The sequence below is a fragment of the Electrona antarctica genome (assembly GCF_951216825.1).
Source record: "Electrona antarctica genome assembly, chromosome: 14".
Classification (NCBI taxonomy): Eukaryota; Metazoa; Chordata; class Actinopteri; order Myctophiformes; family Myctophidae; genus Electrona; species Electrona antarctica.
The window spans coordinates 19,225,415-19,277,231 of NC_136795.1; the positions used below are offsets into that span (position 1 = coordinate 19,225,415).

At 45.8% G+C, this 51,817-nt stretch overlaps 2 protein-coding genes across 2 annotated transcripts; both read right to left on the reverse strand.

Moving 5' to 3' along the window:
- Positions 1 to 26,633: 26,633 nt before the first annotated feature.
- Positions 26,634 to 36,182, reverse strand: LOC306936003 (uncharacterized protein). Its single transcript, XM_079519410.1, has 2 exons — positions 36,034 to 36,182; positions 26,634 to 28,786 (listed from the first exon to the last, which is right to left on the reverse strand). Exon 2 carries the CDS (start codon positions 28,542 to 28,544, stop codon positions 26,739 to 26,741), a length of 1,806 nt encoding a protein of 601 aa, XP_079375536.1. The 5' UTR covers positions 28,545 to 28,786; positions 36,034 to 36,182; the 3' UTR covers positions 26,634 to 26,738.
- An 11,415-nt stretch (positions 36,183 to 47,597) lies between these two features.
- On the reverse strand, positions 47,598 to 51,395 carry LOC306936577 (uncharacterized protein). Its single transcript, XM_079520142.1, has 2 exons — positions 51,167 to 51,395; positions 47,598 to 50,069 (listed from the first exon to the last, which is right to left on the reverse strand). Exon 2 carries the CDS (start codon positions 49,930 to 49,932, stop codon positions 48,688 to 48,690), a length of 1,245 nt encoding a protein of 414 aa, XP_079376268.1. The 5' UTR covers positions 49,933 to 50,069; positions 51,167 to 51,395; the 3' UTR covers positions 47,598 to 48,687.
- Between the last annotated feature and the right edge of the window lie 422 nt (positions 51,396 to 51,817).

Below are 51,817 nucleotides of genomic sequence, written 5' to 3' on the forward strand. Positions count from 1 at the left end.
TTACAAAAGTAACAGTCCTGTCTTCAAATTGGTACTTCTAGCACAGAGAATTGGCACAAAAACATACACTGTACTTGTACCAAGTACTCATCGTGCAGAATGGTCCATTTCACAATCATAGGTTTGTAAATAAATGTGATGTTTTCATAAAGTTAATGATAAAGGTGGAGACTGTTTCTATTACTTTATGTGCTGCTGGGTATAGCTACATGCACATAATTTATCAGTTAATGTAGCCTATATTTTGTATTAATAATACAAATCTACAAAGTAGGCCTAACTATTAACTAAAGTTTTCAAATGATTGTATTGGGGTAAAAAGTAGTAGTATAAGAGTTTTTGTTTTAATACTTTACTTAATAAGTAAAGTAAAAGTACCTCAAATTGAGTAAATGTTCCTAGTTACTCTCCATTATAATGCGGTGGACTCACGTTTCAGGTTGAAATGGGAGGCAGTGTTTTTGTTTTATTCTGCTGGGATGGTTGGGAGGCAGCTTTAAGCTGCCGGTCTGGCCCGGTTTCAGCAGGTATACCATGTGCAGAACAACAGAAAAGGCTCTCACGCGCAGGAGCCGTAAATCTAGGTGTAAACGGAGGCTTCCTCTGGGTAAATGGACCGCTTTAGTCTCGGAGACAGCGGGAGGTGACCGCTCTCGCAGGATGCTGGATCGTTATCTAACCTGCACTGTGAGTTCCCCGCGTGTTCATGGAACTCTGAGAGTGGACAGATGGAGCCAAATGGACCCTTACGGGTTCCATTCGTATACACTCTCAGAGTTACAAGACCCTTGTGGAATTGACTGCATATAGCTAAAGCAGTTCAGTCCTTGAGCTGTGGAAAGGTGATATAATTATACAAATCCAATGTCATATTATTGTTACATCACTCGCCATGCTCGTAAACCTCACACGCCGTCTAAATTAAAAAGCATTTGGCTCTCGTCACTGATGCGTGTAGGTTGTTCCAAACGAACGACATTGTGCTTCGGAAACGAGGCGTTTATGAAGGGTCATGTTGCCTTCCCCGGCGCTATAATGTCAAAGTTGCAGTCTTGGAACTTAATTGAATGAATAATGAATGTCGGGGTGACTGCTACAGTACATTTTAGACACAGTTACATGGAACTTGTCCTCTGCAAATTACCCATCCTATTCCTGAATTTGGAGCAGTGGCTGCCGAAGCAAATGTCTGTGGTTAAAGTGCTATCGTTAATTCACTTTAACTAGCACATCTGCAGTGGTTGGAGGTGCTCTCAATTTCCCTATACACTCTTCCATTGACACATTTAGAGCTTGACGTCGGGTAGGACAAGGAGAGGTAGTGCTGTCTGAAGCTCATGAGTACAATCGGTTTCTCCTGGACAAGCACTTTCAGTGAGCACTGAGCAGTATAGACATGTTGTCTGTCTGCCTGCTCATCATGGAGGAGCGGTCACTCTTGTGTCATGGAGAGACATTACAGTGCTTTCCTCAAGTACAAGACCGACTGGACTTGGAGGCCTAAAGGAAAACTGCAGTCACCCACCCCATGCCCTCGCATAGTCAGCTGCTGCCAGGGAGGGAGGGAGGGAGTGGGCAAAGACCCCCAAAGACCCCGCACTGCTCGCATTCTTGTCCGAGTAAAAAATAAAACCCACCTGACCCCATCAGCCCCCCTGTCTCTCCCACCCTCATATTGGAGAAATTCAAGACACCCCCTCCCTTTGTTTTTGGACTCCTTAAAAGGTGGCCTTGTTTCTTATACACATGCTCTCTCTCTCTCTCTCTCTCTCTCTCTCTCTCTCTCTCTCTCTCTCTCTCTCTCTCTCTCTCTCTCTCTCTCTCTCTCTCTCTCTCTCTCTCTCTCTCTCTCTCTGACATTCCATCCCAAACAAACGCTCATGGCAAAAAAAAAGAAAAAAATAACTAACTGGAAACTGTTGAAAGATAATGGCTGCTTTTAAAAAAAACTAGCGGTCACTGTGGCGACGCATCAGAGAAAGAGAGAGAGAACATGTGACTACAGTTTAGTCTATCCGGCTGCCATTCCACATGTTGCTCTATATGGTCAGGATTCCTGGAGCGCAGCGCGCGTTTCATCAGTGGGGCGGAGGTTTGGGGGGGATTTGCCAGAGGCAGTTGGAGGGGAGGGTCGAGGCAGAATCTTTGGCATGCCCTACTTTACTGCAGCCCCAACTCCACCCCCCATCCCCCCCACGTCCCCCAACCCCTGTCGTCCCCCATCCCACCAAGTAACCCCTCAGCTCCAACCCCACCCTCTCTTACCCCTCTCTCTTATACCCCTCTCTCTTACCCCACGGACTCGATGCTCTGCAGTCTCACGCGGGGTTCACCCAAGGTTTCCACTGGATGGTTTTCCTGGAAGGAGAGGAGGAATGATGGGGGGGGGGGGGGGGGGGGGTAGGGCAGGCAGGGCGGGGTCCCGCCGCCGGGAGACGGAGAAAGAGGGCGGCGCTGACCTAGATTCCGTGCTGCTGTTTGGCATGCAGGCGGCGGGCCGCGCCGTGTGGCCGAGCAGGACCAGACCACAAAGGGCTGATTGACCCCCCCGTCTCCCCACCCCGGCCCCCACGACTATATTTGGGTCTTAAATAACGGATGTCAGGCATATCAGGAGATGTCAGCTCCTGTCCCCCGACACAGATGATGAGCATGTGAAAAACAGTGCACCATACATCTCTCTGCCTCCAACTCCCTTCTCACACACACACACACACACACACACACACACACACACACACACACACAAAACCACCTGCAACGTGACTGCCTGCGTCAGGGTGATCATGTTATGGGAAAAAAGACAGAAAGGGAGAGACAGAGAGATACTTAGAGAGAGAGAGAGATCACTTTGTTCACGTTTCATCCGGTTATGACAATGAGATGGTTAGCCATGTTAAGATTGAAGATTACAGAGTTAAAAAACTGAATACAGTTTTGCAGTTATAATAAATGGTAACAAAGAAATAAAGATATAGACAGAAACAACCTTAAAAAAGAACCTTACATGAACACTGGCTTCCCTATTTTTGACATGTGTCATCGTAGGCGAAAATGTTCAAAGATTTTAAACATTTTCAAACGTTTTTCGTAATTTTTCAACACGATTTGTTTTTCTTTTCTCGAATAGCTTCAGTGTAAAAGCGGTTAGGATATTAAATTGTGAAAGGAAGGCTAGTGCATTCGTAGAATTGTACTGCGGAGGAAGTTGGCAGCGTGAGCAGATGGTTTGGAGATTGTCCCGTTGCTGTAACAGCGGGTTGCCATTTCCCCGTTCCCCTGACACTCCCTGCATGGGTCTGTAAACAGTCTTATCGTGGGCTCGTAAAGCCACTATAGATCACACCTGGGAACCGACTCTTATGCAGAGGTCACAGAAGCTGGAGCCTCTCCAAGGTCAACAGTTATCACAACACAAAGCCAACGGCCGCTAGGTGTTGGCTGACACAACAACCCACCAGCCCAGTTATTGCATCAGGGCTGTGTGTGACGTGACCTCAGATAATCCACTCCACAAACACACACAACGGAAGGGAAGGGGCGCTATATGGCTCTGCTCACTGAGGCTCACCTATATGAAGCAACACATGGAAATAGTGCTTAAAGATTAATGTCCCTCTCTCTGTCTCTCTGTCCCTGTCTGTCTGTTTCTCTCCATCTCTGTGTCTCGGGCTGTCTCTCTGTCCCTCTGTCTGTCTGTCTGTCTGTCTGTCTGTCTGTCTGTCTGTCTGTCTGTCTGTCTGTCTGTCTGTCTGTCTGTCTGTCTGTCTGTCTGTCTCTCTGTCCCTCTGTCTGTCTGTCTGTCTGTCTGTCTGTCGCCCCCTCTGCCTGCCTCTGGTTTTGAAACACATCACATGTGACTGCTGACCTAATTTTTAGCCACGGATGAGGAATTGAAAACAAACACTGGGGCAAGGCGGGGTAATTTGCCGTGAGTGAGCCCTCCCCTTCACACGCACACCAACACACGCACGCACGCATGCACACACACACACACACACACATCGACGTATAGATATATGCACACACGGACATGGGACAGCACACGGTGTGTGTGTGTGTGTGTGTGTGTGTGTGTGTGTGTGTGTGTGTGTGTGTGTGTGTGTGTGTGTGTGTGTGTGTGTGTGTGTGTGTGTGTGTGTGTGTGTGTGTGTGTGTGTGTGTGTGTGTGTGTGTGTGTGTGTGTGTGTGTGTGTGTGTGTGTGTGTGTGTGTGTGTGTGTGTGTGTGTGTAAAGCCTTGGGGCCCCCGACAGACCTCTCGGAGGAAAACAAACATTCCTCCCGCCCAGCCAAGCTGCCACAGTAATACAGGCAGCCGAGTGTTACACAACTACAACGTAAGGCAGCAGGTTCATGCTGTTGTGTAACATGGCTGTTTCTCCACCAGAAACACTCCTGTCTGGCCATACATACATACTGTACATACACTCGGCTCAGGAATGCGGTTCAAATGCTTTCAGCTTCCCCCCCACTTCTCGTTACTGCAAAAGGAACCGAAGAAACGCTAGCAGATGTACCTGCTATTGGTGTTTACTGCATGCAGCCATCTGCAAAGGTGTCACTGACACAGAGGAACCTTTGATTGATTGATTGATTGAAATATTTATTAACAGTTTGCAGAATTACAGTACATTTCAAGCACAAACTCAATACAAAGGCTGTTAACTGTGAGTGGACGACCCAATTAAGCATTACACTTGTTTACACCATGTTCATGTTCATGTTTGGGGCAGCGGTGGCCGAACGGTTTGCGGAGCGGTCTTGTTATCGGAAGGTCGCCAGTTCGAATCCCCAGACCGGCACGTTCAAATTACCACCGCTGAAGTGCCCTTGAGCAAGGCATTGAACCCCTACCATGAAATGTTCTATGAGCAGGGTCTGGCTGTAAACAAGCATCTCGAGCTTAGTCCATTCACCCTGGGTAAACAAAGAACTTTGCTTTGCTTTGCTTTTACAATTCATCAAAACATTTAGAGACGTACAAATAGACACTTCTATACCTTGTGACTTGCCCCAGACTCTATACTATACTGTATAGGCCCGAAGGACCACACATGCAAATATAGTACCTGAGAATAGAAGCATGATATTAATAATAATAATAAGAGACAACATCACAAGTGTTGTATCGTTCCTATTCTGGGGGTGAATGTTCGGCAATTTTCTGCCTTTATATTTATTGTAGAGGGGGAAACAGGAGGGGGCCTAGTATAGACCCCTGGGGGATTCCAGTCAATACGTACTGTATACTGTAGGATTTAAGTGATTAATAGTATTTGGCTGTTCAAGGGTCATTACGCATTAGGAGCATTTTATTGCGATTCATTCGCCCCCAAAATTATATTATTTTCTTTGAGTCATGCATGTGTACATTCACACCGAATGTAAATATTTCATGACAGCAAAGCAGCGTAATTGATTTGTTTAATTTTAATTTTAAACGAGGATGATTGTCACCACCAATATAAGCATCGACCTGTATGCATGAGGCATCAACTACGCAATTGTTATGAATAGTTTGATGAAAAAATATTGACAGATCTAACCGTCTACGTCACGTTGTGACCTTAATACACTCTTGGAAAGTGTTTCATCACGTGTTAAGGATTCAAGGAACTCTTCTTGGAAAGCATTTCCTGGTATAGCTACTGCTGGCATTGACTGAGCGTCTGAGACACAGTGGCACATAACCTGTTTCTTCTCTTAATGTTTGTGTTTTCATCTGCTCCTGTGGTTTGGCTCAACTCTGCACATCTCTGATGTCACCCTAGGCTCGTAGTGTGGGAAACACTGTGCCCAAGCCTGTCAATAACAATTCTGTAAGGTAGTATTCGTTTGGATGCAAATTAATGTGTTTGACGCCCATCGGAAAAGATTTTGTGCCAGTTGCCCCTATACAAGATTTGCGTTGTTAAAATGTTTCAAAGATATTCCAAATTGTGCACATTTGTTCAAGATTCTTTGAAAATAGCAGATCTATAAGCTTATAGTCCACTTGCCAGAATGTGAACCCAGACATGTTGAGTACACCAACGTTTTATGTTAGAAATGTTGAGTATGGGTCCCCAGCATGTAGAAACTGCCGGATGCCAATTTGCATATATGTTGAGCCGTTTTCGTAATTATCATAATATGTGACCACGTAGATATTGGATGGAGCCCGCACACCACAGGTACAAGAAGGACGTTCTTTATTGAGAATTCTGAATATGTGACCATACCATTAACAACCTATAAGGAGAAAGAAAATCTAAATGTCACCATGCTTTAAGTAGCATGTGACGTGTCAAACTAGTTGATGCTGATGCTGAATCCATTCCAAGCATTAGTTTTGCACAAAAAACACTCCTTGGGCCAAAAACGGCCATAGCCGTCATCACAAATGTGATGATGTCAGCGGCTAAGGCCGTTTTTAGCCCAATGAGTGTTTTTTTTGAGTGGTGTAAACCACTCCTACGACTGGCTTTGTTAGTTTACGTGTCTGTCTGTCTGTCTGTGCTCAAAAAAATTGCATGGTTGCTAAGGTCACCCAGTTCACCCGGGTGTGATTTCATTATGTCAGACATTACGTCAGACCACAGCTGATCAGGCTATATAAGACCTTACACCACTCAGTTCACACGGGTGTGATTTTTTCCTATAGGTTGTTAATGGTATGGTCACATACATGTATTATGCCAATTGTGAGAATTGCTCAACTTATCCAAGTTAGCATCCGGCACTTTCTACAATCTACATGCTGGCGACCCATACTCAACATTTCTAACATAAAACCTTGGTGTTCTCAACATGTCCAGGTTCATAAAACCTTGGTGTACTCAACATGTCCAGGTTCATAATGTAACCTTGGTGTACTCAACATGTCCAGGTTCATAATGTAACCTTGGTGTACTCAACATGTCCAGGTTCATAATGTAACCTTGGTGTACTCAACATGTCCAGGTTCATAATACAGCAGAAACAACCTTGGTGTACTCAACATGTCCAGGTTCATAATGTAACCTTGGTGTACTCAACATGTCCAGGTTCATAATGTAACCTTGGTGTACTCAACATGTCCAGGTTCATAATGTAACCTTGGTGTACTCAACATGTCCAGGTTCATAATGTAACCTTGGTGTACTCAACATGTCCAGGTTCATAATGTAACCTTGGTGTACTCAACATGTCCAGGTTCATAATGTAACCTTGGTGTACTCAACATGTCCAGGTTCATAATGTAACCTTGGTGTACTCAACATGTCCAGGTTCATAATGTAACCTTGGTGTACTCAACATGTCCAGGTTCATAATGTAACCTTGGTGTACTCAACATGTCCAGGTTCATAATACAGCAGAAACAACCTTGGTGTACTCAACATGTCCAGGTTCATAATGTAACCTTGGTGTACTCAACATGTCCAGGTTCATAATGTAACCTTGGTGTACTCAACATGTCCAGGTTCATAATGTAACCTTGGTGTACTCAACATGTCCAGGTTCATAATGTAACCTTGGTGTACTCAACATGTCCAGGTTCATAATGTAACCTTGGTGTACTCAACATGTCCAGGTTCATAATGTAACCTTGGTGTACTCAACATGTCCAGGTTCATAATGTAACCTTGGTGTACTCAACATGTCCAGGTTCATAATGTAACCTTGGTGTACTCAACATGTCCAGGTTCATAATGTAACCTTGGTGTACTCAACATGTCCAGGTTCATAATGTAACCTTGGTGTACTCAACATGTCCAGGTTCATAATGTAACCTTGGTGTACTCAACATGTCCAGGTTCATAATACAGCAGAAACAACCTTGGTGTACTCAACATGTCCAGGTTCATAATGTAACCTTGGTGTACTCAACATGTCCAGGTTCATAATGTAACCTTGGTGTACTCAACATGTCCAGGTTCATAATGTAACCTTGGTGTACTCAACATGTCCAGGTTCATAATGTAACCTTGGTGTACTCAACATGTCCAGGTTCATAATGTAACCTTGGTGTACTCAACATGTCCAGGTTCATAATGTAACCTTGGTGTACTCAACATGTCCAGGTTCATAATGTAACCTTGGTGTACTCAACATGTCCAGGTTCATAATGCGGCTCTATGGGCTGGCAAGTAGACTATTACCCATTGGCTATTTTCAAATGGGTTAAAGTGGTGGAACAGATTTTCCTGCTACAGTTGGCGGCCATCGATATTGTCCTTTTCTTTTTGCTGAGGTTTGCGTGATCTGCGCAAAAGGACAGTTAACCCATTTTGGGCGGGAACCCCTTTTGGTGTTTTAAACATTATGTTATAATTTAGCTATTGAAAAATAGCAGATCTACAAGCTCATAGCGCGCCACCGAGTGGCGCGCTACGAGCTTGTAGGTCTGCTATTTTTGAAAAATCGTGAAAATATTTATTTCAGAAAACTGGAGGATTTATATGGATTTTTTGAAATTTGAGGTCGGGCCTAAATGGGTCAAATGATAAGGGACAATATCGGTGGCAGCCAACTGTATAATATTAACACATTTGGCATGGGGATCACCTGGGACTATTCAATTCAATTATAACCATGCAGTAAAGAGGACAAGACAGGACAGTAAGGACAGACAGGACAGTAAAGAGGACAAATATAAGTTTCAGTTTCTCTTTTGATTTTCAACCTGCCACCCACATTTTGGCCACATTATTATTGTCAAAACTTATTGTAAAAAAATCTTCAAACCACCTGCAGTTCACCAGCTTTTAACAGTATATTTTCAAATAAACCTGTTTGTTTCTATTAATTCATACATTACATACTTTCTTGATGAAATCTTATAGTGCTGTACTTTTTAAGAATGCTAAATTAAACATGAAAAAACTAAACAAAAAAACCCAACAGCAATAGTAAAGGGACACGTGAATGTATGCCAGCCAGTTCATTCATTACACTGGTATTCATATGAAAGGCATCATAAAAACTTTGATAACGATAAGGTCAATATTTGAAGGAGATTATGACTGTTGTATGACAGCAATAATATACATTGTTGTATGATTTTCCTTTAATCATATACTTCTTTAGTGGCGCCGTTCTACTGGCCCACATTACCCTGTTTTTGTTGCAATTATTGCATTGTGGGTTATCAGTATTTCCGTAAAACATAATCCCCAGTGACTGACATCATAACCCAATAAGGCAACACCTTTGAAATAAAACAATGAATGACAAAAACACTGCCACCTGGGTTTTGTTTCCTTAAAAGGCTTGCCCCAGAGATATAATTAGTGCAGGAGGACGGTTTATAAATGTACACATAATCTGGCATGAGCTTGTTGATATGTCACGATCCAAACTTTCCTCTATGCCATCATCTCAGGAGGATGGAATAGCATCTGGCATCTAACCACTTAAGAACCTACATCGTCATACGACCAATGGCAAAAAAGCAGAGTTTGTAGTTCTGCTATATACAGTTAAGTATGCTATATATAGAGAGAAGAGAGCATTTTCTTTGTGTTTGAAAGGTTTAGAAAATTGTGGAACATTTTCATATAATGACATGACTCAAAAATAGGCTTGCTATGGATGAGATGACAAGAATTGTTGTTCTAGTGTCATACTGTGCACATTCTCTAGACACCCTATACCCCTAGACACCCTATACTGGGGGAAACATTCGGCAAAAATAGCAGTTAAAAAAACACACACCACGTCGCCTTGTAATGTGTTGTGAGCGTGTTCATTGGCTATTTATAAGCAACGAGATTTTTGGTGTCGAGGGAAAAGGGAGAGGGCCTACTGTACTATAGTATATACCCCTTGAGGACCCTCCACGAAGTACTGTGTATATACTGTAGGGTTTAAATGATTAATATTGTCGTTGGTAAACTGATTTATTATCCAGTACATCTTTCTTGTTCATCATTCTTAGTTTTTTTCTTACCATCAATCATTGGATGAATATTAAATGTAATATATATTTATTTTACATCATAAGACATCTATTAATATTATCCTTAAAATAGTACTATCAATCCTCTGTCTACTCCCAATTTCAGTAGTATGCCGGTTGATAATTGAGATAATTGAAAAAGATTCCACATTCCATCTTCATACATGAAAGAACTATTCATCTGGTTCTCTGCTCTTTGGGGCTTAGAGAATTCAAGAGACAGCCAAGACATAAGCTGAATTGCATGGCAGTCTTTGGCAGAACGCCATTTCTTTATATTTCATTCCTCTCAAATTCATTTGATCGGAAATGCACATCCTCGTCCCTATTCTGGGGCGAACATTTGTCCAAAAATAGCAGACCTACAAGCTCATGTGTGTAGTGCGTAGATCGGCTATTTTCAGCAAATAGATGGTGTACACGTAGATGGAAAAAAGGAGGCCCATAGTAAGTATAGACCCAACCCTTACTGTAAAGTCTGAGGTCTGAGGTTGTATGTGGACCCAAAGAGAATGGATTCCGTTTCTCCCAGGTGTAATGCAAGTTTGTTATCAGAGAACCAAGTGCGGATATTGTTGAACTCAAAGCTGAGGTCTTTTTCTTATCGGGGCGATAAGATATCCCACCTCGCAACAGCACATAATTCCAACACAGGACCTTCCCATTGGGCTCAATAACCTTCCTCCAAGAGGAGGCCTCATGCATGGGTTGAGTTGCTGTCAAATATGTAGCGCTCTCCATTGTAGGGCAAAGGTTGAATAACACAACGCGTCACTGTAGAGACTGTGGATGCAGCGTTCTCAGCCAGCAGTTCATCTCTGTGTAACACACTGTGATGCTGCTGTAGTGGCACAGCTGGTCCCTTCATCCTCAAAACACAAACATCCTTGAGCCTAATCTGCCAATGATGGTGGCAGAGCTAATTCAGCAAAATTAAACAGATAATGGGACTTTAGACACAAATGTCTAAAGCTCTCATAATAAGCTACAGTGAGTAGGTTATGCAGTCTGATGGGTTGGATGGCTGCAGGCACATAGGACTGTCCAAGTGGCTTTGTGGTGTGCCAAGGGGAAACACCCAAACATCACCCCCACATGTTTTAGCTTTGTTGGCTTGAACATTTATTGGACTGAAAACCAAATTTCAACAAGAAGCATGTGCTTCGGAGCTCATTCAGAGCTCCGACGGGATCGGACAACTAAACAAAATCAATATCATATCCCTAAATGTCTTCATGTCCAATACATGGTCCTTATTTGTCTAGAACAGTGTAGGGCCACATTGAACGAAAGGTGACTTGTTGAGGGCCACAACCAGTCGAGTGTGTTCACTTACAGTACACAGCTTCGTTTTTCAGTCTGTTGTCTCAGTAACTGCAATAAACAGTATATCACTTGTAGCATGTCAATTATTTAATTTTTTTGAGGAGCACTAACCCCTCCAATGCATAGCACATGGAATTACACCATGTGGCAGTCTATGGACTTTAATGTTTGTTTAGGGTATAGTTGCGATGTACGTTTTTGCCAGCCAAGTCTATGGACTGGTTTGTTTAGGGTAGTAAATAAAGCGTAAGACGTAATAATATGGCTGATATAAATACTACTGCGGCAGCGGTGTTAGAGGTATATCACTTTATTTTACAGAGAATCACGTTGGGCAGTCGCATGTGCCCCCGAAAATGTGACCCCTGGTCTAGACTATGGTAAAAAAAGAAACCACTGTCTGCCACTATGGCTGGCTGGCTGGCTGCGGGGCTTGGCAGAGGGTCTGCCACTATGGCTGGCTGCGGGGCTTGGCAGAGGGTCTGCCACTATGGCTGGCTGGCTGGCTGCGGGGCTTGGCAGAGGGTCTGCCACTATGGCTGGCTGGCTGCGGGGCTTGGCAGAGGGTCTGCCACTATGGCTGGCTGGCTGCGGGGCTTGGCAGAGGGTCTGCCACTATGGCTGGCTGGCTGGCTGCAGGGCTTGGCAGAGGGTCTGCCACTATGGCTGGCTGCGGGGCTTGGCAGAGGGTCTGCCACTATGGCTGGCTGCGGGGCTTGGCAGAGGGTCTGCCACTATGGCTGGCTGCGGGGCTTGGCAGAGGGTCTGCCACTATGGCTGGCTGGCTGGCTGGCTGCGGGGCTTGGCAGAGGGTCTGCCACTATGGCTGGCTGGCTGCGGGGCTTGGCAGAGGGAGCGTGGTTGACGGTGCAGACGGTGTTTTCGTGGTCCTGGGTGGAGCTGCATGTGATACTGGAGCAGCCATGAGTTGATAAACAGCATAATTCATTGCAATTTGTGCCTGGCCTGGCCTGTGCCCACCCACTCATTGCATCACAGAGTGAGTCTGTGTGTGTGTGTGTGTGTGTGTGTGTGTGTGTGTGTGTGTGTGTGTGTGTGTGTGTGTGTGTGTGTGTGTGTGTGTGTGTGTGTGTGTGTGTGTGTGTGTGTGTGTGTGTGTGTGTGTGTGTGTGTGTGTGTGTGTGTGTGTGTGTGTGTGTGTGCGTGCGCGCGCGTTGCTGGTACGGTTCTGTGGCCTCAAACAGAGGAAGGCCATCGGTGGTGAATGACACACAGGTCAGTCTTTGTTTTCTCGTCGCTAGCGCCGCTCCCTCCCCAACAACCCACCTCACCCCATCCCATCTCCTTCTCTTTAACTCTCCCCCCTGACTCTCGCTTCCTCCCACGCTCATCTTTCATCTCTTTTCTCCCCCACTCTACTTCTCTTTTGCTTTTTTTCCCTCCGTTCTCTGACCTACTTTCTATTAAAAGCTGTGGTTATGTAACAGCGAGACCCTGGCATGGCCAGCAATTACCCGAGCTCAGGTTGGCTCCAGTGCCAGCCAGCCAGCCAGCCAGCCAGCAGGTTGACTGCTGGTTTGTGCTCCACCTGGCCAACAGGAAGGCTCCGGTGCCAGCCAGCCAGCCAGCAGGTTGACTGCTGGTTTGAGCTTTACCTGGCCAACAGGAAGGCTCCGGTGCTATTAGGAGACAGATGACTGAGGTCTTTTGTGCGCAACGTCATGACTCTGGAATAGGGTGTCCCAAAAAAGAGCTATTCAAATCAACGTGATGATAGCTGGATAAGGGGGATTAGCATCTCGTTCATTGGGTAAACTTTGTGGACAAGATGGGGTTTGTTCTATGCGGGGAGGAAAAATAACATTTCCTTGAGGTTTCTTCCTTTTTCTTTTCTGTCAAAGGTTTTTTGCTGCATGGGAGTTTCGCTAAATGTGGGTCTGTGTGAAGCCCTTTGAGATGGTAACGGTGATTAAAGGGCTACAAAAACACATTTGGAGTGGAGCGGACTCGCCGTTTCTCAGACTCTTACCCTTTATTAACTGGTATAACGACCTTGAAAATCCAGTTAATAATACTCAGTAAAATTAACGGAGCAGTAACGGCTGTGGGACTGCTGCCGACAAAATATGAATGAACCATCCCTGTTGTGAGCCTGGCGTTATAGGTTTTCAAACATTTTCCAAATGAATACAATTTCCCCCCTAAAAACTGCAGATCTGTAAGCTACAAAGATGCGTTGTGAGCCTGTAGACTGGCTATTGTTTTCTCTCCTTTTTTCCTGATTTTTTTCGTATTTTTATTAAACAATTTTATAATAGGGCTTACGAGGTTAACTCACTGTCCCATTTTTGAATATTCTCCAGTGTGAGTGAAGTGCACAAACAGCAGGCAGAATGTGTGGTATTTGTGTCAAGCCTGCACTCATCAACCCCCCTTACATCACTTTGTGTGAATCAACCCGCCAAGTGGGTCGGGGATTCAGGTGGGGCCGAGGGAGGTTAACAAGGGCTTCTCTCTCTCTCTCTCTCTCTCTCTCTCGCTCGCTCGCTCGCTCGCTCGCTCGCTATAATAATAATAATAATAATATAAATAATATAAATAATATAAATAATAATAAAATAATAAAAACAAATAACAAATACTACAAAATGTAAAAATGTGCTTTTGCTATTGATAAAACAAATTGCAAAAAAGATGCCTTGCTTAACATGCAAAGTAATCTCTCTCTCTCTCTCTCTCTCTCTCTCTCTCTCTCTCTCTCAAAGGGAGTTTAGGTTGTTTGGTTTAGGGGGGGGTGTCAGACTGGAACGGGGCCAGGCCACTCCCTTGTCCCAGGCAGCTACATTGAGTCTGACAGCCGCTTCAGACCAGTTTGGCTGCTGGTTGCACAACCACAGTAACAGAGAGAATATGATAGTTGTACATGCACGCACTCACACACGCACACACACACGCACGCACGCAGCTGGCACGTGTGCGTGCCACGCACACTTCTTGTTATTACTGTCTTCATGCACAAAGCTGCACAGCTGAAACACAAGGACACTTTTTGTATTCCACCTAAGAAGACAAAATAAAAGGGTAAAATGTGAGCCTAATCCTAAAGCTTAACCCAAAGTTTTCCAGGCTCGAGTTAGCCCTCTCCGACTTTCTCGTAGTTTGTTTACTTAATGTAACCAAATGGACCCACAAGGGTTAATTTGGTGACATTATGTAAATTATGTAATTGTAAATGAACTCTAGTAAATTAACTTAATTTAACTTACTTTACACTTTGAGTCCATTTGGTTACATTTGTACACACAAAGGGACAGAGAACCAAACCCAACCATCTTTTAATTTAGGATACTAGAGCAGTGCCTGTTGAGGCCTCTACAGCCATGCCCGTTGGGCACTGGCCTACTAGGAACGATGCAAGTTGGAAATGCATGCCCCACCCAGATATTATGTCTGTGTCCCTTTTATTCCCATATATGGAGTTCTTTGTCAGGCATGCCCAAATTTGGAGTATATGCAGACGTCATAATGATGTCATAACAGGCCACTCCGTATATGGACCCTGGACAGGGGCCCTGTCCAGAGCCCGGGCAGAGGCCTTTTTGGGGCGGTTCTGGACAACCGTGGGTCCGACTGACTCGACACCGGCCACTGCACCCCCTGCGGTGGTGTGGAACGCGTGTGGCGAATTTGAAGTCGGCGGGGCGAACGGTTCTCAAGTTACATGGATTACACACAGACAGTGCATTTATAGATATAGATAGAACCAAATTTAATTGGTGTCTGTCTGTCTGTCTGTCTGTCTGTCTGTCTGTCTGTCTGTCTGTCTGTCTGTCTGTCTGTCTGTCTGTCTGTCTGTCTGTCTGTCTCACCTCCGTGTATGATTGGGGTTCAGATGTGTGCTGTGCCCGAGGCTTGAAGATCTGTAGCTATATGCAAAGCAGAATTGTGTTTAATCTATTCCTTTTTCTTTTTTCTACGCTCGGCTGCTTTCTTGACTGGAGGCCAAAAGGCCCACCACAATAATATTCATGACTGCAGCACTTTTCTTTTTCTCCTATAGGCCTAAATGTCTATAGGGTCTGGTTGGTATCCGGGAGAAGTCAAATGAGTAACGATGCCCTGCTACATCGGTTACAACCTTGCTTCACACTAATACATTTTACATTCATGTATTTTTTCAAATACATCTGTTGGCCATGAGCCAGAGTGATTGAGACCTACACAGCTGCAAGCTGCAATTAATGAATAAAACATTAACTGAATGTGTGTGTGTGTGTGTGTGTGTGTGTGTGTGTGTGTGTGTGTGTGTGTGTGTGTGTGTGTGTGTGTGTGTGTGTGTGTGTGTGTGTGTGTGTGTGTGTGTGTGTGTGTGTGTGTGTGTGTGTGTGTGTGTGTGTGTGTGTGTGTGTGTGTGTGTGTGAGAGAGATTATTTTTTTTTTTTTTTATTATTTGTATCTCATTTTGCCTTGTCCCTGGGAGGCTGGGACATGAAATAGTTTGAGAACAACTCGCCTAGAAACTGTGTGTTTAGTTAGGCCATGTCTCAATGGTGTAAACTATAAGACTCACCTCTGTGTAAGTTCCCCACGCAGCAACGAGTGTCAGTTGCAATGCACACACACACACACACACACCGGAACATATGTTTGCTAACGATTTGCATTGAATGTAGGTCACTGCACAAGTGCACATACGGTGCGTGCATGGCATGCCATGGCGGACCTATTAGTAGTGCTAAGCCAAGTGCAGTTATGTGATTTGGGGCCTGCTGTCTGAGGTATATAGGTAAACTGTCCAAGCTTGGAGCCTATAATTACCTTTGTGCCCGAATACTTAATCGGACGGCCTACATCGGCCTACATTGAAGTATTTTCACTCCCCAGACTAATTTAACATTTTGGAAGCTGCCCCAAGAGGTGTTGCGTCAACCCTTGGGTACACGGTAAACGCCACAGTGTTCATTTATCCATTTAAAACTCTAAGAGAGGGCAAATGTAATGCATTTGGTTTGCATGTCATCCTCTCTCTGAGTTCAATTTGATTTCCCTTTCTCCATCACCTCCCCCCTGAGTCTGTCGCCATCCTGGCTATCTTCATATCAACCTTGTGCTATCTGCGTGTGAGCTCGATCACGCTTGGCTCGTTCCACTGACCCCCGTGCTTGGCCTGAGAAGGGGATGCAGGTAACATGAGAGCCCATGTTTCCTCCTCTGTTTGGTGGGGGAGCAGAGAGAGAGAGAGAGAGAGAGAGATAGAGAGAGAGAGAGAGAGAGAGAGAGAGAGAGATGCACAGGCCAGTGACGCACATAGGAGACTCAACCTTCATCGATCTGTCCATCACCTCTCCCGCTCGCTCTATACCGCTCCCCTCCCTCCTTCCGTCTCCCCTCCCGCCCCTCTCCTATCCCTCTCCTCTACTCCCATCTCCTCTACTCTCCTCCTCTCCTCTCCTCTCCTCTCCTCGCCACCCCTCTCACCTCCTTCCCGCACCCACTGACCTACTTTCCTCCTGACCTGTTTATGTGAGTGTCAGTGCGGTGTTGGCGCGCTGCGCGCTCCAGTCAAATCAAGGAAAATGGGGAGCATGGCGAAATGCTAGCAGGCCTAGCGCTGCACTTTAGCAGCGATGAATGTCACCTTGAAGAGCCCCTCTGCATGCTGGCTTAGCAGTTGTTGAGGTTGACAGTATGTTGCATATAGACATAGTGCTTCGACACACACCAAAACACAGTGATGTAAAAGGGAGGAGTATTGGGCTTGGTTGTAGGTGTATAATAATAATAATAATTATGCAATTTATTTATGAAGCACTTATCAAAACAAAGTTATACAAAGTGCTTTACATAAAATCAAATCAAAGAACAGAACAAAAACAGGCTGACGTGTACCAAAGGTGCATTGTTAAATAGAAACATTAAGAGAATCAACAACATTTCAGTTTCACATGTCTATATTATTGAAAGGCAAAAGCAAGCAATAGAGGGTGTGCGCGTGACATCATCATCATACCCGGAAGTTATGTGGGTAATGCTTACTTAGTGGCAAAAGAACATCCAAACAGTAAAGTCCTATCTGATTGCATCAATCAATGTTAAACAACATTAAACTCACTTTGCCACTCACTTTATGCATACAAGACTACCCTCTATAACACAAGACTAACAAAGGAAACCCTTGATGGGGGAAAACGAGGATGGAACCTCACAAAACAGGGGACCCCCTTCCACGGCATGTGTATGTGGGCATTATTGAAATACGAAACAAACAAAACGCTGCTAAAGAAAGTACTACGGAGAGGACAGTATACATTTATAAATTAAATAAAGTTCAGTAAGAAATAAAACATTAAAGTCCTTCTGTGTAATATTTATTTTTTGGTGTCACCTCTGGTTGCTCCGCTGGAGATACCGCTCAAAAACCAAATGCTGCAGTTTCACAATGAGGTTTTCAGAAATGGTCTAGATTAACTTTAAAATAGGCCTATCCTTTTTTATTGCTATTATATATTTTTTAATAGAAATGGTGCAAAAACACAGATTTATGTGGAATGGTTATTGTGAAAAATAGATCAAATGAGCCACATGCCAAAAACGTGCCAAAAAGAACGTAAAACTGAAACCAACATTTCGACAGCATGGCTGCATTCCTCATGGAAATATAGCGGATATATATTATATCAAAATAATTACCTTTGTTTAATTGAAAGAGTTACACAGTATGACTTTAGGAGAGTCAAACAATAACATTTTAAAAAGGTATCTGTGGAGAGAGTATGTTTTAAGAAGTGACTTAAAAGAAGACAGTGATGTATCAGGCTGACTTCCTGACAGCAAAGAAACCCTTTGTCTTCAGCCTCCACTCAGGAACAAACCAGCTGGTTCCTGCCTGAGGACCTCAGGTGAGGTGACATATACACACTGCAGGTGTGTGCATGTGTGTGTGTGTGTGTGTGTGTGTGTGTGCGCGCACCTGCAATGAATGCATTCATGTGCGTGCTTGCATGCCTCTGCTTTATCTACAGTAAATGCCCGTGCGTGGCATGCTACATGCGCGTGCATGTGTGCACGTGTGCCCTCATTCGTGTGTGCTTGTGTGAGTGGGGGCATTGTGAAGGGCATTGATCCCAACTCAAAAGAGCTGCTTTGTTGGCTGGCTTTAGTAGATCAGGTTAGTTAGTCACTGCTGCTTTTTCCCCTGCAGTAAATAGCCTCAGTGTTTGAATCAGAGTTATAGCAACGCTGTACATATATATGTCACATGACCACACACACACACACGCACGCACGGGCACACACACACACACACACACACAGACACACAGACACACACACACACACACACACACACACAGGCTCTTCCTTCACCGTTACATTGTAATGAAAGGTGACCCCATTTCAGTGTTTAGGGGGAGACAGACAGACAGACAGACAGACAGACACTGTGACTGGCAGCTCTGCACAGAAAAATGCTCATTGTTAATTTAACTCTGAGAGACAATAAATAAATAAATTAACACAAAGGATGTTTTACAGATGCGCAATAAAAAGTGTGTGGTCGTCCTGCCATGCTGTTTTTGTCATAATTAAAAACTAAAAACTAAACAATGCATTGAAACACACTATATAAAAAGGCTAAAAAAAATGAATAAACTGTCTGTCCTGGATTTTAACGTCCTGGTTTTGCGGTCTTCAGCCACAGCATGCCAGAAGGTTTCATGACCCAGATGTACAGGAGAAAACATTAGTGTTAAATCCGGTCCTGTTTAAGCCTAGCTCTGGCATCCAGCTATAGACAAATGCAATTGACCCTCGTTTTCCGAGGGTCTCTGCGGAGTTGTTTGCTGTGCATCAGATTTGGACCACTGTCACCTGCTCAAATATACCAAACTAAAGAGACAAATGCTTTAGGGTTCGATATGATGGAACTGGAAAACAGGCCAGGTATGAACTCACCCAGGTCAGGAGACGGTAGCGCTCTCAGTTTCACATTCATCCAGAGAAGAACATGCTTCAGGCAGCTTATCTTTGTCACCGTAGAGAGACCTGCCTGTGAGCAAGCCACAGGTTCCATCTCAGTGACAGCCAATTTGTGTCTGACAGCAGAGTTCTGTGACACAACTGTCCCCGTGAGCAAGTTATTGTACCCAGGGCCAGATTAACAACAGCGTTTAACCACAATGAACCCCAGCATCCCTATTCTGGGCATGTAGGTGAACATTGGGTGGAAATAGGTGATCTACAAGCTCACAACATGTTGCGACACATTGTGAGGTTGTAAACCAGCTATTTTCGGCAAAGAGATTTGGGTATGGAGGGATAAAAGGAGGGGACCAAGTATAGAGCCCTGGGGGACCTCGGTAAATGAGATATTGAAATGAAAGTGGTTAAGCTCCTTAACAGTGGAAGTGACCCTATATCGGTTTTGTAGCTTTGAAATTAGCAGCCCGTTCGTTATTATGCCTAGGATATAAATGAGCCACATCACTCACACACGTGTATCTGTTGCCAAGCTTCCGCATCCGGTTGGCCAATCAGAGACAATTTAAATGTTTGTTTTCTCATGCCAATGAAGCTAATTTGAGTTGAATTGATAAGTCCACTTCACACATGTGGGATTTATATATATACTGTATATGGGTGGCTCGGCCAGTTAGCACACAGACCACTGGCTGCTGTAACATCTCGCATGTATCCGTATCCCTTTCTTTTCCTGTACACTTCTACAAAAAAACGGTAACAAAACAAAAATGAGACAAGAGTCTAATAATGGCATGGCATGGATGTGCTTTTTGGATTTCATGTGGCTATAGTCTATGACGTCAGTCACCTAAGATGTAAGTACAGTACTACTGTGATGTTTACAATCTGACCTGCTTTGACTTCTGATATGAAATTCAAGTTGAAAAATGCAAGGGGATTTACTTCCTTGGCCTATTGGCAGCGTGCAGAAGAAATTTGGCACTGATCGGTTCAGTCGTGTGTGAGTTCAGCTGAGGATACATACACAGTCACGCACGTACACACACACACACACACACACACACACACACACACACACACACACACACACACACACACACACACACACTTGGCACTGATCGGTTCAGTCGTGTTTGAGTTTAGCTGAGGATACATACAGTAACACACACACACACACACACACACACACACACACACACACACACTCTCTCTCTCTTGGCTCGCCTCCTAGGTGCCGCGCTGTAAAAATAGCTAAGACCTGAGAGAGCCTTAAAATATTGTGTGATCCTTTTGAGGGGGCCTTTTAATTATTGTAGCCCGGGGCCCTTTGTGCTCTTAATCCGGCCCTGACCCCCTACTTGCTCACTCTCATAGGTTATTATGGAATTAGTGTCAGAAAATGCAGGGGGGGGGGGGGGTTGGGGGGACCCCACCACTGCCATCTTCCAACATAAATATTTTGGGTTTTTGAGGGAGTGACTCCCTCCAAAGCTGTTACAACACAAAGCTGTTCCTCTGACGCATACCTGCAGAGTGAGAGCATGATGAACTTGGGGGACTGAATGGCATTTTAAAGGTTTTTGTTTAAAACCCCTGGTCCCTTTTTTATGTTCGCCCCTCCAGGTCATGTGGTGTGTGTCAAAAGGCAATGAGCATAAACAGGGCCATGCCTTTTGAACAGGGTCTGTAAATGTGTCAGTGTTGAGAACTGTTCGAATTTTACACAGTGAAATGCCCAAATGTTCATGTAAATTCAGGAGTATACACTACACATGTAACCAAATGGACCCTTATCGCCAACTCCGTAACTCTGAGTGTGTATGAATGTAGGTTACGGTTGCGCAGAGTTAAATAACGGCGAGGATTTGTGTGAGCGAGTTCAATGACATCTCGGCGTGCGCTAACATCAGGGTCATGCGTGACAGCGTGAATGGACTTTAGCAAGAAAAGGGTGTGGCGTTGGGATGCGGGCGGTGAGGGGGCTTTATCTGTGAGGGACGACTGATAGAATTGGGCCATCGTTACATCAGGCAACGTTTGCCTACGCACAGAGGAAGGCATGCTGGCCTGGTTGGTCGAATGTGTGTCAGTGTGTCAGTGTGACGCTCGGCCCCACTGCTGCAGATTAAGCGGACTGTCCAGTGGAGAGACCAAACAAGGCTATTTCTGATGCCTGGAAACTGGGTGTGTTTGACTCACCAAAGCAGAGGCTGACTGGAGACTTGTGTTCACAGAGCTTTTCTGTAAAGGACAGGGATCAAATCGACATATGTGTGTTTTTGAAAAACTTTATGCTAACAGGCGCATTGACCCTCGCACTTATTTGATATTTGGGTATTTGGGTATTTGGGGCATGGCCAAAGCCATCATTGCCTTGGAGGTGCAATTAACACTTGTATCAGCTTTGACTTTGAGTATTCAGTACGTTTGAATACCTGCAACAACCACCATGTTATGAAAAATGAAGACGAGACGTCCACTCCAAATATTAGTTTTTCGAGCTCCCGACCCACATGAATTGGCCAAAATCCACACAAGAAGCTCCTTCATTTGCACCCCCAACACAACATTCACAATATGGTATGACATCATTTTAGCTAAGATAATGGTTTTGTGGCAGTATGAAGCAAGATTCATATACTGTACTTCATCATACGAAGGAGCACACATTAGGCATGCATGATTCACTGAGAGCAGCTCTTCCAGGCATATATGATGGACCTTGGCCCTGTCAGTCTGTGTTGCTTTTGATGGTCGTAATGGTCCCATAAGGCTTATGGGCATGGAAGGAACAGTCACGATCAGTTTGATAACGCCCTGATTTACTCCGTTTATTTTTTCTTCTGGGTCACAATGATTCAGTCTGTTCTGTTCCTCAGTGAGTAATTTATTAGCTAACCACCGGTCATGCTGTATGCTTTATGGAGCATGACCACTTTTGATGTGATGAAGCTAGCCTCTAGAATGCTTGTGCACCCCCCCCCCCCCCCCCCCCCCCCTGTGTTTGACCACCCACTGTGATGACGACTGTGTTTGGCGGCCACTGTTGCCTAGTAACCAAAAACAGTTAACTGAATCCTTGCGCAGTGTTCATTCAGCTCTTGAAAGTCTAACAATCAAAGAAGACGACTGTTTGGGAGTTGGATTAAACAGCCCAGGTGTTTTAGGTCCTCTCCTGATGGAGAGAGGTAATTGCAACTGTACCACCCGGGGTTTCCACCCGGGTCTCCCCCATGTGGGAAAGAAAACAATTACTGCTAATCTAAGAGGAAGTAAACCTTTGGTCGGAGAAGATATTTGGCTTATACAGTATAACCTTTAGGCTTGGCTACTTGTCAACTACGGTAGTAGGTGTACTACTCCACACCATGGTCTGCACTTCTCAAGTAGTAGTGTAGTGTAGTCATGCTGTATGCTTTATGGAGCATGACCACTTTTGATGTGATGAAGCTAGTCAAGTGTAGTGTAGTGTAGTGTAGTGTAGTGTAGTGTAGTGTAGTGTAGTGTAGTGTAGTGTAGTGTAGTGTAGTGTAGTATAGTATGATCACCCCCAACCACTATTGTATTAACATATATAGATTGGTTAAAATAACGTTGTATTCATTCAAGTCCTGTTTGTTACACTCACTGTGCGTGTGCGTGTACGCGCGTGCGCGTGTGCGCACACACCTTCATAGGCATTTCAAGCTGGCCTAATGGGTTCTAACTAAGGAGTTAATAAATATAAATAGGCATAGCAGCATTTCCATTTATGAGGCAAAGTTATTCCTGGTAACACCTCGTACTGTTCTCAGTGTATTCTTGGTCTTTTAGCCCCCAATTCCTCAAGACGGCCGCATCTTTCACCAGCCCGCCATTGCAATTATATATATATATGTATATATATATATATATATATATATATATATATATATAGGACGAAAAAGGACTCCTGCACATCCAACAAGACCCGTGGGAGGTGCAAGTCTAGTTAGCAGGCATAGACATCAAAAAGGGAAAACCTTCCAAGGAAGGGACTGCACACTCCAGGGAACAAAGACGGACAACTTACTGCATCAACTTATTTATTAGCACGACGCTCACGGCGAAACGCGTCGTGCTAATAAATAAGTTGATGCAGTAAGTTGTCCGTCTTTGTTCCCTGGAGTGTGCAGTCCCTTCCTTGGAAGGTTTTTCCCTTTTTGATATATATATATATATATATATATATATATATATATACACCTACTGTATACCATATCTGATTATATTTATTTTTATAGACATAAATGTTTGGCATACTACGTACAGTTCAAAATTACTACACTGTAAAATACTAATTTATCCATTTGTACCTCTGAGATTGTACAAAATAATGTAACTGTAATTGTACAAATGTACCCTCACTGGTCCATTTGGTTACATTCATGGAGATGTTTATTTAAAATGTGTGCACTGCAGTCTGTAGGCGTTTCATATATAGTGCCAGAGAATATAAAATACAAGAAACACGTTTCATACTTTTTATGATATGTTGAGAAAGCCAACATTCCATTTTTATTTTTCATTTTCAATCTTGAAATGCTCCCACCGTCCAACGATGAACATTAGTGTCTTTTACATACATAAGTCATGTCAAAAAAACGAAAGAAGGGCTGGCGTCCGCCATACTGGCACAAACATGCCCGTCTCTAAAACGGCACACAATCCTCCCCTGTGTAGGTTCCTTCCTTTCTTTTCTTTTTTTTTTCCTTCTTTTTTTACATTTTTCATAAAACCATCATCAGCAAAACCACAAACATTACTGATTAATACACATTGTAAAAAAGGGGAGGAATGAGGCAAACATCACGTTCAATAGGAGAAAGACATGGCGGCACGCTGTGAAATCATCCAGTGTTCATTTACAAATGGATAAATCAACACTGAGGACTTTACAGCCTGCAGAGGAAAGAACAGAGCAACACTTGAACCAAAGAATAAGATATATAAAAAAGCAATGAAATCAACCTTACAGTGTTCAAGGGGGAAGGGGGGCGAGGGGACTTTACATTTATACACAAGTGCCAAAAAAAAAGCCGGACATGGTACATAGACTCTTATTTTAAATTTAGGATCCAAGTGCAGAAATTTAGAACTGCCCAAATATGAGCACACGAGAGGAAGAGGGGAATCGATTTCCCCTGCATTAAGTAACAGAGGCACGCAGGAAGCAAGGGAAATCCCCATTTGCATTAACAAAGAGATTGTCTGTGTTTCTTTTAATAACTCGATTTCAAAAACTCAGACCATGGCTCTGATCGGAGTTTCAGGGGTTTTAGGTAGTACACTTAGCTATTATTTCTCACTGATCCGATTATGTCATATCCGAGGTTTTAATAAAAGTCTCGAGGGTCCATGTGGTCAGTCGATGCCTTGGTCAGACCACAAGACATTTCATATCAAAGCGTAATCGGAGAGGGGGGGTTCTCTGTTTGCCAGAGAGGAAGTGAGGCTGTCCACCTCTCTGATGGAGGAGGGTTCAGTGCATTGTAGTGTGTTTACATAAGAAACGTGCCTCGGGTTCCTGAAACCATGGGCTTCCCACACCCTTAAAGTTCTACAGCCCAAGTCGGGGCTTTCATTAATAACTGTACATGTATTGTAAAGGTCTGTACACATTATGTAGTGTAGTAACTGTATGTATTGTAAAGCAGTGGTTCCCAAACTTTGGTCCCCCAAAATGACACTCATTAGCCTGCGGACCCCCCATTTGAAAATATATGCCAGGGACCCCCATAAGAGAAGGTTCTAGCAGTGATTTTCATCCAGGTTTGACCTGAATTAGGCTACGGACCCTCATTTAATGGCATTTCTATCTCTGGGACCCTCAATTTATATTGTAAAATCAATGTTAATTTTACTTTGAGAGTGTACAAATGGAACCAAATGGACTCTCAGAGTTACAGACCCATAAGGGTCCATCTATCATTTAGCTGGGGACCCCCTGGAACTCCCTCAAGGACCCCTGGGGCTCCCCGGACCCCACTTTGGGAACCACTGGTGTAGTAACTATATGTATTGTAAAGGTCTGTACACATTCGCAGTCTATGTTCCTGCGGGCTTTTCTGCAGTGACGGGCGTTATCGAGAACAGGGGGGGAATAAATACATTGGGCCAGTGACTAGGAACGATAACAGCGACGAAGACAGGATATGATTCATAATAAAGCTCAAATTGACTTATAGGCTTGTGGCCTTGCAGCTGGTGAATGCTGTTCCACCGAGAAAGAAACATTTAAAGGCTGGTTTAGTTAAGTAATTGAAAACGTACAAAAGAATGTATAGGCGCCCTGCCGATCGATCGGCAAGCGCTCAGTGCTGTCCGGGTGCTCCGGGGCGCGTCGGCAGTGTTCCTGCAAACACGGCTAATTAAGGAGCAATTAATGCGCGACAATCAAAAGAGAGGCTCGTTTGGAGCGGGCTTTCTTTCTTTCGACAGTAGACATCATGTGGCTGTACAGTAATTGTGATAACAAACGTAGTCACAGATTTGATGCGTTTTCTTTACGTCTTTCTTTTTTTTTCTCAAATTTTCTTTGTAAAATATATATTTATATAAGATATGTATTCAATATATCACAGTATAATATACAAACCAAGTGCTTGAAAAATAAAGATGACTGCGGGCTTTTTCGCGAAACAATGGAGATGTTTGTTTTTTTAGGGTCACGGTAGAGGTAGGGTCTGGGAAGAGGGATGGAACTTTGTACTGGTGTTGTCGGTGCTTTTTCTGTCTCTTTGGTCGAGGGAATGATCCCAGTATGTGCATTTGATTCAATTAAGGCAGATAGCCACATGCTTAATTTATAATCCGCCATACAATGGTGTCATGTGCCAAAAATAGCAATTCTAAAAGGTCACAAAGGTGCTGCATTGTGACGAGTTGTGAGCATGATGACCAGCTATGTTTGGCGTGCGACACGACGTATGGTGAAATATAAATCAGGCTATACGTGTGTATTATGTCTACAGCTGGATATGTGTATCCATGCAATAGTGCTGGTAAAGCTCGATAATCATTGATTTACTACATTCTTTTGTTGAAAAAAAAGACAGATAATGCAATGCTGATGTAAGAGTGGTTGTACATTAACGGTAAGAAAGCGGACAGGCAGTTCCATTCCTCCTCTCATTATATAAACAAAAGTGCATCTGTAAGTACAGAGAGGATGTAAAAAATGATGTAACCTGTACAGTATATATACAAATATGGTACAGTCGCCCCCAAGACATCCAGGCCCTGTTTGGTGACGTGAGCAGTAAGTCCAGTTTTCTGGTCCCAAGGGCATTGGGAGAGGGTGAGGTGAAGTGTGTGTGTGTGTGTGTGTGTGTGTGTGTGTGTGTGTGTGTGTGTGTGTGTGTGTGTGTGTGTGTGTGTGTGTGTGTGTGTGTGTGTGTGTGTGTGTGTGTGTGTGTGTGTGTGTGTGTGTGTGGGCAATAATGGAGCGGCTGGGTTGGGTGGAGGGTGAGACAGTGTCTTTTCTTTATCCTGGAGCGCCAGAGGCGGCCCCCGGCTATAACGACAAGTCACTCAACAGTCAACAGTCAATCTCTTGTTTCGCCGTCCTCCCGACTCCTTCTTGCCACCTTCCTTCCTGGTCCCCTCGGTCGAGGTTGGCTGTTCGCCGAGGACCGCCGGGCTCGGGCCCTCTCTCCTAAAGTTCTGTTGGAGCGGCAGGGCCAGGTAGGGGTGCTGGGGGAGGGAAGTGAGCGGCGACAGCAAGGCGGAAGGAGGGGTGGTCGGGGAGTCTTGTCCCGAGCTGTGGCCGCTGCTTCCGCTGGAGCTCATTGCCCGGTGTTTGAGTCTGAGTTTGTGGGGCAACGCTGTGCCCTTTACCTCCGGCTGGGAGGTGGGCTGGTGGATGCCGGACTGGTGCTGGTGGAGGTAGCTGCCCACGTCGGAGGAAGACGGGGACTCGTCGTCGTCCGTGGAGGCCTCCTTGTCGGAGATGCGCTGGTCTCCGTCGCTGGACGAGGTGTCTTTGTTGGAGGACGTGGAGTGACCCTGGTAGTAGGACCCACTCCTGGAGTCGCCCTCGTAAGTGAGTACGGGCGGCTCCTCGTCCTGAGCACTGAGGTAGGGGAGATGGATCTGCTGGAGGTGGTGGTACAGGTGGGACTGCGGGGCTCCCTCCGCGTTCTTGCGGAGCAGCTCTGGAGCCAGGCCTGCTGGCGAGCCAAATTGCTGCTGCTGGGTGAGCTGGCCCGCTCGGTACGCCTGCCTCTCCCCCGCCTCGCCGCGGCTGTCTTGGAAGTCGTACGGGGGGGAATCTAAGGTCTTTCTCTCCAGCTGCTTCGTCACCTCGGCCAGTGTCTCAGTGGCACTCTCACCTTCCCCGGACTGAGCCAGCCGGCTGACCCCCGGGGGGGCGCCGCTCTGCTCCATGTCCACGTCCTGGGGCCTCGCCAGAGCCTCCACGGGGTAGGATGCGCTGCTGGAGCGGTAAAGGATGACGCTCCTCTGGGCGGCCGGCGGGTGCGGGGCAGACTGGCTTGGGCCGGTGATGGTGCTCACAGCTGACTGCTGCTGGTGGTGAGGATGCTGCTGGTTGTGGTAGGCAGAGTCCAGCTCCTGAGGGTGCTGCTGGAGCTGGTGGTGAGGGGGCATGGCGGTCAGACCACGGTGGATGTTGAACATGATCTGGGTGGTGGTGCCGCTGGCGATGTCCATCTCCAGCCTCTCGCCCTCCTGCTTGATCTCGAAGGCGAGGGTATCTGGGCTGTCCCTGGACGAGCCGTCGGACATGTCGGAGAGCGAGCCCCGTGGCGAGTAATTTGCCAGCTGGCGACCCGACTGCTCTGCCTCGGAGGAGTCGGAGTTCATCATCACCTGGGAGCCGCTGCTGTAGCCGCTGGTGTAGCAGTTATTGTTGGGGGAGAAGGACGTGGAGGAGGCCGAGGAGGCGCCTCCTCCGCTCCCCATCCCGCTGCCTCCACCGATCTGCTGGCTCATCTCCATGTAGGAGGCTGTGCTGATGAGGCCAAAGCGTAGCTTCAGCTGGAGCAGCTCCGTCTTGAGCCGCACATTCTCATCGTTCAGCGCCATGACGCGGTTTTCAAGCACCATGTCATTGAGGCGCCGCTTCTCCCGGGAGCGCTTGGCCGCCTCGTTGTTCTTGCGGCGCTTTTCCCAATAGGAGGCGTCCTTCTTCTCGTCAGAGATGAACTCGCGCTTCCGCCTGCAGCTCATGCTGTTCTTGTTGGACTTGGATGGGCGACGAGTCGCTGGTCCCCCTGGGGAGGGGATAGATTCTTCGTAGTCATCGAAGTCCTCGAGGGCGTTGGCATTATTCCCTGAGTTATTGCTCAACATCAGGGCCGAAGTCAGACTTTCCATTCTGACCCGGTGGAAGTTTGAAATCTTCCCAAATGAGGCGTGGAAATGGATACAAGGTCAAGGGAGTGGGGAGCAGGGAGCAGTGGAAAACTTGTTGGATTGCTTTCTCTTTATGTTCAGGATCTGGCAATTTTCCTAAGTGCCAGGGTCGTTGAAAACCTCACACCGTGCTTGTGTTTCTTTGCGGTTGAAACTCATTGGGTCTCCCTCAGTTTCTCTGCCGTCAGCGGTGAGATGAAAGCCTGCGGAGACAAAGAGAGGAGGAAAATCAGATCAGTTAATCCATGTGGACTGCTGGCGTTCTGTGCAACGCGGCTGTGAATAATATCTTTTAAAGCCATTGTTTGCTACATCTATTCCTGTTTTTTGTTTTTTTTTACATTTTTTTCCCACACCAATGAAATTTGCAACCAGTAAAACATGCTGAAATCCCAGCAGTGCTGCTCCATTGTTTTGGCATGTCTGGCTTTGAGTGCACGTGTCTCCCCTAGCAACCACCAAATCGTCTGCAGACCCTATTAACCGCTGTCTGACCTTTTGACCCCCCTATTGATCTGCTCTGTCTGTGGCCAATGACCCCTGACCTCACGGCTGGAATGTTGATGTTGACTTTAGTGACGTAATGTAGGGGCACTAGGTTCATCCCAAAGCAGAGAGGGGGCTGGGCTTTGAGAAGCAACTTTTTAAAAGTAGTCTACCTCTTGTTGCTGTCGTTGTGGGAACTGGGAAAACCTTGTATCACACCCCGTAAAATAATTCCCTGTACAAGAATGTTCAGTAGTAGTAAAAAATAGCCAATCTACAAGCTCACTTATTTATTTGTGTCTGTTTATTTTATATTCTTTTTATAAATATTTGAAAAGTATCAACAAGAACTTGTTAATAAATAATAGTAACTAGTTCCAACACAGGTTTTTTGCACTTCCTGAAAAACGAATTCCTCCCGATAGCGACGTTTTGTTTTTATAAGCTGTAAAAATATGTGACCTCACACTTTTTGTGATGGCTTAAAGGCAGCTGTAGAAGAAGGCTGTACTAATTATGTCTGCATGTCTTGCGGCTGACTGGATTAAACAAAATGATTCTGTAACACCCCCAAAATTGTGTCACTGGGGCTGCCAAAACAATAAAAATAAAATCACACTATTTAAGCTTTGCACTCCCAACTCGAAGCCAGGTTTAAGGTGTCTAGGGTTCCTTTTATTCCATTCGTTTGAAATTCTAGGTCACTGGAAAATATTCAATAACAGCCTGCAGGAGCAACCAAGGACTCAGGCTGCTTCGACTCGCTGGAAATAGCTCCTTGCCAAAACAATTCCCATACGCCAAGCCAATGATGCATAACGACAAGTGATAAGACGGAGACAAAGCCATGGCCACAGATAAAGTGTCTGAGACCGGGGGTAGGAGATTTGGAGGTTTGGGGGCAGCTGGGAGGTAGGCCGCTGATAAATATAGGTCAAGGGCCTCTGGGAGGAAGAGGGTGGGGGCAGGTGCGGGGGTGTGTGGGTGGGTCAGGGGAGGGGAGGGGAGGCACGGCAGTGGAGTAGCAGACTTTACTAAACCACCAGGGTGGTCAGATGGTCTTATGGCTGTTGCAGTCGGCCGGCTTAAAACACAACAGGGGGCGACGAGATGAACAGGTGTGCCTCTAAACCAGACTGTTGGCACGACATGTGGCCAAATGCCGATGGTTTTAACAGACGAGTTATCCCCTAAACCTCAACTTGCTTAGTAAACATTGTTGGTTATTACACCTGGTTTTCTTTTATTAGGCTGATGAAATACTGGAGAACATTTCTATTTCTCAATGCACACAGAAAGAATGGAAGAGGTATAGAGTGAAACAAGGAGCAGACCAAGTACAGAGCCCTGGGGACCAGCAAGTATAGGGTTTAAGTGGTGAAAGGCTTTTACCACTGAAGCTGCACTTATATATTGTGGTACAGTGTGTGTTTTTATATTTACTACATGTGTTTTAAGTTTTTATAATTACTGCAGCACAAATTGCCCATCTCTGCAGAAACAAAACTTGAACTTGAACATGAACTTGAGCCTTCCATCAATGTCAGATGGCAGCTGCAGTAAAAAGTAGGTTACTCAACATCTACATTCCTGAAGGCAACTGCTTGTTGCATCTGAATGTAAGGCAGGTTGTTTACAAGACTAGGCCCAACTCCTCTGTTCATTTTAGGTAGCGCTATGTAAGCCCCAAACAACGTTGAAATTGTATCAATTGGCCAAGTTTATCTGTCACGATGACTGATTTCATAGACGATGGTATATTGAACATCGGGGAAATGTAACGTTCTTGCAAACTACGGGTCAATGGGTCATTCTCTGCATAAGCTTTGAATGCATGATAGTTTTTACAGTGCTTTGATATTTTTTTTGCGATATTGAACACAAAATCAAGATTGGTGCTGCGAAAAGTTGTCAAAAGAGAGCAATTCATCCATTTTAGCCCTGCTTCATACTTCATTGAGTCACATGTTGAGCTATTGTCACTGCTTTTGATATTCTTTGACAATTTTCGCCCATGACATGCCCAAAGTGAGGGCGCCAGGTATCAAAGGTAATTCCTGTGAGCCGCTCGCGTGCGACTCCTGGGCACCAGGAGAGGGGGAGAGTTGAAGAGAATTAGCGTACAGACTTTCTCCCAACCCAGCCTGTCCCACTGACCCAGAAACCGGGGAGCGCGGCTGCACTTGATAAACACAAGCCCTGTCGCCTACACTACAATGTCTGGAATATAGGTCAGTGGAGGTATACAGAGGAAGAGAGAGAGGGCGGGGTGGGGGTACAGAATTACAGTAGAGTGAATTGCGGAGAGGAATGGAAACAAAGAGATGTATAGGAATCAATGAAGGAGAGATGAAACAAAGAAAGGAAAGAGGAGTGATGACGGCTGAGTTGGTGATGGGGGTGGGGGTGACGGCTATGGTAGTGTGCCAGTACAAAGAACATGTCACCCATGGCAACAACACATACATGGGGAAAAAAAGCAGATGGAGGCAGCCAATCATATCTGACATTCCGCCTCTCTTCGTTTTCCACCAGCCAACTGACTGATGGCCACTGGCTGGCAGGCAGGCAGAGGCATTTTATAACAAAAGAAGGGCACTGAACGCACTTTAAGCCACATGGCACTTTAAGCCAGCTAGGCTGAATGAGATTCTTGTGTTAAATTGCCCCCAATGTTCTACTGTAAGTCTCCCCCCGCCCTGTCTGACTCCCCCCCCCCCCCCCCCCCCTCGCTCTCTTTCTCTCGCCCCCGACCCCACCAACCGACGTCACACTCCATTCCTCCTCTCTCATCAAACACATCCTGATAATAGACCCTGTGTGCGTCATCCGCAATCACATGGTGCGTGTGCTGCGCCCTGTGGGTTAATTACACCGACCAGCATCGTTAAGATCCTATTCTCTGTTATATTATGAGGCTGCATGCGCTGACCTCGCCATGCTGATCACATGGACACCAGCATCCTTATAATCTGGCCAATGTCATAATAGGCCAACCTTTTGCGAAAATAGGCGCAAAAATGCCAGATTATGTTTGGAGCTTGGAGATCAGAGGGGTAAAAAGGGGATAACAGGAGGGGGGCAAGCACAGACCCCTGGGGGACTCCGCTCAACAAAATAGGATTTAAGTGGTTCAAAGGTCAGATTTGTGGGAAAGTCACACAGTCCAAAAATAGACCCATTCTTTCAGCCAAGTCAAATAATTTCTCTACTTTTCCGAGCAAAATGGTGTAATCCCACTGGTGACCAATCACTCTTGTACGCTCCACCTGTCGTCGGCCACTCTCTGTGGCACTTGTGGAATGACAGCACTGGAAAAGAATCCGGAGAGTTGCGTGTGCAGTGCACTCGCTCACACCGACCACGGCCCCGGACACTTTCCAAACCCGCAGGAGAGCGGAACGTGGCATTTACGACGCAATGAGCGGCGGCTCTTTTAGAAATTTTGCGGAGCAGAGTTCAACCCCCCCTCCCCCCCACCCCGCCTGCCTGCCTGCTGCACGTGTCCCAGACGAGGGCTGTAGGAAGTGGGGTCTAAAATCAAAGTGGAGCAGCCGGGGAGAAGGATGGGGAGGGGGTATGGGGGGGTCAGCGGGTGCACTGTTTCAGAGAAAGGGGGTAAGATGAAATGCGATGGAACCATTACTGTTGTTGGCTTTGAACCCTCCCTCCTCCCCCCAGCAGGTAGGAATGCAATGGCACCATTGCATGGGGGTGGGGAGGGAGGGGTCAATTTATCAGTGTTGTTGGGTCGGATCTACTTTGTGAATTCCAAGTCCGGAGTTGAGTTTATCTTACCAAGAAAGAGAAGTGGGGCAGGGGTCCTAAGCCAGGAAAGGCAGGCTGTAGCGAGGCGGGACCCTATCAGTCCTTGTTACACACACACACACACACACACACACACACACACACACACACAGACGTATCAACCACTCGCTCTTAAAAAAAAAAAAAAAAGGGAGAGAGAAAAAAAAGCCAGCGGAGTCCATGTGTTTCCCTGGTCACATGTGCTCCGCTAGCCTACTAAACGCTGTAATTGGCCTCTCCCCCGGCCGTCTCCAGACCGCAGCACAATAACAAAGCACGGCCCTCGTCTTACGTGTGCCAGGAAAACCCGGAGAGAGTCAAGAGGGGCCAGCAAAGTGGGACAGGATGGGAAATAACTTACTGTCTGTATACTACTGTACCACTGATCAGGAATGCACTGAATCCTGGCTGGTTTGGCTGTGAGCATGTGCAACATGTAACCAAATGGACCCGCATTTGCACATGCTACCAGTTATAAATGGATGAATTAACACATTTGTATACTCTCAGAGTTATAGATGGATAAATGAACACCATACTCTCATGTTGAAAGCAACAATGTGTTTTAGACTATCCGTTATATGTGTAAGGCTATTACAACTGTACAAAACCTTTGGAGTTGACATGCAGTGCAGTGGACGGACGGTATGTTGAAGTGACAAATCACAAATGAACAGGATTAGCAAATTTGAAATCCAGTCCAGTGATTCAATCATCTACAGTATATAAAATCAAAGTAAAAAGGGGTGTGGCATAAAAGCTATTATGCTAATGCAAAGGCATTCAATTGAAATGCATGTTTGTCCTATTCTGTTTTGGAGAAATCTCGATGGTGTATAGCCTATATCTATTTCTGCATGGCCTGGTTCATTCCTTGTGTTATTATGGCGGGGCGGAGGATTTATTTTGGTGGTTGGCTTTTATATCTATCGTCTTTCTAGTCAGCAGCGGCGGTTTCCCCCCGCCCTCCCTCCCTCCCTCCGGGGAGGGCTGGGGTGACCTACATTTAGAGTTGCCAGTGAATGCGCCAACCCAACTGGCACGGCACCGCTGCACAGCACACACACACACACACACACACACACACACACACACACACACACACACACACACACACTAGGCTACTAGTCTATGGGGTTTCCGCTGGTTGCGTAATCTCCTCTCTAATCCCTTTTAATTGTTTGATTTGTTTTATTATGCAACCTGCGTAACCTCGACAATGTTTTGCGTAAGAAGGGTTCCTTCTCTGGCACAAATGAAGATGAGATATTAACGCCCGGATAATTGTTTCTACTCTGTACTACTGTATGTGTAACCCCCTCCCAAAAAAGAAATAAACAAACAAAAAGACCACTTCACATTAGGCTATGTGTCAAGTGAAAACAGTGTAACGGAAAGAAGACTATTTATCTGTGATTGAGTGCATGTAACCTGGCATGCATGTGACGCACGTTACGCATGCCATTGCTGGATAACAAATGCTGCAAGGAAAGGGGGGGTGGCGGGTGGGGGGAGAGCATGCCCATGTGCAGAGCAATATCAGCCACAAAGAAAAAGCCGGTGCGTAAAATAAGACTACCCAAGTATTGTGTTTCAAATTAAGGGGATCGCCAATGCGCACAAAGAATATGTCGACACTGCACAAAATGTTAATTTAGGATCAGAGAATTGTATTTTTTCTTCAGTGTGTGTAACTGTCTCTAGACTGTACATATGCACACATGTAGCCTATGGGTGTCAGTCAGAGTTGCATGAACACCCAGGATTTTACAGTGAAGTCATTGAACAGATAATAGGCTATACTTTGCTAGCCTCTTAAGCGTGGCGATCCTTTGTTGCACAGTGTGACAAATCGCTCCGATGCATATTTAATCGGATCCTCGAGGCAAGTCATCCAAGGCAACCGCACGACTCCCCGCTGAGCCATGCCGGCGATAATCAAATGCTTCCAAACAGCCAAGAACAACGTGTCTACAGGAATATGTTTTCTATCTGAAGCAAAACAAAAGGTCTATTTCTGGTCCATCCAACGGTTATCCAACACAACAATATCTGACCCACATTTGACCTGATGAAATAAATGCCTTTAGGCTACTCTACTCAGTACTCACTATCCTCACCTTTGGTCAAGATTGAAGCTTCTAAATATCATTCTTCGTCTTTGTTATTTTCTGTTTCCATTTGTATCTTAATCCGTGGTTCAACACATAGGCACGTAAAGTGGGTTACTGGTGTCTCTGTCTGCTCCTGTAGGCCTATGTGTAAGTGTGTGTGTGTGTGTGTGACAGGAAAGGGTTAAAGCCCATACAACCGCGTTAACCTTTACAAAGAACTGCTAGGCCTACAGCCCTACACATGAGGGAGAGAAGTGTGTCCCACTTACCATCTACAACTTCTCTCAGGTGAATGAACATGCTATTATTATTATTACAATATTATTATCCTATATCATCAGTAGTATTGTAAGATCTGAATGCTAACTCTGAGAGAGCAAACATTAAGATGTACCTTCATATACTCAGTTACAAATGGAAATTGTTATTATTATTATTATTATTATTATTATTATTCCTGAATGCTAATGATTATGATCCCAATTTGGTGGTTATTTTCTATTCAGGACAATTATTAGCAATCAGCAAGGCTGAACATTTTCAAAGATAATTTCATGTAGCCTAATGTAAAAAATAAATAAAATAAAATAAAAAATAAATACAATAAAAATAAAAAAGTCAAATTAAAAAATAAATAAAATGACAGGCTGTGATACCAAATGGCATCTTCTCTGAAGGAATTCCACCATGCGCCCCCCGTCACCGACAAATGCCCCCACGACCCCCCTAACCCCCCCCCCACCACCCCAGCCGGCAGAGGCAAGCAGCCTCGCCTTGACATTGAGAAAACGGCACACGAAGGAAAGATCACAGCAGCAGCGATTACATAAACAAAAAACACACAAACAAAGCCAGTCCCACCGTCTCTACTCACATTATAAATGTAACACCAGTCATCAACAAACATATCCAGAGCCTAACGATGTCATTGTGTTCAATAATAACAACATCCAATAAATACATTTTAGTGCCTGTGGCCATGAGTAAAATCATGTAATTCAGTAAATCAGGCAATAAATCTAATAATAATAACAAAAGCTTACCGTCAATTGCGTCAAAAACGACTAATAAGAATCCATAGAGAGCAAGGTGGCAGCGTGGTGGAGAGCAGCCTACTACTGTAGAGTGATGCTGTAGTGTGTTCAGCCTGTTAGAGCAGGTAGCTATGAGAACACCAATAACTGTGTCGCTTCATTTCAATGTGGGAGCACTCCTCTGTGTTATGTTGCTGATCCACTTCTCTCTCTCTCCCTCCCTCCCTCTTTCTCTCTCTCTCCCTCCCTCCCTCTCTCCCTCTTTCTCTCTCTCCCCCTCCCTCTTTCTCTCTCTCTCCCCCTCCCTCCCTCTCTCTCCCTCCCTCCCTCTTTCTCGCTCTCTCCCCCTCCCTCTCTCTCCCTCCCTCCCTCTTTCTCTCTCTCTCTCCCCCTCCCTCTCTCTCTCCCTCCCTCCCTCCCTCTTTCTCTCTCTCTACCTCCCTCCCTCCCTCTCTCCCTCTCTCTATCTCTCCCTCCCTCCCTCCTTCTCTCTCTCTCTCTCCCTCTCCTAACCCCCCCCCCCCCCTCTCTCTCTCTCTCTCTCCCCCCCTCCTATCCCTCTCTCTCCCTCTCCTAACCCCCCCCCCCCCAACTCTCTCTCTCTCTCTCTCTCTCTCTCTCTCTCTCGCTCTCTCTCCCTCTCCCTCTCTCGGTGTCGCAAAATGTATGTTAGTAGGTCAGTCGTTGCATAACACGACGCTTTGGGTGCCTAGTCACGTTTTTTGTTTCTCCGCTGTGCGCCTGGACTCCTCCCTCTCCGCTCCAATCCTGTTGGTAGGGGGCGTGGAGGGGAGGGGCCAGAGCCTGGCTTTAAACTCACATGTAGGCCGAAGATCAAATCCATAATGAGGTTACAACATAGGAGGAGAAAATAACATGCTGTTGAGACATATAGAAACCCGCCTTAGAGGTGCTGCCTGCCTGCAAAGTGATATTTTTGGGTTAAAACAACTGTATTTTCTGTGTGAAAAAAGTTAAAGCTCAATATTTTGTTAAGCATTCTCTCCATATATTGCTATTTTGTTTTAATGATGCCACATGATGATGCTTCCACATCTCCAGCTGTTGAAAACAGAAAGGAAAGTTTGAGGTGCATGGGTTACAAATGCCATTGAATCTGGAAAGATTCAAGCCATTTATCAGCTTGTATTCCAGTTCCCTTTTTGTCTGCTCATTAATGTGTGCCATCATCACTTCCAATTTCACTTGTTTATCCTGTATCCTATCTGAGTCCTGATTGTATGAAATCGGTATCCAACTAAACCCTGAACAAACACAGCATAGCAACGATTGCTATAGGAATATATACAATAGAAAAGAAAATATAGTCCTAGGCCTATATATCCTGTAGCACCTTTTAAGGCCACTGCAGATGTGCTAGTTTTTCTTAAATTAATGAGAGTTCGATAGATCCATGAGTCCATTTGGTTACATTTAAAAAACATGAAGGACTTTTATAACAACTAACTGTATAGCTTATGGCTGTATTTTCTCATTGTGCATTGCCATTGGTGCCTATGTTTTTTCATGGTGGTTTCATAGGCAGCTTTGTTCCCTAACCTGTAGTGCGCTGAATGCCCTCTAATGTCCCCCCGTCAGCACGGGCCATGGTTTGTTCCCTAACCTGTAGTGCTCTGAATGCCCTCTAATGTCCCCCCGTCAGCACGGGCCATGGTTTGTTCCCTAACCTGTAGTGCTCTGAATGCCCTCTAATGTCCCCCCGTCAGCACGGGCCATGGTTTGTTCCCTAACCTGTAGTGCTCTGAATGCCCTCTAATGTCCCCCCGTCAGCACGGGCCATGGTTTGTTCCCTAACCTGTAGTGCTCTGAATGCCCTCTAATGTCCCCCCGTCAGCACGGGCCATGGTTTCAGCCCATGGAACAAGGTCACTGCACCAAAGACGGCCTGTTTGCCTTTCAAGCCGGCCGGCTGCTCTCTCTATTGACTGAATGATAAGGATTTTGTAAACACACATGTTCTTATCAAGCCACGGTAGAGTAGATTCAAACGCAGTGACCATAAATATCTGGGACAGCAGCGACCCGGCCGGGACCATTATTTTGGGGGGAATGTTGAAAGGCGCCACTTACATTGGTACAGTGGTTCAGGGCTTCAAGGATTTTACTTCATCAGGAGATATTTTTTTAATGGTAGCGATTCAAAGCTGGAGCCAGGCTATGTATATCTGCTATTTTTAGAATAAACTAAAATGACACAAATACTTTCCCGGGTTCAGTATGTTGAGGGCGGTTGACTGAGCACTATATTTACTGCTGAACAGGCCCTTCCTATAGGCCAGTGGTCCGGGGACCACCAGTGGTCCTTGAGGGGGTTCCAAGTGGTCCCCAGCTAAATGATGGCGAGTTGGTAACCAAATGGACCCTTATAGATCTTTAACTCTTGAGAGTGTAAAATGAAATGGACCCATTTTACGCTCTCAAGAGTTAAATTATTGTTAAACATCGTCATTAGGCTACTTAATTTACAAGAAGTCTACACTATTAGAGAATGTGGAATTGTTATTTTGATCAACGTTTGTCTGTTATCTATTGTGGTCAAAATCTTATCCAACAACAAAATATTCTTTAGAGAGGCTAAATGTCATCAAATGGTCTGTGGCTCAAATGCAGAATAAATAATGGGCATTAAAATGGTTGAAAACCACTGCTATAAACGGACCCATCAGATTACGTGACCTCAGCCAGCATCACTTCCTCCTCCTGCCCCCAGTCCCCCACTTCATGGTGCTTGTGAGACAGGGACCACATGGTGTTCTGTAAACGAGTGGTTCTCAAACGGTTTCATGCCAAGGACACCCAGGTTAATATATCTGGGCCGTGGACCCCCATCTTAAAATGCTCAGTGCCAGGGACCCCATGCAAGATTTGCGTTGTTGAACGTTTTAAAAACATTCCACTTTTTTACTTTATTTTGATGATGCGTGATGATGTGCGATGATAAGAGCGCCCCTCACTTCGCACGGGTGTGATTTTTATGTTTATAGCAGATCTGCAAGCTCACAACGCACCCCTATGCAACGTGTGAGCTTGTAGATCTGCTATTTTCAATTAGCCGTATATATACCGGTTAAAGTGGTTGAACTGATGTTGATGTTTTATTAATTAATTTAGCTGGGGAGCCCCTGAAACCCCCACAGGTAAACCCTGGGGGTCCCCGCCCGGCCGGACCCCACTTTGAGAACCACTGCTGTGAACTCACTGGGCTGTTTTAGCAAATCCCCAAAGCAAACATTGAGACACAGATGCCTTCTCTGCAACTACCACATGGTGTAATTAGAATGCAGATGTCACCAGTTTGAAAACCCCCAGTGAACAGGGATGGAAATATTGTGTCTTATACGTTTAGAATCTTTATTCTTTGTCGCTGTCGTCGTCTTTGACATGTTGTTGCAAATAGAGAGAAGGCGCCAGCCAGAGCTCAAGTCAGGACAGTTGAGCTCATTTTCTCTGTCAGAAATACAATCCTCTGTGAAATTCAAGAGCGTGGGTTTGAACGAGGTCGACCCGTAGAGAGGACTGTCTGTCTGTCTGTCTGTCTGTCTGTCTGTCTGTCTGTCTGTCTGTCTGTCTGTCTGTCTGTCTGTCTGTCTGTCTGTCTGTCTGTCTGTCTGTCATGGTGGCAGGGACAGAACATCTGTTGACTCTGAGAAAGGCCAATAGGGCCAAATGGCAATCAAATACCAGAGTGTACATCTTTTTTTTCTCCCTCCTTTTTTACTTTTTGGGACAGATCATTATACCACATCTGCAGGACCTATAGGTGTGTAGCATAGAGGCTGCCTGGTAATCAGAAGGCTGGGGTACTGTACTGTACTGTACTGTACTGTACTGTACTGTACTGTACTGTACTGTACTGTACTGTACTGTACTGTACTGTACTGTACTGTACTGTACTGTACTGTACTGTACTGTACATTTAGACAGTGTAAAAAAAATCACACCTGTGTGAACTGAGTGGTGCAAGGTCTTATATAGCCTGATCAGCTGTGGTCTGACGTAATGTCAGTGACCATGGTAACCATGCTCACCTGTGCACGGACACGTACACAGGTACACAAACATTGCACGGACACGTACACAGGTACACAAACATACAGACAAAGCTGGTTATTGGAGTGGTTTGCACCACTCAAAAAAACACTTGTGTAAAGTGAGGGGTGCTCGATCTCCATTCTCCGATCTCCATGAATCTCCATTATACAACAGGTCGTTTCGAGGAAGCAATCTGATTGGTTGAAACAGCCTTCTAGCCGTGGTTCAAACGAGCACTACTCCACACCTAATCAAAACAAAGAATTCAGCTGCTCTGTTCTCCCAGAGCGCAGCAAACTCGGTGGCTAGGCTAGCTAGTTTCTTGGTCGTAGTGACTACAGTACATCTGTCATTAAAAAAATATGTTTTTTCAGCGATTTTCTTAGTTTTAAGGGTAACTGTTGTATAATTGTATAATTTGTGCATTAATGACGTTAAACCACCCCCTCTCGTGTAATATTGCTTCATTGTCAATGGGAATTTAATGTTTGTGTAGAGACGAAAATCTACACAAATAGCTGACGCCCCTCAAAAAGTAGCAGATTTGTAGGATACATGACATGATTGATTGAAAACTTTATTAACAGTTTTGCATCTTGGATTGGTGCCCAAATAGTAACTTTGGGTACTTACTTAATCCTCTTCGTCCCAAGTGGGACACAAGGCCTCGACAATCTGCCTCCATCAGGACCTGTCTTGTGCCTGCCTCGCCCAATGTAAGGTTCATGTCCTTAAAGGACCACTTCACCACTTTTCAACTTCTCTTCATATAATTGGTCCTAACTAATGTTCATGATAAAATACCACAATTTTTTCCTACTCTGTCTGTGTCTCATAGGAAGGCTGTGGAAACCCGTCCACCAGTGACATCATCGATGGTGAACTGCCCAAAGCCCTCCTATGAGACACAGACTGAGTAGGAAAAAATGGTGGTGTTTTATCATGAACATTAGTGAGGACCAATTATATGAAGAGATGTTGAAAAGTGGTGAAGTGGTCCTTTAAGCTCAGCTGGCACGGTTCGAAGCCAGGTGGTTTTGGGTCGACCTTAACTCCTTCCTACTAGGGTCCATCTCAGTGCAACTTTTGGGATTCGATCCTGGGCCATTCGGAGGACACGTCCCAGCCATCATATAGCGTTTGATTTCCGACACAACACTGGGCAGATTTTACGGAGGCATCCTTTGTGGAATCTTTTTTTTTTTTTTTACACATCAAGACTTCCGAGGTAGGTGAACTCTTCGACATAGTCAAGGGTTTTTCCATTCACAATGATTGGTGCATCTGGAGTGGCATTAAAGAAACTTGTAGTTCACTCAAAAAATAAATACACCCCATGTAGATGTTTTTGAGGAAATTAGATGCTCTGGGGTTATTTGCGACCATAGGTCGCAGTTTACTATGAAAACCTGCATCAGTCAGTCAGTCAGTCAGTCAGTCAGTCAGTCAGCTCCATACTCAATAGTCTAACTCATGCTTCTTAACGTATTAAGAAACTCTGTTGTTCTGTTGTTGTGCCCTTTAGGGCGAAGTCGCTGTGTGTGTGTGTGTGTGTGTGTGTGTGTGTGTGTGTGTGTGTGTGTGTGTGTGTGTGTGTGTGTGTGTGTGTGTGTGTGTGTGTGTGTGTGTGTGTGTGTGTGTGTGTGTGTGTGTGTGTGTGTGTGTGTGTGTGTGTGTGTGTGTGTGTGTGTGTGTGTGTGTGTGTGTGTGTTTTCTTTTCTGTCCAGCGTTGGCACTATATCTCTCCAATGAATAGAATAGAATAGTCTCTCCACTCTTACTAGATTCTGGTAGATACGGCTTAAAAGGAGTATGGTGTGAAAGTTGACCTTGATGAATCTAGCTTGGATGACATTATTCATCTGCATAGTAGGTGTTGCACTGGAGGGGGTCTTTGATGTCAAGTCCTGTCCCTCAGTAATACACATCAACATGGTGTGTGGTTAATGGGCCACACACACACACACACACACACACACACACACACACACACACACACACACACACACCATGCACCATGTTCAAAGGCTTAGCAAGGCATGTACTGCCTACATTGCCTGAATAAACACAGTGCGAACCCAGGCTTAGGTCATTCCAGCAACAGCATCAATTCAATTCAATTTTCAATTCAAAGGGCTTTATTGGCATGAGAAAACATACGTTTACATTGCCAAAGTAGAAAGCACAATACAACAATACAGCAATACAATCAAAACAAAAATTATGTACATTTGAAAGTCAGAAGCTTCAATAGATCAATTTCTATTGTTTTGGCTGTTTTTTGTTTTCTTTTTTGAGTTTGTCTTGTCTTGTTTAACAAAAAAAGAAAATCATGATTGCATTATCATTAAATAAATCTTAAAAAAATTCCAAAGTATTTCTACTTTACAGTATTAGATATATACTGATATATCAGTACTGAGCATGATACATAGCGAAACCGATTCGAATGCTTGTTTCAACTCATGACTTAACTGAAAAAGGTAATAATCTGTTCCTTTCACCGGTGTCACACTCTGCGGGAACACAACACAGCGGAACCTCATCTCGGAGCTAATAGTGGAGAGTGAGGTTCCAACCAGAGCTACTATGACACCAAAGCTACGCTTCAGCGGAAAAACAAAAAACAACCTCCATAAGCTCTCTTAAGTGAATACAGGCAGTCTAGATGCACGCTTCCATCTGGATGTTCAACGCAGCTGGTTCAGATAGCGGACAACCTACAATATTTATAGCTGCATCTCTCTCAGAAATAATTTTGGACGGACCAGATCGTCTCTCTTGCCACTAAAAGTCTCAAAATGGAACCAATGAAAAACATGTTTGAATACTCCAGTGTGCCTCCGGCTTGGCTGTGCGCTCCAATGGCATGGGAAGGAAACCCACAGGTTTATCAGGCCGATTTATTGGGGAGGAATATAGCGTGTTCTGCCAAACACGCCACGTCCTCCCGGTGAAACGTCTCACTGTCGGATGGAAAGAAATGGCTGGTACGTCATGCGTATCAGAGGATAGTCGATACGCATGTCTGTCTGTCGGTCTGGGTCGAAAATGCACAAAAATAGAGTTTTTAGATACCCCAGAAAGCGTGCAAGATAATGTGAGGGTACTATCTGCCACTATCTGCTCAACATAATTGGTTTACTTTACTTTTTTTAATGGATTTTTGGACGTTAACCTGCACCTACAGTATCAGTGGAATTGTACTGCTAGGGAACAACTTGGGTCCAACTGTATTTATTTCCTGTCAGCTACTGCTATTCACAAACGGGACACACAAACGGAAAATACACTGGGACTCATTTAGATTGTATCATGTTGTATCATCTGTGCTCGAGAAGATTGTTGCAAATAGACAACACCGGTGCTCCTCCATTACGCTAATTTATTTGGCAAACCACGGCGCTGCAGTCTTTGTTGTTTACCACTTACCTGGATCCCCCAAGGCTCTATTCTTGGTCAACTCCTTTTTTTCTTTCAGCAAAAACTCTTAGGACATCAAAGCTTGTAGATCTGCTACTTAGAATAGGGAGGCTGTGGGGGTCAAGTGTTTAACTCAGTAAGTAGTACACTCGCTGTTATTTTGCACACGTGATCCTGGCATTACATTACACTAGACCTGTGCCCGTCGGCCACCGGCGCAAGTTGGGAACCTAGTATGCAATACCCGTTACGTCTGTCTGTGTCCCCTTTTGTGCCCATATATGGAAATCTCTGTATCTGTCTGTCTGCCTGTGTCTGAAGAGTGCAAACTGACTGTGAAAAGTGGACTGGTTAAGTAATCAAATGGTAGGTGTGGGGTTGCCATGGCAATCAATTGGCTGAGGCAGAGGCTGGGAATTCTACAGGTGAGGGGGTTTAGGCTCATTAGGTCCACTGGCAGAGCCTGACCAGAGTCTTTTGCGGCGGTTCTGGACAACCGTGTATCCGACCGACTCAAGGCTGGGCACTGCACTCCCTGTGGTGGTGTGGAGTGCGTTTGTGGTCGGTGGGGCGAACGGTTCTCGAGTTACGTGGATTACAGACGTACAGAGAGGTGGTGAATGTATTGTAAGATACATGACTCTGACTTGACACGTCTCTCGCCACAGCTTGGTTGAGACATGTTGCAATGGTTGCCGACGCCACAACTAAAGCCAATCTTTTTGCTACAGTACATCCAATTTCAAAACCAATTGGCACCCCGGCCTCCATCATCGGATGGGAGAACCCCCCAAAATTAAACGAGCCCAGTACACCTCGAACCATGCAGATATCGGGCCGCGGTGCCATCACACCCCGTTCTCTCTCCTCTGCACCTCTTTGTTCCATTCCGCGGCCGCACGAGGAACACAGCCATTGGCCATGAACTTGGCAGGGCCCCCTCCCCCATATCTCTCTCTCTCTCTCTCTCTCTCTCTCTCTCTCTCTCTCTCTCTTTCTCCCCACCCCCCTACCTCCACCCCACTCCACCCAGCCCTTTCCCCCTTCCAGCTACTATGTCTGTGAGGGGGTTCCCATGGCAACTGTCGCACTGCCTGCCTAGCAACAGGCTCCACTCTCCCTGCAAAAAAGTGGGGTGGGGGGACAGGATGGGGAGAATGGGGGGAGCTGTGGAGGGTTTACGGGGTGCGCGGTTGGGGGGTGAGGGTGGTGGTGGTATTTGACTGCAGCAGCGCGCTGCAGTCGTAGCTTCATTAAATCAGTCTCCTTCTTCTTCCTCACACCTGCTGCCTCCTGCCTCTACCTTATTACCGTTCTCGTCGTCCTCCTCCTCACAGTATCCTCCAATTAAAGCCTTATTTATACCTCCGCGTACGTCATGGTCGCGCCCCGAACACAGCCGACCTGCGAGCTCACAACGCGTCGCGTCCGAAACACGCAGTGAGCTTGCAGATCGACTGATGTCCATTATGGCGGGACATAAATGAGACATTACTCCGGTGCATACATTGGAGGGGGTGCAAAATATGGTTGCCACTAATGCAGCCCACATCTGTGCTGTATAGACACAGTGAGCGCTGGAGCCAAGGGCGGGCTATGTTGATTTGCAATTAGGCAGCGCGGCTAGCTTTGAATATAGATTTTTGGCCTAATTCTTCCGCCAAACCAGTAGGCCTATATAACTTGGCCCTTTGGCTGCATGAATAGATGGGGGGTGGCGTGGCCGGGCTATGTGTTCTAATGAGATTAAGTGACTCTCACTGAGCCGAGCCTGAGTGAATGAATACATATAAAATCCAGAGTGTACAAAGGCCAACAAAAGGACCCTATAACATGATGTGTAGGCCTACAGTACACTATTTCACTTTTGTTCCATTTACACAGTTAAACAAGCACTCACATTTTATTTTCACAGACAGCAACGCCACAGTGACATGCAGTCAGTGATGACATGTTTTTGGAATCTGATGGCAGTGTGTTTTCAGCTCTTCTGTTTTGACTGATGCTTTCACACCCCAGTGCATGCGTTCACAAAACATGCACACGCACGCACGCACATGCACACACATGCACGCACACGCAAACGCGCACGCACACACACACACACACACACACACACACACACACACACACACACGCACACGCACGCACGCACGCCCATTGCGTCATCTCTGTCAATGCTACCGTTCAGATGTTATTCATTCGGAATGGAATACTGTAGGCAATGTCGGAATAGTAATAATTGCCATGATTCATGACAGCTTGTTGTGAATGACAACACAAGGACTCAGGCCAGACACTAAAATGTCAAAGTGTTGTGTTTGGGGCCATCTGGTGGTGGTAGCTGTTGTTTTTATCACAGTGGTTCTCAAACTGTTTCATGCTAAGGAGGACCCCCACATTAATATCTATTTGGCCACAGACCACATCTGCAAAGATTTTGTGGCGGGGACCCCCACAAGAGAAGATCTGTGTACATTTCACACATTTTCATGATTTTCTAGAATAATAAAATAGTGTTTAAACTGTTCCTCATTTTGCTGAGGATCCCCCAAAGACCCATGGAGTCCACTGAGAACGGCTGCGTTATCAAACAACAACTTGTGAAACAAAAGCGCAGTGTCAGTCAGAGTTGAGTCACAAGGATTTTGGGGGGGGGGGGTCTGGTGATGCAATACTGTAGCCCTTCAAAAGATGACAAATAGGCCTAGGCTATTACACAATGCGAGTTACAGGAAAGCATTCACACATCATGATCTGTTGGACACCAGTTATTTCCAAAGTGGGAGTTTAATTTCACAATGTCTCAATTCAAATGAAATTATTACTTAACAAAAAGTGTGTGTGCACGCACATGTGCGCTATTTAGATATACTATTCTAACAATGTTTCAACATCACCACCACCAACTAGTTCTTATGACATTTATACAATTTCATCTTTTCATGTCACGGTGCCAACTAGGACACTATGTCTATGGTATATTCAGAATAATGTGAAATGGGGGTCCATGCCCTAATTTTAGGGACATGAAAAATATTTATTTCCCCTGATCTAGACCAGTGGTTTCCAACCTTTTCTGCATCACCTAATGGACATTTTGGTTTAAGTGGTCAGATGGGTGGGCCCTCAGATCATGTTTATTTGGTTAAGTGGTCAGATGGGTGGGCCCTCAGATCATGTTTATTTGGTTAAGTGGTCAGATGGGTGGGCCCTCAGATCATGTTTATTTTAATGATCAGCCAGTCGTGTTATGGCTTTTGGATCAATGGAACTAATGTAGTAGTTTAAATTAAAATGTATCGGTATCACAATGAACAATTAACTAATTTGTACACAATTAAAATGTTCCAGCATGAATGTTTTTATAATATCAATACAATCTTAAGTGTTTTTGACAATTACTTGGGGTCCCATTTGTATTCTTCTCGGCCCACCAGTGGGGCCCCGGCCCACAGGTTGAGAATCACTGATCTAGACTTTTTGGTGGCTGCAGTGAAGTTCAGCGAAGGTCACGCCACCCACCCACTCCATAAATGTAACAATTAAACGCTTCTTCCGTGGCAGATGCCTGTAATCACACCCCGACTAGAGGAAGGATTGCACGCACACGCCACTCTCTCTTTCCGTCTGTGACTGTCTGGCGAGGGGGCCTCGTTGGCCTCATTGGCCTGGGGGGAATTGTTGGATAGACGGTACCTGCCAAGTGCACCGCTCCGCGCCTTCCTGCCTGCATCTGTCAGCACTCGTCAGTCAAACCGCCCCCATTCATTCCCCATCCCTCCCCCCGCGGCCCGCCTTTTCTCACCCGCTCTCCAAACACACGGCTCACATTGAGGGGAAATCGTGTGTCATACCCAAACGAGGAATGTGACAGCTTACGCCATCTCATGCTGCCCACATGGGGCCAATGAATCAAGCTGCTTGAAGTTCAAGTAAGTGTTTCACGGCCGAGTTGCTGTCTGATGCATAGCTCATTGTTCGTTGTGTGTGAGTTATAGCTACCTGTGGTGCAACACGGATGATGATTAACACATTTTAGCACTTTGAAAGGTTTGTGCAAAAAGCACAAGAGATCACAGTTCACAACAAAGAAGTGGATGTCATCAAAGATTTATTCACAGGTACAAAAAAAAATCTCTATTTATACATAAATGGATCGACACAAAGACCACAGACGCATCTTGTCTGCTTAGTACGGACAGTAACAGTTCAGCGATAGAAACATCACACGCCACGTCTCATCATTGGAGACGGGCCACGAATGGGAGACAAAACCGGGACATGAAACATCTCTGTCTAAAATGCTTAATGTATACTTTGCTGTACGTCGGTGTTGCACGCAGCGTGCGAGACCGACGCACAACGGTAAAGAGTATAAATCAGGCTTAACAGTAAGTATAGTACAGTTGTTGTCCACCCTGAATGGAGCTCGTCACTTTGAAACCAAGTGCTCCCTCGTCATAATCATCTGACATGTTGGCATTTCAGCAATATTAAAAGAGCACTCGGGGGCAGATTTACACCAGAGACACTGGTAGTCAATGCAGTCAGTGTCTCCGATCCGCCCATGTGTGATTGTGCTTACAGGTTAGTGTGTGCCTCGAAGGAAAAGGCGCTGGAAGTGGTACAGTCTTTGCTAATTACAAAGCTGTAACTGCCCGTTCACCATAATGCCAGTGAAAGCTCTACAGAGTGCAACCACCGACCCTGCCTGTTTAGACTGTGCGGGTGTGTGAGGCGATGGAATCATTACCACTGCATCGCAAATGACAGGGTGTTGAGGCAGTAGACGGTAATAAGCTGTGTAAACGTGTGTTTGCATGTCGTGTTAAGTTTGCCTTGTCAGGGTTGTCACAGTGTATGAAAAGGTGAGCGAGAAGTTATTACAAACATTAAAAAAGAGATGTCTGAGAGGGAGAAGGAGCATCCTTTTGAGGCAGCTGCTAATGAGTGTTTCGGGTCATTAAAATCCAGATAGCATTGTATGAGATGCCACAATAATACAATGAAATACATGTTTTGGAATTCAAAACAACACAAAATAAAAAAGGTAAACTCAGAACGGTTTTGAACTTTCACACCTCTGTCCGCTCCCACACATTGTCCAGTCAATCTGTGTGGTTTTTTTCAAATTAAATACAGCACGTTGAACCTTTAACAGTCAGATCAGAAATTGACCTCCACTCAGTTGACTTTAGCCTGCATGAGCTGCTCTGTGAACAGCCTCTTGAGCTGGGCCACCTCCTCGCTGAGGGACGTGAGCTGAGACCGCAGGACACCGTTCTCGCTCTGGTACTGGACCTCCTCCGTCTGCCCCTGCTGGATGCATCCGGCCGACGACACGTTGGCGCACTGAGGGGACTGTCTCCCTCGCTTGCTCTCCTCCCCCTCCTGCAGCGACGGCTGGTGCCAGGGACTCGTGTGGCCCGCTCCTGTTTTGACGACACTCAGCAGGCTGAGTCCTTTGAGGCCCTCCCTGCCCGCCGGGCACGACGAGGGGCTGCGTCTCCCGCCGGCGGTGGGCTCGGACCCGTCCCCGCAGCCGGGGATTTTGAACCGCAGCTTGTGGGGGAGGTTCCTCATGATGGCCTCGGCTGGGTCCGGCATGCCGATGGTCGTGTGGTGGCTGTGGATGTCAGCGGGCGAGTGGTGCAGCTCGTAGCCCAGCTCCTCGGCCCTGTGTGGGGACAGCTTCCCGTGGTCACTCAGCCTGTCCTCGAAGAAGACAGGGCTGCCCACGCTGGAGCCTCCCGGGGTGGAGAACCCGGAGTCCTCGGACATGTTGCCCGCTTCTCTGGTGCCGCGCATGCTCAGCTGGGCCGGCTGGCCGCCGGGATGCATGGCCGGAGGATTGACGACGCCTGCGTCTCCCCTCGGGACGTAGTAGCTGGGGGTCGTCGTCTGAGGTGCAGCGCAGGACGTCACGGTGAGGGGCAGGATCGGGGCGCTGCAGGCGGGGTCTTTGACCAGGCCGAAGCGGAACTTGAGGGCCAGCAGCTCGGCACGGAGACGGGCGTTCTCCTCCAGCAGGGCCAGCACGCGGTTCTCCAGCACCATGTCGTTGACGCGGCGTTTCTCCCGCGAGCGCTTGGCCGCCTCGTTGTTCTTCCTCCGCTTGTCCCAGTAGCCGTCGTCCTTCTTGTCAGTGGGGATGAACTCGCGCTGGCGTCGGATCACGCTGTTGTGGTGCGCAGCGGCGGCGGCGCTGCTGTCTTTGCGCTTGATGGCGGAGGGGCGCCCGAGCAGGGAGCGGGCCAGGATGCTGCTGGAGGTCAGGATGGACACGGCCTCGTCTGTGAAGGACAGAGGACTGGCCCCTCCGGCTGGGGCTGTCGATCCCCCCTCGCACGAGACGTCAGGGGACTCCAGTGTCTGTAGCATGGCCACGTCCTGTGGCCCCCTCATCTGTTGTGACTCCTCATCAAACATTGTGCCTTTTGGATTAAATTGTCTCTTAACGGCACTCGACTTGAAGCTCCTGCTGTTGACTGTGTGCGGTGTGCTCGACACCACTCAGAAACCCACAGCCTCAGTACCCCTTGCAGCTGGTGCAGCAACAGTGCCACCTAGCGGTCAGAAGGGACAGTGGAGAATGGGGGATTTAGTGGTTACGCAAGAGCCATTACACCACAACATTATGTAACTCCATTACATCTTTCCAAATAAAACGGAAGAGACTTCAACCATGTATGCGTGATGTGCATACAGATGTCACTCAGTCTGCTTAGGCTTTAGTTGGCAAAGGTTTGTATTGTTTCTCTGAGGTTGATGAGTTCATGTTTGATCAGATGTTTGTATTTTTACATTTCATTTTAACTTCTATAGGCCAACAGAAAACAATGAGTGGGCTATTTATTTAAGTCGTCGACGTCATCATAATCATTATTAATTTGATATTGCGTTTCATTTCTATTAGTTTGGATACATTCTAATGAAAATACCTTGTACTTTTATTGACAATGCAATGTAGGCTAGTAGACCTATAATTAGCCTACCCTTAGAATACTGACCTACATGCCTGACACAGTTGCGCTAATCTTTAGTGTAGGTATCAGTAAAATCTGAGCCGAATGACCTGAATAGGATACACTTACACTTAATTGGACTGGCATTAGGCGGCGGCCTATACAGTCTTTAATTGTAGCATATTGATATTACAACTGACGCGTCATTCTGAACAACGGGTTCAAGTTGCATGGGTTGGGCCTACTTATTTATTTATTATAATAATAGGCTACACAATGTCTTTATTTATTTATTTATTTATATAAACGAGCGACTGTAAATTAACCCGAAATTAGGCTGCTATGGCATCGCAGCGCAGAGAAATTGAAAACAAAGCAGAACACTCCCTTTAGAATCTATTTAATTACAGGGCTTGCATGCTTTTTTCACCGTCTGCATTCGAATGTAGAAAGCAAACAGAAGTAGCCTGCTAGTTGTAAAGCGAATGAAAAGGCTGTAGGCTAGAATTTCTAGGCCTACAAGTTATCAGCAATTTACATAAATGACTAAACTCGAGATTGCGCGCATCTATGATATGATTCCAGTTAGCGTAAAATCGTAGGCTATGTAAATTACGAATAGCCTACCATTATGATGCTGCAGTCGGCAATATCGTTCAAAATCAATAGTAAATCAATTCAATAACTTTATAGTTTACCTGTAAAGAACGCGAGGATGAATAAGTCTCTCCAGCCGTCACGCACGGGTTGTCTGCTCTCCGGTGGTGTGTTGTAGATCAGCGCCGCTGTCTGTTGTTGTTACTCAATATTACGGTCGTGTCTATGTTGGACGTGTGTGTGTGTGCGGTGTGGTCCACTTGGAAGAAATGAATGAACGCTGCAGCAGCTCCTATATTTGTAACGTTGCGCGTAAAGTTCAGCCAAGGACGTTCCCTATCCTCAACTGAACCAGCTGCGTTGGTGGTGGTTGACTGTTCAGTGAGCCCGCCTCCCTCCCTCCCCCCCTGCCACTATGCCCTCCCTCGCCGAAGGGAAGCTCCTATCCGCTTAGCGGACAGTCCGACAGGCAGCCAGCCATGCACACTAGCAGCATCATCATCATCATTCACCACCATCCTCATCCTCCATCTGACCCCTTTCGCTCAACTGCGCCTCTTCTCCGTAATAATACCCACGTAACAATTAGGTAATGTTGCGTTCTCGCTCTCCCCCTCCCTCTCTTGTCTCGTTAAAGCATAACTAACGTTGTTACTGTATGTTGAAGCACTGTTGGGTAATGGTTACATCCCCCCGCCCCGCCCCCACCCCTTTTCCCCATATGTTTTTTCCCCCCATTTTTACCTTGATTG

Coding starts and splice junctions, on each gene's coding strand:
- LOC306936577 (XM_079520142.1), bottom strand. CDS start 49,932: ATGTTTGATGAGGAGTCACAACAGATGAGGGGGCCACAGGACGTGGCC.
- LOC306936003 (XM_079519410.1), bottom strand. CDS start 28,544: ATGGAAAGTCTGACTTCGGCCCTGATGTTGAGCAATAACTCAGGGAAT.